Raw genomic sequence first — 64874 nt, 5'->3', positions numbered from 1 at the left:
CTTTTTTTCTGCCAGGAGCCACGTGTCAGAATAAAAAGCGCTCGGAGCCAAGAAGCAGTCCAGCATACAACTCTCGATAAAATGGCAAATTAGCATTTTTTCCACAACATTTTTAGTTAATGAGCTTTAGAGAGGCTGGAAGCAGATTTCAGGCACAGCCAGGCAAGCTGTTTACCCCTGTTTCCAGTCTTTATGCTAAGCTAAGTTAATCAGCCACAGGGTTTATGGTTTCATATAAATATAGAGTGGCATCAATCTATAAATTTCTCTAGCAAGTGAAAAGCAAGCATGTGCATTCTGTAAAAATGACAAACATTAGCTTTTATACAAATTTGTTGCCACTACATTTGTCACAGATTTAAGTAGCTTGAAATAACTTTGTTTAAGCACTTAATTATTGTCTGATTATCGCTCGAGGCTAGCATGTTTATTGTCCAGCAACGATTACATAGATGAATTTTAATATGTTTCATGCTCACTGTAATGTCACCTCAACATAAGAACTTAAATTTCAAACATCACACAAGGATGTGATCATTTTTGACTTGATGTAAAGAAAAAAAAGTAATTTTCAATGCTCAACACAGTTACTTAGTGACTTCATAATTGAATCCATCTTTGGCTCTGGTCTGCAGCATGCGTAGGTGAGGAGCAGCTAGCAGTTAGCTCAGGATTGTCAGCTCGGGGTGAGAAACAAACCTGATTTCAACGCTGTCAGCACAAACTGAAGTCCTGACTTGCAAAGTATGAGTCATGCAGGATGGCTAGAGTGACCTGCTCTCTGAACCAAATGAGCTGTGTAATGTGTTTGTACTTATGTGTGTGAGTGTAATGTGTTTTGTGAGCACAGAACAGAGCAACAAAGCCAGGGAGATAAAAACAACAACAACAACAAAGAGCGGGAGAGAAAGCCTCATCACTTATAAAGACAGGAGAAAGATCTGTTCATTCTTCATTTTATATACGAGATATAAAGTTGTCAGTTCCACTCAGGTTTTCTCTGTGTTTCTCCCTGGAAAAAGTCATGTGTTATTTTTATTAGGTATAATGGTGCCAGTCAGGTGGGAGGGGAAGCAGACGTTTTGATCAGAGGTAAAGCTGCATTAGCACAAGCGGGCACATGTTTCTGCTCAGTGTGCTGCTGTTTGCCGTTTCCCGTCGTTGCTCGAGGGATTCGAAACTATCAACCGCCCTGCTCGAGCTGGAAACGCCAGCTTTCTCCGTCTGCTCGTGTCCCCCTTTTTAGCTTCGCTCTGCAGCGAGCTCAATCTGCAGGCATCCCAGCTATTCCAAACACTCTGGAGCACTAAGGTGGAAACATGTGAGGAATCTGGATGACTGACCCTCCATCCACTCCCCTCGATCGCTGCATTCTGTTACCTGCTGAGGAGGAGGCGGAGAGGGCGGCGGAGGCCTGGGTGTCCAGATGAGGTTATTATAGCGTATCAGTGATCCCTCCTGAGGTAAAAGCAGAGAGTCTGTGACAGCGTGCGATGGCTCAAGTCAGGCAGTATGAGAGTTCAGTGCTAAGATCTGACCTCCTGGGTGGAGAAAAGGCATATATGATATGATGACATTTTCAGGCGCACACCTAAAACTGATTTCTGCTCGTCTGTTTCCAATGCCCCCTAAACTTTCCCTTCACACCTTCTGTCAGGGTCCTCTTACATCGGCACACGGCTGCAGAGGAGCTACATGGTTCAAATTAGACCCTGAGGCGTGCTTTTACTTCTTCCTTCTCTCTCTACTCCAATCCCCCCCAACACTTATAGCTCCGCGCATTTGTTTCATATTTTGCTCAGGATATGACTCACTCACCCGGCTGATGTTTGATGTTTTAATTATGCAGTGTCAGTGATACACTGGGAGAAAAATGAGGGGGTCTTTCTGGCTAAGATTTGGAACAGTGAAGTTGCAATAACATATCGCTGCCATTCATGATTAACTGCAGCACCCTCACGGTGTTCTAAAGGAGAACAAGTCTGTTTTGTGTTCTCAGTGGCAAATATCTCTGTTACGCTTCTATAGCATTCAGAGGGACACAGGGAGGAGTTTGGTGCTGTGGCTCTGTTCAGTGTGAGGGAGTGGATTGTCTATGTGCCACTGCAGTAAAAAAACAAAACAAAAAAAAACACACTGTATAATGGATGATTGACTCCAGCAGAGGCGTGCACGGCAATCATTGCTGCAATCACTAATACAGCACTGTGAGGATTTGTTGTGCGGACTGTGGCTGCCTAAAATAGACTTTTATGAGACATGATATTTCATGAATTGTTAAAAAGGAAAACGATAGAAACACATTCCCGAGATGCAACTATATAAAAAAAGCAAGACAGCCCACAGCGATGCTAGCCTCTCTGTAAGGCTGCATAAAGCCTTGCAAAAAAGGAGGTTTTCACAGGACTCTGTGCAGACTCTGTGTGAAAAGTTAAGCACACCCCATACGTCAGTAGTTTCTAGAACCAGGAATAACTTGAAGTGATTATTTTTAGTGTGTCTCACATCTTTGTGGAGGAATCGTCATTCTTCTTTACAGCGTTGCTTTATAAACTAAAGTGCCGATGAAATTAGATGTGTGTTCAAACGCAGTGGATCTCAAATTCATCCTCTGGGGAGCATGAATGTCTTTTCTAGCAGCCCATCAAGGAGTTGTAGAGATTTTCATCTGGAGTAAGTGGTCAGCCAATAACACACAGTGGTCCATGTTACCGCTGCTGCCCAGGTGAGGTCAGGGGATGTCTTCTTGAGAAATGATTTGAGTCTACTGTCTCATCTATTGGAAAACCACGAATCAATAAACGTGCGAGAAACACAAATTCTGATATTTTAGAGCTGAATGTGTGATATTTTATGCTAAAGAGTAGATAAAGGTTGTTATACTTCTGCATGCTATCTGAATAACTGGGCTCTTAAAGCCCTTATGGGAACATATTTTATGCACTTAGTTCTGTTGCTTTTTTAATTGACTAATACTTTGATTTATTCTCAAAAGCTGCCAGGTTCCTATTTTTCACATGCACCATCCATTTTCTGAGCTGCTTATCCAACTAGGATTGGGCTGTTCCCTGTCCCAGCTGACCTGGGGGAGAGCGAAGTTCATCCCGCACAGCTCACCCATACATCACATGGTTAACACAGAGACACAAACAACACTTCACTCTTCTGTCCACATCTACAGCTAGGTTAGAATCAGCAGTTAACCTAACAGGAAGAGTATGCAAACTCTGTGGAGGGAGATCCCAGCCAAGCACCCGGTTTGAACCCAGAATATTTTTGCTGTGAGGTGACAATGCTAACCTCTGCACCAGCATGCAGACGTACACAGTTCATCTCATCAGACTTTCATACTAATACTTTCATGAAAAGATGGGACATCTGGGTGTGATCCAGGAATCGCTGTTATTCATCCCTCACATCATCTCAGATTTGCATATCAGGATGAGGTAAACATAATGACTGGTGTTTGGCTCAGAGCAAAACCACCAGTTGCAGCTTCAATTCTCACAGCAATAAGAGATGTTCTGGCATTAACACATCATTGGGCAGCCATTCCAATAAGCTCACCTCCTTACGAGTTCCATCAACAAAGTCGAAAAATCAATATATTCATCTAACATGTTGATTACAAGCTACTAGCTTGTCATTTCCTTCCCTCCGTCCAAACACTGTGGTTGCTGGGTGAAAAAAAACACAAGAAAAGAAAAGATTGGAGATGAAGAGGGACAATGACAGGTTGACGGATACCACAACACCAGGGCACTGAGTCCATCCAGTCCTCTGTCAAAGCCCCATGAGAATCTGCTTGATGAGGTTTCTTTCAAATGTGGGATGCCCGAGCAGTGGAAAATAAAGTGGGTGATTGTAAATAGACTTCTGTAGTGGGAGGAAAGAGTCACAGAGAGGGAGAAACGGTGGGGGGTATTTTGTGCCACTTGAAAAATGAGTCAAACTTTCCTTCCTCACCTCTTGCTCCCTCTGTATTTCTAGCCAACCTGTCAGCTCCATTGTTATCTGAAGGTTTTACTGGTTTTCAGGCAAAGGTGGGAGAAGAGCGAGAAACAGACGAGAAACTCTCCATTCACAGGACAAACCCTTTGCTGAAGGAAAAAAAGCCTTATTAGTGCAAATTGAATGAAAGCGTTTTCCCTCCCTTGTTTAAAAAAAAGGGGCTCCTGCAGTGAAAGCGAGACAAAAATAAAAAGTCTGCAGAGATTAGAGTCTTCCACCCTCGCCTGTGTCTCTTTCAGAGCACTTGAACGCCTGAACCAATGCAGGAGACAGCTTGAATCAGTGGGGGACAACTTTTGTTGGGCCGACCTTCAGTTTCTCTCCGGGTAGCTGCAGACAGAGCTGTTCATTTATAGGAAAGTTATAAACAGAAGTTTTTTCTAAACTCCGCAGCACGGCAGAATATCATAAACCTCCCCCTCTCTTAAACTGTGATTCACTTCTTATTGCTTTCATTTATTGTTCTGTTATCACGAGCTATGAAAAAGAGCTCTTATTTAAAAATGTGCACAGTAGTATGAAACAGTAAAGGTTCAGAAGCAGAGAGAATGCTTTCAGTGATATATCGGTATTACTTGGACTGCTATATTAGTGATGTTTTCTTATCCCAACTCTAAAAAAGTTGGGACGCTGCGTAAAATGTAATTAAATACAGAATGTAATGATTTATGACTGACACAAACTGTGTGAAACTGAGGAAATGTGACATTTTAAGACCATTTTGAATTTGATGGCAGCAACACCACTGGGTAGCATCCCCTCTTCTTTTACCAGCTGTCTGTAAACATCTGGGAACCAAAGAAATGAGTTGCTGGACATTTTGAACGATTTTACATGGTGGCGTTTCGGGATCATTTTCACTAATAGCTTCTTCTTTGCATCATAGGGCTTTGCACTGCATGGTGAACTGTGGTCAATGACAATTTCTGGCAGTGTTCCTCAGGTCATACAGTGATTTCTGTGCCTGTTTGTAATCTGAGGCCCCAGAAATCACAGGCATCAAATATTGCCTTTCGCGCATGCTCTGAATCCTATTATGCCCTGCAGATGATGAGATATTCAAAGTCTTTGCATTTTTACATTAAGGAACATTGTTCTAAAATTGTTCCACAATTTGTAGACACGGTTTTTGTAGTGAACCTCTGCAGATCTTTAATTCTGAGAAACGCTGCCTCTCTAAGATGCTCTTGCTGTTGCCAGTTAACCTATTAGCTGCAAAATGTTCCGCTAGTTGTTTCTTTTCAGTCCTGCTTACTTTTCCAGCTTTCTGTCGACCCCATCCCAACTTTTCTGACATTTTGCTACCATCAAATTTAAATCAACCCTGTTAAAAATGTGCCTTTTCTAAGTTGATGTATTTGTTATGTTTTCTGTGTTCTATTGAGAATAAAATATGATCTTATGAGATTAGCACATCATTACATTGTGTTCAAATCATTTATATTTTAAACAGCATTCAAACGTTTTCACAACTACTGCAACTATATTGTGACTGGCTGTAATAAAATAATTTGATTACAATAGCAATCCCGCTTTATGAACAGAGCATGCATGCTGCATGCTAAATAAAATTAGTTGTAAAGTATGTAGTAAACAGCTGAGTAAATGTAATGTAGTTAAGATGATAATATATCTCCAAAATGTAGTAAAATAGGTGTATAAAATATTAAATGGAAACAATCAGTGATTCTTGATTTAGATATTGTTTATACTGTAAATGCATTAAATTTCTAAATTTCAGAACAAATACTTTTTTATGATTTACATGATTCACTTCAGTTTTCTTGCTCTAAATCACTGTACACTATTTCTACTTTGAGAAACTGATCTGAATATTCTAGGACAGAGTCTGCAGGGATGCTTCACTACAGTCTATGGGCTATACGTCGTGTCACGTCTTCGCCACTGAGCGGCGTTGCGGTCTGACAGCTCGGCAGAGGCGCAGGGGCCCTCGCATTCCCACTCTGTGTGAACGAGTTGAGCGCGGGGCAGGCAGTCAGGCAGCTCTGCAGTTTGATGGGCGGAGGAAGGCAGGGCTCGAAAGCAGTGCAGGCACCGGCTCGAATTACACTTGGGGTGCTCGGGACAGGAGGAGGGAGGGGGGGTGATGACACGCACTGGAGGGAAGGAGGAGGGCGGTGTGTGTGGAGACGTAAGGAGGAGAAAAAAATCTAGTAAACCTGACAAAGCGTCTGAGTAACAGAGTGAAGACTGTCGGCGGAAGAAGTAGACGCGAGAGACACTCGTTTCACCGAGAGGACGCACATTCACGGATTTTATGAGTTGTTTTTTTTTTTTTTTTCCTTGCAGTGGACAACTATTCTCTTCTGCCCTTTAGAACTCGTTCCACTTACGTGGTAGCTGCAAACTTTCTGTTGAGTTGACAAGTGCGCTGTTCGGGGAACACTGGGCAATGTTTTGCGCTCTGGAAGAAACTTGGTGACGAGAGGTGGAAAGTTTCGAGGGGGGGACAGCGATATGGTTTTACGAAGTGTTTTGGAAGGATAACGCGTGTAAACCCGGATTTCTGTGCATGGCATTGGACTACGCTGTCAGTCGGGTTTGGAATATATCTTCAGATCCGAGCTGATGCCGGCTGATTGTGGAATAGTAAGCTGAAAAAAAAGCCAGCGCCTCGATTTTTTTCCCTTTTTTGCCGCTGCATTGTGGTATTGGACACATTCCTCCCTCTGGATTCAGCTCATGCTCTCTCCTCCCTTATCTGTGCATGCCAAAACAGAGATCTCCACGATTTTAGTCCTCCCTGGTAAGTGTTCTCTACATGGGATAAAAAAAATCTAACGCGTCCTCAGAGCCTCCTCTGTCAGGGTTCCTGCTGCCATACGCGATAGTAGAAATGCGCTTCCACGGTTTGCGCAGTTATTTATTTATTTTTTTTACAGCTGCACGAAAAAAAACCCTGAAAATTGTTTGTTTGCAGTTTTCTAACCAAAAGAGTTTCCAGAAGACGACAAAGTGCGTAAAGTTCTTTATAAAGTTTTTTTTCTTAATTTTAATTTCATATTTTCCTGGCATGCATAAAAAAAACAATTTGGTTTTTTTTTCTTTTTTTTGCACGTAGAAACTTATTTCTGTGAACTTCATCTTTGTTTATTTAAGACGTGAGAAGAGCCACACAACACCTTGCATCATCACTTTAGGGCCCATTAACAAGTGTCCGGGTTATTTATTACTTTGGTAAATTTTCTACATTGCATTTATGGTGCCAATTACCCCGTGACCGCTGTTGTTTTTTCACTGCTTGGTGCCGGAGCCCTAAATCACCGAGGAGCTCCAAATGAGCCCCCTTCATTGTGGAAAAAGCCAACTGATTTGAATTTCAATCGGGGATTCAATCAGTGCCAAGAAATTTCATTGAAAGCTCGAGTTTTTAAATGAAGGCTTGGTCATGTATGAGGCCGAGCTCTCAGTGGGTCCAGTTTTAGAGTGGATTATATCACGTATCACTATAAACCGTTTACTTTTGAGTTTTGCGCATTAATTTTCTCTTTTTCCAAATCGTTTCTGTTGTAGGCTATTTATTTATTTGACGGCTGTAGAAAAATGTAGTATTTTTTTATTGCTCTCTTTAAGCAGCTTAGCACAAAAACACCCCCACATGGAGGCTTTTTTGGTGGGGGCGTGATATCTGGGCTCTTTTCGTCCTGGAGAAGTTTTTAGACAGCGGTGATGCCAGTAGTACTTGATTGGTGCACTGATTCGTTTACTTTTCATCAATAATTCATGAGTCTGGGCTGTCACTATGCGGAACTGGGTACTCTAATTGCAAAATTCACACCGGTGCATTTCTCTAATAAAGTTAAGACGTCGGGATGAACTCAAGCATGCGCGCCGACATCAGGTGCGCGGTCACCGTCCGTGTCCCGCAGTCCCCCGCCCCCGAGGGTTTGAATGAAAGATAACTCGGCATGTGCACGTTTTCTTTTTCGCCCTCTAAAAGTCAAATTACATGTGTCTTTGCGGGTGAAACCAATCGATACTTCCAGCTGGAGGAGAAGGAGCTCAGGGAAGCGTGACTTAACCAAACCTCCAGAGACACTTCGCCGCGGTTGAACCGCAGATGTCTGGCTAAACGGAACGATGTGTGTGTTTGTCCCCATGTTGCAATATCGCTTTTTTCCCAATTAAAACCGTACGGCTCTCATAATCAAGTCCTGGGCATGCAATAAAAGCTCTTACGAATACGATTAACATAAACGCAACAGCGCGGGCAACAGGTTTGGTGCATCTGTTGCGCATAAGCGGTGTCCAGCGGAGAAACTGGTGCCACACTGGCTGCTGCTTTGCCTTTTCTGCACCAGTGACTTTTGAAAACATATCGTGACTCATCTGTTACAAAAGAAAACGTAATATTAGTAATTTAGAGGGGGAAAAAATGAGCAGCGTGGGAACGTGGAACAGGTGATGCTCTTTTTTTCATTAGATTCATGTGAGATTAAATAAATGCTAGAAGTCTGGGGGACGTGAGTGAAACGGCTCCTTTGACACTAAAATTTAGAAGTGGGATGTTTCTGAATTCATATTCTGAAATGTATGTCAGTGCGTACAGATCAAAACTAAAGGTAGATGCGGGGCGGCTCTGTGTGGGCTGCCTCACCTTTCCGGTATGTCTGTGGTGTGGCTTGTTTGACAGCATTTTGAAGCACTTGGTGACTCTGTTGTTTCAGCTGTCTCACTTTTTAAAAAGAAGTAAGAGGGACGTGGCTCAAAGAGCATCTATGATTTAAGATGAACCATTATGACTAAATCTGTCTTCTTTTTCTCTCCCCTTGCTGCCTCTTCAACCTGCCTCCCAACTTCTTCCCCTTACCTCCCAGCCCAGGTGATTGGGTGAATTCCGGTGAGTGACAGGCCAACCCTGCAGCAGTTGATGGTTGGGCGGACCCCCTCAGATGGGATCAGTGTCCAGGGGGAGGTGGAGAAGGGGGGTATGGGGAGCGCTGTGCCCCACTAGCGGGATGGCCTCGTGGGCCTGGCTCCTGGCCGCTGTCCTGCTGTCCCTTTTGACTGTCAGCGTGGCCCGGCCGCCCCTTACTGCCACCAAGGAGGAGGCCACTCTGGAACCTGAAGGTAAGCAGTGAGGGGCTGGTACATGGGGTAGGAGAGGGGTGGGGTGGGGGGGACCCACATTTGTTTGCCTTATTTTTCAAGAGCAGGCACCAGTTTGTCAATAAATAAATAAATAAATAAATAAATCCATCCTTCATCCTATTCAGCGTTTTTGTTTACTTTTGCATCCTTCCCTTCAAATTCTTGTCATGTACTCACATTGACGTGGATAAGAATCCAGAACTGGCCTGTGACACAGTTTCTATATTTTATACTCTTATTTATTTATTTTTTTTAACTTTCCGAGTTTCTTGCAGAAGCACAAGTTTTTTTTTCCCATTTAACTTCCAGTAAAAGTTGAAATATTGGAGACGAGACAAAATTTTAGAGGGAGAAATAGAAATAAACTAAAGAGAAACAACTAACCCCGGCATGGCGGACCTCTTGTTTTCCTCGCTGTGAGTTCTAATTCGCACTCTTTTTGTTTTATTGTTCTTGTCTGTGCATAGCTTACTGAGCTATACTCGAGCTCTAAAGCCGGGTTTGTGTCTCTGTTTGGAGGGAAAGTTGTGAAGAAGGGTGGCACAGTGTTTATCCCGGCATCTCTCATGACCTTCTCGCCTGGAAAGAGATCGAGATGGAGATTTAGAGTTCTGGTCTTTGCTTTCTTCCAGTCACAACTGCTGTTGTTTCCTGTTCCTGCAAAGTTTGAATAATTGTTTTAAGCTATATAGTTTTGAGAAACATCTTAGTGAAAGGCTTTTTTTGTGGGTTTTTTCTTTTAGTCTTTCTTTTAGGCTTCTCTATTTCTGTGTCTCCGGTCTTGGAGTCTGGTTAGAGACGAGCTAATTAGTTGTTGTGATGGATGGTAAGTCGCATTCCAAAGTCCTTTGTTCCCAGGCTTTAATCAGCATGCTAATTGTGAGTTAGGCCAAACAACAGAGCATCACTTTTAAGCCACCTCCCCCACAGTCCTTCTGTCTTTACACAAACACACACTGTACCTTTTCTCGGCCTTTGCCCTTGAGGTCAGGTATCAAACTTACCTACTTGGATGAGAGGCTGCCCGAGCTCTCCTCTCCTGTTGTTTTTGTTGTTCTGTCTCAGACTGTTTGGCTCCAAGCCGGTGAGTTCAGAGCCCCACATGGCCCGGACGCTACGCTACATGGCCACAGAGAGGACAGGGGGAGTTTTCCAGAGTTACAAAATCCCCCAGAAGAGCTCTAAGAGGATTTGTGCATATTTGACTTCTCCTTTAGATGGAGAGATTACAGAGTGCTGCTGGGCAGCGATGAAGTCATGTGACTGGAGATTAAGTGGCCAGACCTGGGTGAGGTCACATGAAGAAGAACGGAGAGGGCACAAAGAACCCGGCCTGCTTATCTGATTGTGAACCAATTTATCTGTTGCATGTTGCAAACAAATATTTATTTAAATTATCATCAACAGCACCTTTGTGTGATTTTACTCAATGTGTTGTCCTCTTCCGTCTGTTGCGTCCTTCCATTCACTAATACTGACAGGACACTATGGAGTCACCTGTGGGATGCAGATGTTAGAGAGAGATGGACTAACTTGAATACCCCCCCCCCGCCTCCGTCCCCACACCCCACCCAGAAAGGTCAAGAATTCTCAAAAACTCCCGCTCCCCTCCCCTCTGCCCTGCAGCCTTGCCTGTGTCTGTGGGAGCAGTAATTACTTTAGATTCATCAGATTGCATATCAATGTTGTCTCTATAGAGCCCGCCCCTGCACCCCTGCTGGCCCTGGTAGTTTGCTTACCTGTGGCTGTTACAATGGAAGAAGCAGAATGAACGTGTTGTTTAATGTGTTCACACAACAGGCTTATTGTTGCCGCTGTAGCCACTTCAATATGGGAACGTTTACCTTGTCCAGGCGCTCTCTGTTTGCACATTGATTAAAATACTCTGAATGACAATGGCAGAAAATACATAGGCATTTTTCTGCTCTTTCAAGCCACTCTTCTTGCACATAATGCGGAATAAATGTGGCACCGGGCGCACTGGAACGCAGGCTGACAAAAGTCAGCTCATGGTTTGGCTCGACTTTCATGTCGTCCCCGCCTGACTGTGTTCTTCAAAAATGCTCTGATCAGCATGGAGGCAGCGCTTCAAAATAGTCGAGCGGTTAAATAAATATAGGCTCCATTATGCATCAAGGAAGATTCTTTGATGCCTAGACAGGCACAAGAATGGGATGGATGCTTGTTAACAACACACTAGTTGCTTTTCCTTGTAGACTTTCTGGGCACAGTAGGAATGTAATTGCTCTCTTGGCTTTCTTGCTGCATTGTTCCTGCTTTCACATGTACGCTGCGCCCTTTTAAACCAGTCACACAGTCGGCACATGTTAAACAAAATGGGATTACAGTTTTCTGTCTCAGCGTGTGTATCTGTGTGCGAGGTGTTGCTCATAACCGATCTGTAGCACTGTGCTATCTGCACAGTAGGAGTGCAGCTGTAAAAGTGTAAAACTGTCAGCTGGCCAGTTAATGACATGGATTGCGGGTTTGGATGTGTGGCGATGGCAATGGAACTGAACTCTAAACAAACACAGTGTGTCAGTCGGTGTGTGTGTGTGCGGAGGGGGGGGAGCAGTTGGGTTTAATATACAGCTTTCACACAATGGCTTTTACTAGCCTGCCGTTAGCTGGTGTTAATCTTGTAGGTTGGAGTGCGTTATTTGCTTTGGCTTATGTGCCAGAAAATACCATGTCACTCCACCGCTCACTCTCACAGCTGTCTGATAAGAGGCTGGGAAGAGCCGCTACCTGTGCCAGCCTGTTTCCTCAGGTCTCCATGCACTGTCTGGTGTACTTCAGGCAAAAAAACTCAATTCCTATTAAGGACATATATAAGATCCATGGCCTTAGTGTAAAAGTTCTAGATCACATTGTTATTTGTTTCTGTTCTTTCTCTCACAGCTGAGGACACATGACACCCCCCCCCCCCCCACCATACACACACACAAAATCAAATTAAATTTGTTGTTATCTGCGCATTATGAAGATTTTTGAAAAGGTTACTTAACCACTTAATTGGTAACCGTAACAATATTATTGAGTTAAGGAACAATGCTGTGTTACAGGCAGATTTAATGTGATTAGAGTGATGCAATACATTTATATTGTACAAGTCTTTCTGCAATTCCCCCCACCCCTCCTCAGTAGCCCCCCCCCCGTCAATTAAAAAAAAACAAAAATTAACATAAACAATACAAAGGGATCAAAATTAAAAAGAAAACTTAAGCACTTAATGTTTTCTTACCATAAAATAACTTGCATAAGATAAATGTTTTTATAGTCTACTGATCTGACAGATTATCATTCGATCGTCGTTACTGTTGGCTTCAGTGTGTCCTTAATCTGACTTATTATAATCTCAAGATTAATGCAATGTTTCTGAGGGTCACTACTGCTACGTTCAGCCTAAGAAGATTGTTGTACATAGTGTCCAAAGGGCTAAAGGGGTCGTGTGGGGTTCAAGGAAGGCCTTGATGAGGGGGTGAAGGGGGGAGCGATCTGGAGGGGCTGTTGCCATGGATGCTTGCAGGAGCCAGTTCACGGAGCTGCTCCTTTGTCATAAAAAAAAAAGCAGAGGAGGGATTTGAATCTGAAAGGACGCAGACATTAGAAAAGGGGTAGAGACAAAAAAGGGGAGAAAAGTCCTGGGATTTGAGTACGTGAGGGGGTTACAGAGGAAGAAGAGAGGGGTAAAAAGAAAAAAAGAGGAAGGATAAGAAGGGCAGTGGAGATGATGTGATTTGAGCACGTGCATGTGAGTGTCTGTGTTGGACTCCATGCATGCTTAGTGTGCGCCTCTGAGATGGCAGTCATTACATTTAGTCTTCGATCTCATTTTGCAGAATGAGGCAGGGAGGAGATGGGAAGATAGGCCTGGAGGCAAATGTGCCTTTCTGAAGAAGTAAATTCCTAAGATCAGAGAAAGGAAAAAAAGAAAAAACTTTGCCCTTGCCTTTTACCAACATTTCTGTGGGGCTCATGCCAGCTTGATAGACAGACAGATGGGCAAGCAGACATTAAAGGGACTTTGGTGAGAATCGCTTGCTGCATTTAGCCACACACACACACACACACACACACACACACACACACACACACACACACACACACACACACACACACACACACACACACACACACACACACACACACACATATGCACACATATTCAGGTTGTGAGACTTAATTATTGCCAGCAAAAGATGGTGCGACTGAGGATGAGAAGACGGAGCGGGGATAAGACGGGCTGAATCTGTTCCACCTGATGGACACTTGTAATGGCTGTGAGTGAGAGGGAGAGAGATGGATTTTGAAATGTGCTCCAGGAGAAGAGAGGAAAATGATAGGAGTGTGAGAAGGTGGGAAGAGGAGAAAGCTGCTTTTGAAAGAAATTGAGAAAAACCTGTGTGTGTCTATGAATGTGAGAGAGAGAGGCTCCCGCCCCCTCCTGTTGTGCAGAAGGGGGATGAAACTTTGCAGAGATGAGAAAATCTGCAGTGAAGTGTTTCAGCTCTTACACACAAGAGGCTACAAGAGTCCATGTACACATGCTGAGAGTGAGCGTTTCACTGGAGCTGTGCATTTAGATAACATGTTTAAGATTCAGTTCTCTATCTTTATTTTCTTAGTTTGTCTACAAGTTAGTTTCTGCATTCTGTGTGTGTGTTTACATGGGGTTAGATGACACAGGTTCCCATGAAAAATCAGGTATGCTGGAGGTGTCAACAGGTTTGGGAAGGGTCGAGGTTAGGTCAGCAGGGTCGTGGTGGGTGTGGATGTGTGTAATCAGGGAAAGAAGAGGGCAAAGCGGAAGGAGAGGTGAAAGAGCAGCAGCAGGAGGAGGAGCTGATGGAGGGGCACAGATGGACACAGCAGAGAAAAGAAAATGATGAAGACAAATTCAATCACTCACACACCAAATGGATAAATTCCTGCCCTTCCCTTTTCCTGTTTTTCCTTCCAAACTTGCGTACCCTTCTTCCATCGCTCCTTCATTTCCAGAACTATCCCTGTGATATAAAAAACCCCCCTCCAAGCAGTAATAACATCACACTGAATGCCTCCAGTGTGGAAAACCACATTGTAAAAGGTAGCGGAGACAGCTCCCATCAATCAGCACAGGAGCTCCACCTCTTATCAGACCACACACTCGGCCCTGGGTGCCAAAGGGGGGGTTAATTACTTCCGGTTTGAAGGAGTTAAGAGGGAAAACAAGACAATGCAGGAACCGTACCTGTGTGTGTACGTGCCTAGGGCAAGAGGTTTGCACACATGCCTCAACTCCAGGCTTGTGGCGGAATGACTTTCCCTTCCTGTTGTACGTGTGTGTGCAGGTTTACTTTACATTTGACACAAACATAGGAAGCGCAGAGGTGTATAATGAGGGTGGGGTGTCGGTGAAAAGGTGCATTGAGGTACAGGAAAGGCAGGGAGTGCCGCTGCCTCTGTAATTACACATATCGGACTTCAGCTAAACGCTCTGCATATACCACCATCGCTGGCTTTTTTTGTACGCTTTTCCATTGTTGCAACTTTCCTCCCTCGAATCTTTTTAATCCCTCTCATTTTTCACCTTGTTCCCACTGAAGACGTAAACTTGTGAACATCTGCGTTATAGAGAACAACACTGACTAAGATCAGTCTGCAATCGAGCTCAGTGAACACATACACGTGTGCATGAATGTGTGTGTGAAGTTTGCAACATGCCCGGGGCGACTGGAATTGACTTGAGCATATACGGCAGAACCCAGCTTGTGTTTCGGCAGGTTTTTTCCTAGTTTGCGTAGCGTTCCCTCACTGTCTCAATGTGTGTGGATATGTAATCCATGATGATCCTGATGTAGAAGTGCAGTCTCAGCTATGGAAATTCAGAATTCTCTCTCTTTTTTTAAACATGTCGGACGTTCATCTTGCTCCGTCAGTGCAGATGTACGAGTCTGAGAACACAGTGTGTGCGCACGCACTCGCAGGCAGGCTTGATTTTTCTCCCAGAAATGAAGAGTTTTATGCACTTTGGAGTAGAGCGCTGAGTTTCTTGCTCTCTGCCTTGGCTGGCAGGAGCTGAGGCTGTAGATCTGGCAGAGCTGTAGATCCTCCATGGCCATGTTGTGAAAGGGAACGAGGACAAGAGAGATGGAAAACAGAAGAGTCAGGCTGCCGCCAGCTCAAGGTTTTTCGTAGCTTAGGCGCACAGTCAGTACCAGAGAAATGCCAAGACAGGGAAAAAAAAAACCCCCATCCGATCCCATTCCCGCCTCCCCCCTCCCACTTCCCCTGCCTGTCAACTACTTCCGTCTTAGACCTTTCTGGCTGCTTTCCTTTCTGATGGGCAGACATTCTGGAGTTGTATTACCTTCCCTTTTTCTTTTTTTTCTTTTTTTTTTTTAAACGCTGCAGAGATTTTTCTGCTCTGCTCCTACTCACCTACACACATTGGCTGCTTGGCATCTGCACTGAAACAGAGGGATGGCTGGGGAGGGGTGTTTCACCACAAAGATGTCCATTTCATAACTGTTCGCAAAGCTTGGATTGTTTTCTTTTGTTTTTTCTTCCTCTCTCCTTTACACACACTGCTATGGCCATAACTGCATGCACTGAATCTATAACAGCCAATCACTGCACACTTCAACGGAACAAGGTTTCCAAGAGTCTCATTTTAAATGATTGGGAGTTTGTAAAGATGTGTTGGTGTGGCGGTTTGAAACGTGGGCCTCCTCTTTTCTGTATTGCTCCTCCTGCATAAGTTGATTTAAATGCATCCGTTGGGGTTTTTTGGTGTTTTTTATTTCTTTCTTAAATTGCTTGTTTCTTCCTCTCCCACCTCTCTTTCCTCCTCCTCCTTGTGCACCCTCTTCCTTCCTCATCCTTTACCCCCACCCACCTTCCCCGATCCCCTTCGACCTTACCCCACTCCTCCCCACATCTGCTCTGCAGAGGCGTCGAACAAATACCAAATTTCTAAGCCCACGGTGTGCTCAGTGCACCCGGGGGAAGTGCTGAAGCTCAGCTGCCCTCTGCCAGTGACGGGGACCATCACCTGGACCAAAGATGGCAGCTCTCTGGGCAACAACAACCGCACGCTGATAGAGCAGGAGGTGCTGCAGATCCGTGACGCCACGCCCAAGGATTCGGGCCTGTACGCCTGCACCAGCGTGGGCAAAGACACGGTCTGCTTCATAGTCAATGTCACAGGTGAGTCAGGGATCAGGCAAGGTTAGGACAGGTCAGGATGTGAACTTTAGAGATAGAGGATTGGTCTGTGCTTGGTGTGGATCCAGGAAATGGCCATGGAGTAGATATGGTCAAGGATGAGCAGCCTGAAGCTCAATATGAGTGTGTGCGCGTGTATAAAACAGTAACTTACAATAATATTTAATATTTTTTTTAAAAATGCCCTCACTCTATTGATTCCTTTAAAACTGTGTTGCAGTGTTGTAACACGGAAATTGCTACGTGTGTGTCTGTGTATGGGGTGCAAAAAAAGGATGGCAGTAACCGTGGTTACTCTGTGCAGATGCCATCTCGTCGGGGGATGATGAGGACGATACAGAGCGATCGGAGGACACTGGGGCGGATGGAGAGCAGTTAAGTGAGTATGGGAGGAAACCAAAGGGGTATGAATGAGTTCGAGATGCTCTCCCTTTCCTCACCAGGTCCCGTAGATTAGGCACCCCTGAGTGAGATGCCTTAAAGAGACAGTAGTAACCCGTGTCTTCACTGATCTGACATCTTCCACCTTCTCCGTTCAATAACTTTCTCTGTTTCCCAACATTTGTTCCATCGTTAACTCAAGCTTCATTCTCCTACCAGTTACAGCTATGTCTCCATGACACTTTAAATGCACATTTTGGATGCAGAGAAGGCTAAAGCAATTAACTAGTAGCATATTTGCCCATATCTAAAAACAAAAAGTTCAATTTAAGGGCTTTTAAAATTAGCACATGCCATGGTTTGAGTGCTATAGTCTGTTAAATAGCGAAGAGTCCCTAAGAGCATGTCAGAACTTAAGTGTGGAATGCTGATTGTGATAGCCAAATACTTAGAAAGGCTTAATCCCTAAGCGAAATAATCTACTTAGCTTTGTCAGAGTTTGTTAGCACAAGTGAGACTCTGTGATTATGATTAAAGCAGCACAGAAGTGGATGGTCTTTATTTGTTCTGGGAGTAGATGGCTGTAAGTGACACCAAACTCTTGTCAAATTGGACTTTTAGCCATATTGCTGCTATTCTATACATTAGTGTTCCTGAGATTAGTGTGTGTGTGTGTGTGTGTGTGTGTGTGTGTGTGTGTGTGTGTGTGTGTGTGTATTCCAGGCTGGACGCTCCAGGGGAATACTGGGATTCCTTACATTCTTCTAGCTTGTGTCTCACAGGTAGTCAGGCCTCATGGAGCCATCCTGCCAGCCATTTAGTCAGCTGGGCTCATCCATTATGAAAGATGCCCATCTGGACACAGTTACCCACCTGATGGGTTTGTGTGTGAGAAAGAGAAAGTTCTTTACCCAAGTTTGTGGGATAGTAACATGTTTCTGCACACGCACACGCGCACACGCATGCTTGCGTTCGCATACGCACTCACGAAAAGGAGGCTGAAACAAAGTTGAGGGCTTCCACATCTTGTTAAACTTCTCCACATGCACTGCGTCTCATCGTGAGTTCTCCTTCTCCACTTTTGGGCTGACTGTAATTGCCTGAAATCCATTAAATATGTGGTGGTGATGGTGGGGGGGTGCAGAACTCGAGCAAGAGTAAAAGAAAAAAAAATGGTGGAGAGGGAAAAGATCCAGCCACTCTGGTGGTAATAAGCTGTTTGAAAACAAAGGCGAAGCTGTTCTGGCAGTACAGTTGCATTTTCTCGCCGTGTGTGTTTCTGAAAATTCAAAACCAAGATTATTATTAAAAGAAAGGGGGAAGAAGAAGGGGGGAAAATGGAGGCGGGGGGGAGTGGGCTTGTGTTGGATCAGTACCAACTCTTTTCTGAGCATGGCGTGGAGCCTTGGCCTCGGGCCGAGGAGGAGGAGGGTGGGCGTGGGAGGGAAGGACAGTGGAGAGTGAGGGGTGTAGCTTTATATTCGTGGCTTTATTTTCTGGAGTGCTCAGAATGGATCGGGCATCGGGCCATTGCAACACAGAGCATTTTGTTTAAACTTTGTATAGAAGACTGACGAACATATGCCAGTGAAGAAAAGATGGAAATTTGTTTGTTTATCAGCGGGGGGTGGTGTAATTGGAGAAGATGTAGAGGAGCCTCTACAGGGATCTGTGAGGGGAGCCATGCTTAGGGTGGATGGAGGGAAGGGGGAACTGATGTCATGATTAAGTCGAAAAGCCACGAGGAGCTTCGCTCTAAGCTCGGGTCTAAATCATCAGATCTGTATCCTGTTTACAGTTGTGTTGTTTAGATGATTGCTCACTTTTATTGCGTGTTCCCTTTGGTTAAAGTTGTGCATCTTTCAAATTTTTATAAGGGAACTCCTCCCCGTCTCAGTTTTTAGTTTGCTTATGACATCATCTTCCTTGTTGGGTGGGACTCAGCTGAAGAAAAGTTGATGTCATAAATCTGGGCGAACCAACCAGGATTAAACGATGTCTGAATCAAAACTTGATGACGATTGATCTGCCACTATCTTTCAGGTCTAATTAAACCTTCCTCACATGTGTTAAACATATGTAATAACTCTTTGAAGCTTCCTTCGTGTGTTGCATATTTCTTTTTTGGATTTAGGAAATCCTGCCATCATGAAAGGTTGTCAAAATAAATAACCAAGTTTCTGCTTAATCAAGAAAAACATTACGAATTGAATGCTTTATATCAAATTTGTCTTGGTGAATAACTCATATGAACATGATATAAATTCACTTGTTCAGCTTGCACAGATGAACGGTAAACAGGAGGATATTGCAGCTTAACAAGAAATCATTTAAACAATGAAATACTTCTCTGGGACACTTGCAGATTTAGCTCTCCAGAGGAGCTTAGAGAGAAAAAAAAATCTTGACTCTCAGTGCCTGAGTTAGATAACCTCAGCTCACCCCAGGCCAGCTAAGGATAAACAGCCGTGAGCGGGGAGCCGGATGTGCAGGGCTTTGGGGGCGGCAGGGATTCCTGGAGGCCACAGCATTTGGGCCAGCGAGAGTTTGGCTTCATCTGGAGAGAGGTCTGAGGGCTTGTTGCATTTGAAGTGCTACCCCTGCGGACAGAGAGCATGGGAAACTGCACTGCTCACCTTTTATGTCTCAACCTCATCTTCTGACCGGCTGCCAGTTTGAGGTCAGAGGTCGGTTTTGAGAGACGGGCTCACGATGGGTTAGTCTCCACCTAATCTGTCTCTGTCTGAATGGATGGAGTGATAACAGGGTGAGTGTGCGGAAGTGAAGCTGGAGGAAAAAGAAGAGCAGTGAGAGTGAGGAGGAAGATGAAAGGGGTAGTGAGTAATTATAGTGCGAGCACTTACTGTATGCATCCATTCAGGAAGGAAGAGCGATGTTTACTGACTGTACTTTCCAAGTATGCTCGACTTGTCCGGTTGTTTAAGCCAGAGAAATGATTGGTGGCTTCTGCTGATAGTATGGGCAGGAAGGAAAGAGAGTGCAGGGAATAGTCTCCTTCAATTTAAGCTTGTGTTTGAACCAGTAGCAGTCTTATCTTTGGGTATTCCCTCTGTTACCTGCCATATGAGGGGGAAGTGATGGTGTGGAAGACCGTTTGGATTGTTGTTTGACTTTGAGTTTCTCTTCCCCTCCGAGTCCCATCTGCTTAGGCAATCACCCTCCCAGGTGCAGAGAAAAAAAAAAAGGAGGGGCGGGGGAATCCAGCTGACTGAGTGACTGAAATTGGGAGGAAAAAAAGGAGCTGACAAATGGACGAAACACAAGCACGGTGACAGATTTCAGTAGGAGAAATAACGGTTGTCAGTTTGGTGTTGATATGAATCTGGACAAAAGTATGCAGCGAAAACTCTGATATCCTTCGTTAAATGTGACATTCATTTTCTCCCCTGACGGCACATAATGATTTTCAAAAGGTGATAAGCGTCCTGGGCCCTGCCGTCCATATCTAGCCAAGTGACAGGCAGATAAACAGGGCAGCTATGGTAATTGGAGGAAGTGGAGGGAGGAAAAAAGCTGCTAAGTGGAATGAGATGAAATTGAATGTGATGGTCTAGTTACCCTCTTGGCAACGCCCAGGCACATTCTCCCCTTAGAGCCGATGTTTCCCCCCCGCAACACCCCGTCGAGCCTGCAGGAAAAGTGTGTGTTTTTGTTTAGCTCTGTGAATGTGAAGCTCTGGTTTTTGTTATGTCGGAGGGGGGTTAGGGGTTCCCAAAGCCCCGGGAGTTTTACAAATGCTTCAGGTTTGTCTCTTCCTGCAGTAATGCTTCTAATGTACATGCCTTAGCCAGTCTGCAGTCCCATTGCCAAAATGTTAATGCCGAGGACATTATTAGGAAATCTCAGCCTCACTCAACACCAACTGTTCTCTGGTTGCAGGCGCGCCGTATTGGACCTCATCAGCAAAGATGGAGAAGAAGCTGCATGCGGTGCCAGCTGCCAACACAGTCAAGTTCCGCTGTGCTGCAGGAGGCAACCCCAAGCCCAAGCTGCGCTGGCTTAAAAACAGCAAGCCTTTCCGCCAAGAGGACCGCATGGGAGGGTATAAGGTAGGATAAACACTAATAGATCAGAATTTTTATTACTAATGTCAACTCACTTCCCTATCTGGGTTTTGGCTGCTTTTCTGGGCTGCCGTTCTCATGGCCATTTTGTGTATTTTATTTGCAAGGAGAGCCTTCTCCTTTCAGTACTTCCCTCACTGTCCTTTCACCCCTTTTCCACCCTTCGCTGGAGAGATGGGAGGAGGAAAGACAGAGGAAACGAGGGCAGGGTTTCTGGTGTGAAATTGGAATTGCTCATCCGTGTGCCTCTTCTCACCGGGATACTTTGCAGAGCCTCTCGCTGTAACTTGACATGGTTCTATACCCCCAACAATTAGAAATGTAAGCCCAGGACGTAAGGGTTAAATGCTCCTAAACAGTAATGCATAGAGAAAGTAGGTAGCGTCAGGTTTGAACTGAGTTCATAATGTTGAGGTAACTCGATCAGGGAGAACAGGTCCCACTGGCTTTAGGTTGGAGACTCGTAGAGATTCCAGCTTCTTGTTCTTTTGACCTGAAATATGATTTACAAATGCTGTAGCTTAGCTTGTTAATATTTAAAATTCATGTGCCGTGCAAGTTTACACCTTTGATTCCAGGTGTAGATTAAACTGGTGCTAGTCTGATATGCAGTTTGGTTACAGTTTATTTGTTTTCTCTCCTTTAAATTCATCTCTTTGTCCCCTTACTGTAAATGCTGGAGTCATACTGATGAAGTGCATTAATAATGCAAATGGACAGTTATGAAATTCATATATGAAAAGACCCAGTGATGCTGAATGAGTCTGGGGCTCCTGGTTAATGACTTGTGGTTTATGAGGAAACACATTTCACTGCCAGGAAAGTTTAGGTGCAGATTAATGTTGATGTAGCCGCTAATGTTGCTTCCCATTGGCTTTCAGCACGCTCATTACAGCACGGACAAAAAACAGCCACGACGTGACGGAAATGACACAGTCAGGCTGTCAGATCCACCGTGGACAGTTCATTTCTCTCTTTTTGTCAACAAAGGCAGGACAAAAGCTGTACCTGAGCCCAGCCCTGTAGTATAATCTCTCCATTGTGTGAAATGTAGGCCTGTACAAGCAGTGGCTACAGTGTCTCTTCAGTGTGCTGATGGAAACTCTATTGTCAACTCACACCTGCTGATGCCACACAGAGGTGAAGCTATTTTTGCAAATAAGTATGAATAACTGTGTGTTTTTAAAACGGCTTTGACTACAGGATGGGGGAGACTAAATGAAATAGCAGTGGTTGACAGAAGAGGTAGACGGCTAACGTGGAAACATGCAGGGCAATGTTAGGCGTACTTACGGTGTAAGTACTTCTTAGAGCACTGGGAACTTAGATGGTGATATAAACTGGGAAGCTTTCACCATCAGGGTATGTAATCTGCATCAATAAAGAAAAGATTGTGACTTGGAGAGTCATTTTGTTCAAATCTGACCTGAATATTGTTTGCACACCGGATCGTCTCGTTTCTTTAATGCTTCTTTTCAAATCCGGCTCTCTGTGTCTAATCTCTGCTCAGTTGCTCAGGATTCAATGACATGCACGTGATGTGAAGTTGTGAGTTTCTGTCTGCACATAACAAGAGACTGCTCCTTTACCCAGGTGCGTAGCCAGCACTGGACCCTGATCATGGAGAGCGTGGTGCCGTCCGACAAAGGCAACTACACCTGTTTGGTGGAGAACGAGTATGGATCCATCAACCATACCTACACCCTGGACGTAGTGGGTCAGTACTACACACAAAACACACACTTAGGCGCAAAGTACACCTGTAAGGCTAACAAAGGAGGGATGGAGGAAGGGGAGGGCAGTGGGTGTTTCTCACAGTGGGAATAGAGTGTCTTCTGTGGAATTGCCCAGGTGCGCTCTAGATGCAGGTGGAGGTCAATGAGGAATGTGGAAGCTAAAGATGAATATGTCAACAGTTTTAATATGGCTCTCAATAATTTATATTACAATATTTAATTTGTGTTAAGTCAAACATTTGATGATTTTGAAACTACTCGAAGCATTGAGTGGTGTCTCACTAATGTAGAAGATCTTCATTTGGCCTGAAAAACATTTTATTGCTCTATTTTAAAAAAAGCCGTCTGTACAGCTAGGATGTCTCGCTATTCAGCAGTGATTGAAGAAAACAATCAGATTTCAGCACTGTAGCCAGACTGACAGTCAGAGCTCTGTTCCTTTTACATTAACTAGTAATTACTTTATGAATTTCTTTACAAATAGTTAAAAAAATACTCATAACCCTCTCACAGACATATCATTGCATACAGCTGCTTTTAAGAATATTGCTAATTCTTTCTTGATTCTGAAGGATCTTGAAAGAGCAGTTGTAAAACAGCTAATTGATTATCTGCAGAGGAATGGCTTATTTGAAGAGTTTCAGCTGGGTTTCAGAGCCCATCACAGCACAGAAACGGCTTTAGTGAAGGTTACAAATGATTTTCTTATGGCCTCTGACAGTGGACTCATCTCTGTACTTGTCTTGCTAGACCTCAGTGCAGCGTTCGATACTGTTCACCACAATATTTTGTTACTGCGCTGCAGTGGTTTAAATCATATCTAATAAAATCCAGTTTGTTCACGTAAATGGAGAGTCCTTTTCAAACACTAGGGTTAATTATGGAGTTCCACAGGGTTCTGTACTAGGACCAGTTCTGTTTACATTATACATGCTTCCCTAAGGCAGCATCATTTGAGAGCATAGCATACATTTTCATTTCTGTGCAGACGATACCCATCTTTGTGTCTAGGTGAAGCCAGATGACACACCAATTAGTTAAACTGCAGGAATATCTTAAAAATATATAGTCTAATTTCCTGGTTATAAATTCAGATAAAGTTGAGGTTGTACTTGTGTTGTAATTGGGGTTTTCCCTGTGTTATTGTAGGGGTTTTAGTGTCTTGCCACAACTGCTGTTGTGATTGCTGTCCAGATAAAATAAAATTGGTTGTTTTTGTACTTTGTCTTGATATGTCAGTCCCAACGAGCTAAAACAAATGTGTAGTGTCTATTTAAAGGATAATTTAATGCAAATTGAAAGGAAAAAAAATGTTGAACCTACTCATGTTTCTTACAGATTGGCTCATGATGATGTCATGAAATGTCAAATTCTTGTCATTTAGTACCTCAACAAGTCAGTGAAAAGAGATGAATGATTTTATCATCTAGACTCTGAAACAACAGAATGCTGGCTGAGCAGTATCACAGGGTTCAGGCCCACCTCAGTCAACCCCCTTTTCTGACCTTTGGAGCAAGACAGCAAAGACTGTTTTTCTGCTCAGTTTGCAAAATCGATTGTGCGGACAACAAGGGGAGTGGGATAAAGATAGTAGATCAATGTAAGCATGTGTGCTTGTGCAAGCGCACACACCAACTTTGCTCTTAAATTTGATTTGAACCAGTTCTCCTTTGGCCTTTGCTGCGCATCAGAATTTATCTGACATAGTAATTCTTCTACAGGCTAGTCAGTAAACCACAAATAACCAGAATGGACATGAAGCTGCAGCTGCTTGTTTCACTGAAGAAAATTTAGGGTACTGCACTCATGCATTTGTAGTTTATGGTTCTAGCACTGTCACTAATCTTTAGCAGTCATGCTGTAATTGCACGCTCTTTTTATTAGTGCCTCCATGGTAATGACAAGTATTATTTTCACTGTATCAGATTTAGATCGAATACCTGAGGGTTTTAGCACAAAAGTGAACATACAGGCACACAAACACGTGGAGGTCGACACACGGGCGCAAATGCTCCCCAACTAAGGCCCCCTGCTCTGCTTCGCTCTGCACTTAGCTCAAGCTCTCCTTCAGACTGCATATTTCTGTTTTTGTTCTGTTTTATTGCAGAGCAGTAAACCCCCTCCATGTCTGGCTCCACAGCCACTGCCCCCTGCAACCTCTTGCTTCATTTTACTCCATTATAGCTGGTTGGACAGAATGGGGAGGGGGGGAGAAAGAGAAAGAAAAGGAAGGGAAGCAGGGACAGAAAATGCTGCTCTTATCTGTCTTTTTTTTTTTTGTCCAAATGACCTGCATGATCAGCTATTAAAAGCAAAAGCAGCCAGTTTGCTCTGGTTCAAGCTGGGCTCTGGAGAAAGGGCTGCAAAGCGACAGCCATGGCAAGTGGAGAAATGAGGAGTTAGAAGAGATCGGGGTGGCTATGTGACATTTTGTGGGTAGCCCTGTCATCCTGTGCTGTGCTGTGTTTTTCCTAAGCCCCTCCCTGACCTTCAGGTCACTGTGTGCCAAGCCACCCAGTACCCAAAGTTCATCAGACTTGAACGGGACACGATGGAATGCCATCTCCTTGTTGTGACCCTGATCGGTAACAACAACACATTAAAAATTAATGCAGGGTTTGCTTCTTCGTTTGTTTTGATACAGACAAACCTTAACTTTGACCTATTTTTCTGTTGCTTACTGGAATTTTTTCCCAAATATGTCTTCCTTACATATTTCATATGTCTTCCTTCCTTTAAGTTCTTGTACAAGTTCGATGGGGAAACTTATAGACCCATAACCATGCGTTACACACTTTCCCATCCCTGGTGTTCATTTACTGGAGACTTGACCATAACTACTACCTCCTTAACTCTCACCCTAACCTTATTTTAAACTTAAACCTATCTTTCATGCTAAATCTTTATGATTTATGCTATGGGAACTTCCCAAAGCCAGATCCCCTCAATGTGACAGCATGAACAGACTTGTCCTCACAACATCAGAACTAAGAGTTTGCACACACACACACACACATATGTGATATTCCTTTTTCTAATTTAAGAAAGAAAAGCTCCACAGCCTTTTATTGTTTGCGGGTTTCTCCCAAATCATTACGTGGCCTATTTTTCTCACACCACCACATATTCTGTCATTTAGTCTAAGTAGTCAGCTATGCAGCTCTAAATGCTCCAGCCAGATTTGGCACAGCTATAATAAAGTTTCAAGTTCATTTCAAAAAAAAAGAAAGAAGAAAAGAAAGTCCTTTGACTTGCCAACATGTTTCTCTGCGTGTGATTGTTTCACATTTTGAAACGGTTTTAAAGTTCTTTAAAAAGAAAATTGCCTCGTAAAATGCTGTTCGGTATGTTTTACAAAGAGAGCACAAAATTCAAGTCGATCACCTCTCCCTGTTTTGTAAAGATCGAGAGGGTGCGGAGGCTCGTGAAGTATGGGAGAGGAGAGAAAATGGGGGCAAATAAAGAGAGACAATAAACAAGACGTGCTCTAGGAATGTGCAGAGGGGAGGAGGGAGGAATAAGGGGTGGGATTGATCTGATCTGACAGATGTCAAAAAGGTGGAGCGTGGAGACAAACGCAGACATATGGAAGAAGTCTCTACCTCTTAGGTTCTGCACTATCCATCTGTCGATCCCTCGTCTTTCCTTCACTCACCCTGCTAATTATTCCCCCCTCTTTCTCTCTAATTCCCAGCCTCCACGCTCTGACCATCCCCCGTGACGAACCCCGACACGTATACATACACAGGCACAAACGTATTCACTCCAGTTACCTTCAGGCTTTGTTTTGGAAAGGCGCTGCGGCGCCCCGGGCTCGGTGATGTCACTTTGTGCGTGTGTGAGAGTTTAGTGGCAGCGGGTGGTTGCTGTCAGTGTGGGGGTTGGTGGGCTCCTCATAGTGGTGGTGTTTGAAAGGGGGCATTGTTCCACAGGTCTCGCTCTGTTTGGATTCGCAGGGCAAATGTTTGCTTGTAAAAGAATGCAGATAGGTCGAGATGTGAGGGCGCTATGAAGGTATTCCGCTTTCCGAGACGGGTACATAGCTTAGGTTAACCCCCAATGTGCGCCTCGATTTATAAAAGTCCTCCTCTACCTGATTTCTGTTTACTGTTTAGAGCTAGATACTCCTCTTTGTTTTGTTTGTAGCTTTCAAGAGCTTCTTAGATTTAAGAAAAAAAAGAAAGGCAGCACATCGTGATCACCATGATTATACCTGCCTGGGCTGCTCGGAAAACCATTCACACTCACAGTGCATAAAGCACAAATCAACGTTCACATTCTTAAACATCAGATTTAACTACGAGATTCTTAAAGGGAAGTGGCAGGCATTTAGACACGTTCTAATTTTCTTCTCCCTCAACAGAGCGGTCTCCTCATCGGCCTATTCTTCAGGCCGGCCTCCCGGCCAACACCACTGTCCACGTAGGAGAGGATGCCCGTTTCGTTTGCAAGGTCTACAGTGATGCCCAACCTCACATCCAGTGGCTAAAACATATCAGTCAGAACGGCAGCCGCTACGGCACAGATGGACACCCCTATGTCAGAGTGTTAAAGGTACGTCGCCTCATTTCCCCTTTTAGATTTTATTTCTGCGTAAAGAAAAATCTGTTCCTCCTTTGTGGTGTTCTGCCAGTGACTCCAGGTGAATGTCAGCAGTCATATAAGGAACTAACTCCGCTTTTCCCCTGATGAAGTGCCAGGTTTTATCTGTGGGGATTCCTGCTTTCTCCTCTCTCCTGCAGATCCATATGCAGTAGCTGTAGTCGTGATGTTTGACTAATTCTGCTCATTCATTTGATGTGCGTGTCTAAGAATGTGTGTGTATGTGGATTGCAGCGTTCAGGCATTAACAGCTCAGACGTGGAAGTGCTCACACTCACCAACGTGACAGAACAAGATGCTGGAGAATATGTCTGTAAAGCCTCCAATTATATAGGCGAGGTCAGCCAGTCGGGCTGGCTGACTGTCATCACAGGTAACCTATGAGACCTGACTCACCTACACTCCCTCCCTACCTTCCGGTGTGGTTTCATAGGCTTCGATCCTGACTTGCTGTGCTGTGGTGGTCCTGCTGGTGGTCCCTTGGTGGTCCTGGTATCACAGTCCGTTTTCCCCCTTTATGTTGCGCCCTTGTGTTTTAGCTGTTCCCCCACCCCCCCGTCACTGGCCGGGAATGGTGAGGCCATGGAAGCACTGGACGAGCCTGCACACCTAGACATCAAAATTGACACAGCTAGCATCTTTTCTCTGTGCGAGCTGTGTCAAGGTGATGTATGGTGTTGCAGTGTTCTCCATGCTCGCTCTGTTTTTTGCATGTGGCTAATGTGTGGTTTAGACTTGCCTTTTCTTAGCAGGTTCTGTGGGTGATGGGAACCTTTCGGGTATTTGTTTCTGGTGCACTTGTTCTGTTTTCCTCATGTATTTGGTGGCATATTGGGTTCCATCTGTGTCCCCTTGTCCTCTCCAGCCCCAAGTGTTCCCAACATCCTGTCCTCTAGATGGAACTGCAACGATGGATACTATCCAGCTCCTCTGATTTCTCTTTTGGTGCTGTGGGGTCTCATTTTTTTCTCTTTCTCTCTCTGTCCTTATTTCTCTCTTTGACTCTTCTGCTTTCACCTTCCCTCTTTTCCTCCTCTTCTTCTCCTCCTCTTCCAGACCGCAGGTGTTAACACCACAGATAAGGAGATAGAAGTTCTCTACTTGCCCAATGTAACATTTGAAGATGCTGGGGAGTATACGTGCTTGGCGGGTAATTCTATTGGGATCTCCTATCACACTGCTTGGTTGACGGTGCTTCCAGGTATATACACCCATGTACTGTCTTCTGTTTCTCTTTTCCCTCTCTCTCATTCTTCTCCAAAATGATTGGATTGTGTCATTTCAATTATCTCTCTGGAAGGCAAGTCCTCCCTCTGGAGTCTGATTCACACAACTCAAATAGTAGATTACGGCTAGGAGCCAGCGCGGCCATCATCCAAGACAATGCACTGCAAAAAGCAGGGAGAGCTTGTATTCTATAATATGATATGGACTGGTGAGCTGCTGAATGCTCACAGCAGATGACAGGGTGGTTTGGTGTGCTCCAGCAACAGTTCAAGTATCCGTAGACTCCAAAACGTGGGGAAGGTTTGCCTTTCTTCTGTCGCTCTTGTTTGTCTCCTGCTTCTTGGGGAAAGTCTTTGAGTGCCAGAAAATTTGCATTTCTTCCCCCTTATGTCTAAAACTGTACTTTACCCCCTTCTGGCTTTGATAATTGGAATCTTTTAAAAACCCTTATTTCTCCCTGAAATAAAGGTTGAAAGTTAAAGCTCAACACTCGCTTCACGTTGGCTTGACTTTCTCAATTATCAGAGCCAAAGCTCTCAACTTCTGCACAGTGAATGTCTTATGCTTGTGTACGAGTGTCTGCTTGTGTGCGTCGTCCTTTATCAACGTCCTTTTTTTTTAATCCTCTAATTTTGTCCATTGCTGAATGTCTGGGCTGTAATTACACATGCCAAAGGATGAGAAACGTAAAACTTAGCGTTAACGTCGGCACGAGTTAATTCCAGACTAAACGGGTGATTATTGATGCTCAAGTTCCTTTCAAAAAGTGGGCATTGTGACTGAGAGTAGCTGGCTGTCGGCAGCCCTCAACAGACAGACAGTATTAAACCATCATTAAGGCTGTAACAAGATAATAGTTTTGTTTTGTCTGTAAACAATACCGCATAATGATCACAAGCAGGCTATTTCCTCTGGGAGTAATATGCAATATTTATTACACTCAATGTGCTCTATCTGCACGGCTGGCGCCTTTAAGGCTGTAACTCCTCTGTGTGTGAGTGTGTGTGTGTGCGCTGTGGTTTTTGGACCAGCACATACAAAGTAGGCAGAAGAAAGGTTCCTACATGTACAGTAGCTTCACCTCCAGCTGGCTGAATGGCAGTTTGGTTGGCTGTACTGTACAAGAGCCTTGTTTGTGGTCTGGAGGCTATGCATTATGGAACAGTCTGTTTCTATAGTGCACACACACACACACTCACATATAAACTAAGACCATTTCTGACAGGAAGTTCAGGCGATATACAACCACATAGGACAGCGCTCTCCCTTTTGCAATCTGAAGTGAAGCGTGCATTGTTCCACCGTTTGTGGGTGTGGGTTTGTGCTCGCGTGTCTCCAACATTAGCACAGAATGCAGACAGATGCAGGCCTGGTTGGACTGGCTGAGTCAAGATTTAATTGTCTGTTTAGACTGTTAAGTCCTGTACGGGGGTTCAAGACTTTTTGTTTTTTAACTAGGAATGCTGGGAAAAATAGAGAGGAGAGGATATGCAACAAAATCATTTTTGTTTACATTGTCTGTTGATGGTGATTACATTTATACATGAGTCACCTCCAGAGCATCTGTCTCTGTGTTTGTCTGTCTGATACCCGTGTTTGTCTGTGCAAATGGAGAACACGTATGTGAGCAATCCTAGAGAGTGTTCCTTTAACCTTCTTCGCCAGACCTCACCCTCGCTGCCATTTCTCTGCTTTCCTCAGCGCTTGAGAAGACTCCCGAGTCCATTTCCCCAGACTACGTGGAGATCGCGATATACTGCGCGGGCGTCTTCCTCATTGCCTGCATGGTGGGCATTGTGGTGGTGTGCCGCATGAGGAACACTGCAAAGAAGCCCGACTTTGGTGGCCAGCCAGCGGTTCACAAACTGACCAAGCAGATCCCCCTGCGCCGCCAGGTAACAGAAAGTAGATAAAGAGTTCTAAAGGCATCTTACACCTCTAGAGGAGAATAACACACACACTACAATACATGCTGAATAAACAAAACATAATAACAGACAGTCTAGATGATATAGTTGTTTTAACTGGGGGTATCAAACTCATCTTACAGGCCAGTTTAATCTCAAGTGGGTTGGATATACACAGCCAGTGCATAATAATCTATTAAATAAACTTTTAATTACTGGTTCTTTTACAAATCAGACTATAATAATGCAGTTTTTTCCACATTCAGTCACTTTACTGCATAACAAAGAAACACTCATGCTGCAAGTCAAGCAAATGTGTCAGCAGGGCTCATTGCGTCGACCACCTTTCTTTGGTGTGGTCCAGCAGGCCATGGGTTATTTCTTTGTCAGTAAGAACGTCGTAAAACTGATGAGGACTCCAACCTCTGGCTTGCATAAACTTAACCTTGCAACACACAATGCTTCTCCACTAAAATAAATAAATAAGCAGTAAAAAGTCCCCAAATTTGGGACCCATTCTTTGCAGTTTTCACGCTTCCAGTCCAAGGGGCCAAATGGGATCCTTTTTGTCAGCTGTATCTTTGACAACCTTTAATATAGAGTAATGAAAAAATAATAATGAAAAAATAAAAGCTGCATAGCAAATAATGAGAGGTGAGGGGAAAAAAACATTGTGGCACAATCTGAGCTACATAGTTTTCTCTCCTATCTTTATGTCCTACAAAGAGGTGAAAAGAAGGCGTTGCCACAATTTAAACAAACAAACAAAAAACATGCTATTTTTTTGTCTTTTTATGATAACGATTTCTTTTAAAAGACCAAAGTAAGGCCACGTCGTATAAAGAGCAACAGAGCTCGCAAAGACTCGCAAAACCGATTACTGCATTTTTTTTTTCTCTCACTTGCCTCTCAGGGCTTTCATACATGGTTGATACACTTGTAAATAACACAAAGATTACAACACAGAATGGACTGATGTGGTATTTAAAGAATCTACTTCCAGACCTCATTTAGGTGACGTGCATTTTTGTACAAGTTCGCACTGCTGCCTGAAACTGCAGCCACAGTTTTTCTTTTTTTTTTTTCCCCTTTTCTTTTTTTCCCTGTGTATGAGCCACAGTTTTCCCTCAAAGGAAAACCAAAAGGTACAAAAAGTGTTGGATTACATTCTGCAGAGAGACCGATTCCTGTGTCAAGGTAAGGTTAGGCTGGAGAGATGAGCCCTGGAGACGGTGGCGAAGCATTTAACACATATTTATCAAAATTACTGTTGCTGCTCAATTAATCATCATTGAAATGTAATCTCCGGCTCTGGGAAAGACTTTATCCTAATACCAAAGCCTTAAATGGGGAATTCCCAAATATACTACATGTGCTGACACGCCAGAGTTCCCAGCAGTGTTGTTATTTTGTAAATAAAGTAGTCAGTCGTACATGCCTCAATTACTCCTCTAGTGATGCCTCGGAGCTCTAACTGATCTGTGAATCCAGACCGCGGTGATCAGCCAATCCCCTTTCTTCCTGCAGGTCTCAGCAGACTCGAGTTCTTCCATGAACTCTAGCACGCCTCTGGTGCGCATCACGACACGGCGGAGCTCTGCACACGATGAGCCAATCCCAGAGTACGACCTTCCTGAGGATCCGCGGTGGGAGTTTCCTAGAGACAGGTGAGAAATATCCTTCCTTTTCCTGTCACAGCCATTATCCTTCCTACTTCCTGGTGTTTTTGTACCCCGAAGAAAGGAAAACTAGAACTGATTATTTTTTCCCTCAGAAACGAATTTGAGATTAGGCTCGTGTCAGTGATTTATGAAAACGTTTCGAATTGAGGAACCCAAATTACTCCCTGTTCTTATTTGCAAGTCTCACCACTTTACAAAATGCCAAATAGATAATTATGTAAATCAGATTCAGCTCCTGCATAAACCAAAAAAACACCTGAAAATGCTGATCTGCTACTGAGTCCTGCTTTATTTTGAAAGGGGGTATTCAGAGCCTGTGTGCAGTAACTGTTTGATTGTATGCATAATACTTTTTTTGGGCCGTCTTTGAACCTCTCTCTGATTTGATCTCAGCTGCTAAATGATCAGATGAATCATTTTTATAGGTGAAGAGTGCAGACTTTAATGACTAACTGTTGAAGCACAGTTGTGGTAACTGAGATAAAGGTCTACTGGCTCATCTGTTGGTGCTTTAGTAAAATGACCTGAACTTGGCACGCTGCACACCGCCTCATCATTACAACGACTGCTACGTCACACTCTTGCTCACCCGTAGTGACACACACACATGCTTCTGTTGGGAAGGAGTGAAGCTGCGCTAATTAGTGGTTAGCATTCACAGCTTTCATCTGCATGTTTGGGCTAGGAGTGTTTGCTCGGTTTCATACCAGAGGAATTAGCACTGCTGAGGTTTCGGTTAGTCACAGTAACTGCAGCCAGTGATAAGCTTTAGGGTGGATTTAAAAGGACAGCAAAGGTTAGAGCAGTTTAATGCTGTCTTGAGGCCTTGCGTTTTGAAATGAAAAATGAAAATCCAAAGCTGTTAGCCTGAAAGGAGGCCTGTCTTTTGTTAAAATGAGTTGTTAAAAAAACAGAACTTGGATCATAAATAAAAGTTTTAGCACCAGTCATCAGTGGAGAAAAAACATTTCTGATGTAATATTAGACACTGTGAGTGTGCTGCTGAATGGCAGGGATCACGTTGGGCTTGCAGAAGGCTTAGGAATGCTAACGTTTGCAGTTTGTGTGCAGGAAAAATAACATTGATTATGTGTGGCTGGAAAGACAGACTGGTTGCCATTGAGTACGACAGGCTTTTTTCATGTCCCAGTTTGAATATTTACATAGCCTGGACACTGAGCCTTAAGGTAAGGGCCTCTACTGTCAATCAAATAACAGACAGGAGGGTACACTACCAGCTCGGTGGTCTGATTGGTGGTGCAGCTCTGATGCAAAGCTATGAAAGAGCCTGTGTAAGAATTTCTCCCCCTGATTGATAAATCAGTGTAATAGAGTTTGGACATTAAATTTAACACCAGATTTTGAAACCTGCACCTGTAAGGCAAAATAAAGGAAGAATTCCATCCTTCTCAGGCCAATGTTTTAAGGCTAAGGTAAGCTCTGTGTAATGACTTGAAAAGAGTGTATATTGAAACATGCCAAGAGAGGGTAAACAGTTTAGAAATTAGTGCTCTCCCTGACTTTATCAGACGATTATCGTAGCCACGTCTGCCTTCCTACCTACTGCCCTGGCAGAGCCTGCGGTCGCAGTGCCAATAAAACACTCACACAGACACAATCTGATTTAAACATAGCAGTCTAGAGAAAAAAAACAAAACCGATAGGGTGAGGTTGACAAGCTGGTTCTGTGCCAGGTTTCATTAACTCTCTCTCCTACACTCTAACCTGTTTACTTCAGCACTGTGGGTGAGTCAGTGCACACAAATCAGGCTCATGCATTTGTCTCCCTTTCTGCAGCTAATCAGCTTTCCTGTCTGTTTTTCCTTCTTGCTTCTCTTTCTGTGGCTGCAGGTTGACCCTGGGCAAACCCCTCGGTGAGGGCTGTTTTGGCCAAGTCGTAATGGCAGAGGCGCTGGGCATCGATAAGGACAAACCCAAGGAGGCTGTAACTGTTGCAGTCAAGATGCTGAAAGGTAAGTGAGTCTCAGTAGCGTTGCGTGTCAGACCGCGGGGATAAGATGTACACTTACTTCATTGTGTCTTCTGGGCAAGGTGAGAATGAGAACATTTTATAGGTGATTGATGCTCCAGTGAGGGTTCACTAAAGGTGCGTGGTGGAGCCTGGGGCGGTCGTTATTATTCGTTATTGGTGGTTGCTGAGTGACAGCTAGAGGGATGCAGGTTGGGAAGGTAAGGGTTAGGGTGCGGTCACATACCTGACCCCAGAGCAGCAGCTGGCTGGAGCTCAGTCAGCACCCACACAAAGAAGTAAGTCACACTAGCAGCTCTGCTGAGATTAATGAAAGCAGGAGGAGGGGGCACTGGGTTGGTTTGAGGTTGCGGGGTACGGTGAGATCAGACATGGCAGCAGGCTGTTGGGCCGACCTCGACAGTATACGTCTACTTTTTTAAAATGACTCCAGATACGGTAATGGTGCAGTGGAATGCAGGCAATGCCAGTCTGCCTATTGGGATAGCTCTACTTGCTCAATCAGTTCCATGACAAAAGGAGCCTGTGCAGCAGATAATGAATCCAGATTGAACGTCTTTAATTCCTTCTCCTCCCTTGCCCTGGTGCTGAAAGGATGCCTCTGTAGTCATTGTGGGGAGCTTCCCTCGCTGCTGTAACTCGAGCCGACATTGTCTGTCATCCGCACTTAATCAGACGCACCTACAAAACAGGGTGCTGTCTAAAGGGACAGCTCCTTAGTCCTGAGCCGAAGGGTTAAAGAGGCATTTGGAATATGGGGTGTGTGTTTTTCAGACTTTCTCTTGGCAGCCTTTAATATGTGACTTCTTCCGCCGTTAGATGACGCCACCGAGAAAGACTTGTCTGACCTGGTGTCAGAGATGGAGATGATGAAGATGATCGGCAAGCATAAGAACATCATTAACCTTTTGGGGGCCTGTACACAAGATGGTGAGTGCGTTGATTGTGAGAATCAGTGTGCATGCATATGCAGATGAGTTTGCTCATTTTCTGTACAATGCCATAAAGTTTGCCACAGTTTAGTGTCCTTAAGCACACTTGTTGAGTCCCCATGAAAATGATATTAAAAACCACTGGCTTACTCTGCTTAGTTAGTCTCTTGGGACAATGTTAAATTCTTCGAGGTTTCCAGTATAGCTGTCACTAAAAAAGATGATAAAAAGCTTCATTGTCATCACATGATAGTCAGTGGTTTGCTCTTCAGTGAGCGTAGTCCCTTTCTGTGCACACGGACTGTTTACCTGCATGCAAAGCAACAGGAATCGTCTATTCATATGCAGATTTGTGTTTGGAGCAATTACTGTGAAAAAGAAAAGAAGAAAAAGAATTGGCTATTCTGAGTTTTGGAAATGCACATAACTGTTGAAATGCAGCTCTGGACAGACTGGCTGCTTTAATGCCGTTTCTCACACAGCCCTTCTCAACTGTTTTTGAGCAGAAATTTCCATGAAGCAAGCGGTGGTTTTATGATCTGAATGTTCTGTTTTTCATTAAAATTCACTCTGAATTTTGTCACTTTGTGTCAAAGGGAATAATTCAAGTTCAAACACTTATTTGGCTCCGTCTCCTGTGCAGGCCCCCTCTATGTCATAGTCGAGTACGCCTCCAAAGGTAACCTCAGGGAGTACCTCCGAGCCCGCCGGCCACCCGGCATGGAATACTCCTACGACATCGCCCGTGTCTCAGACGAACAGCTCACGTTCAAAGATCTGGTCTCCTGCACTTATCAGGTGGCGCGGGGCATGGAGTACCTAGCATCGCAGAAGGTAAGGAGAGGACACGCTCAGACACAGACAATGCCCTGTTCTCATATCGATCACACGCTTGCTGGTTGCCAAAACAGATCTCGGTGCCAGCACAGAGCGGGTTTGATGTGCTGTATCCACAAAGGTTTTACGTAGAAGCTTGTATGTGCTTCACTGTGGGAATACTGTCTCCTAAAAACACAACTCTTACCCCGCCTCTCTGCCCAAATCCCTACATTGTCTCTCATTCCACCACAAAAGCCCCTCTGTGTAGAAGAATTGTGAAGTTTTCACAATAGGGGTGCAGCCATGTTGGCCGAAAGCAGCATTACGCTCCCTCTAACTGTTGGAATGTGACAGAGCGCACTGCCTCACACGCACGCACATGCTAAAGTGCATATGTACAACCATACATGTGTCAAGGTATGCGAGGAATCTTTACTGATCCAGGCTTGTTGAAGACTGTGTAGTCGATGTGGCGTCGTGTTATTCAGTCCAGCACTCCCTTTGTGCAGCAGATTTCTGGATGATTTCATGCACCACAGACGCTTTAACACCATCCCAAATAAAGTATGCACCTGTTTCCAAGTTGATTTATTTACAGAATGAGGTAATTGTCTTATTCTTGTCTTCTCCCTCCCCCCTCATTTCTCAATCCACATCTCAGTGTATACACAGAGACCTGGCAGCGAGGAACGTCCTGGTCACAGAGAGCAACATCATGAAGATCGCCGACTTCGGTCTGGCCAGGGATGTCCACAACATCGACTACTATAAAAAGACGACCAATGTAAGTCCTCTGCGTGTCAGCGGATGCTTTTTGGAGAGCTTCAGCGGGGGATGAGTTCACCCTCCTCTCTTTTTGCTCCAATTCCTTCCCTTCCCTCATCTTTCTGTTTCGCTCTTTTTCCTCCGCTGGTGTCTTGGCAAAAGCTGCAGGTTCCCAGGCGGCCTGTGAATCTAGTGCTCCTGGAGACTCTGCCTGTTTACCCCTCAGTCTCTTGTTCTTTTGGTTTCATCGACACTTATACAATTAGCCCAGAAAAGAGACCGAGCGAGAGGGGAGGGAGCAGCAGCTTAGCCGTAATTGACATCTCCATAGCGGCCCAGTGGTGTCTTTCTTTCCCACCGCAGAACGTTGTTGCCTGCACATCCTCATTTCATATGCATGATTGCCTTTTCATCGCATGCACAATCACGCTGAGAACTAGCTGACAACAACAACAACAATATTCGATGATGTTGACGGTGACGAAGATTAGGGCAAGCAAATGCGACAATGATTGAAACGGGACCAATAAAGACAGAGGCATCATTGTAGTGCTGCATTTTTTAAATATTTCTGTTAATCTTCATTGGTCTGACAGGAATGGGACACTTTACATCAACCTTCTATTGAATTGCTTGATAATTCTTTACGGAATGAATGAAAACCTACAGTAAATTCAGATTTTGTGTATTTAACTTGCTGCCCACCACAGCATCTGTAACTAAAGAATACCTATTTAGTGAGTGAATGATAATATATATTCACCAAGGTCGCCTTGTCAGCTACGCTTAGCTTCCCGGCAAGTGTTTCAATGCTACAGAGATAAACTCTTCTTTATCTGTGACCCTGTTTATCAGCTCTATTGCCCTAACAATGTAAACGTTCCTCAGGGAAATCCATTCCCCCCTAGACAGTCGCTCCTCTAGTGCCTTATTCCCTTGACTACTTCCACATATCAGCTTTTCCAGGAGTAATGAGATCTCCTGGTCATGAGGGATTTGAATTTCTTGCTGATGAAGCAAGAAATTTAGAGCTCGGCAGTCTTTTAAGGGGTGCATTTTATTTGACCTCTCACCTGAGTGAGTGTGTGTGTGTATGTGTGTCCGTCCTCAGGGTCGTCTCCCGGTGAAGTGGATGGCTCCAGAGGCACTCTTCGACCGGGTCTACACACACCAGAGTGATGTGTAAGTATATAACAAAGTGTTTCTGTGTCCCACCACTGTAAATAATCCAAAATCCATTTACTCACATCAGCGGTACATTAACCCTTATCATAAAGTAAAAGATGCTGTCACAGCCATTTCCTGTAGCCTCCAGTCAGAGTGATTGTTTTTCATGGGGTACAGGGACAGAGGGTAGCTGATGGTTTGGTTTTTTTGTTGTTTTTGTTTTTTTGGTGCAGTGTTGGTGAGTGTTAGGTTGAGGGGGATGACTGGCTGTAGGGGGCCAGTAGTGGCCAGTCTGTGGCAAAAGTGAGGATTTCACGCTAGACTTGGAGCCAATGCCGTGTTACTAATCTGGCCGGCTTCAAAGGGCCTAGAAGGAACCCGGAGCCCACCAGCACCTCCTCTTTTCCCCCTCTGATTCACCCCTGCTCCTCCGGCCCTGCTCGGAAGTTTCCCCTCTTGTTTGGGCCCCCCACGCACCTCTAAACGCAACAATGCTGCAGCCTCCCCGTGCAGGCTTCATCCTCCCTGCATCCAGCCTCTTTTAACCCCCTTCCATCCCCTCTTCACTCTCCTCCCCTTATTCAGCAACACTTTGAACATGTGGATCATCATTTTGGAGCAGTTCCACGATCAAAATACCCCCCCCCCCAACTCCCCCTTTCCCCTACTGTTCTTATTTTCATTCATCTGGTATGTGAATTGCTGACCCGTCTCTGTCTCTCTCTCTTTTTAAGATCAAGAGTACTCATTCTAAAAACAGAACAAAGGGAGAGCGTCCCTCTCTTTTTGGTGTTTGAGTCTTATGCGTTCTGACAGCATTGTTTGAAGCTTCTGCTCCAGACACTGGCGGCAGAAAGTGTATGTGGCAATTAGATAAATGCCTTGCATGCTGACCCCTGGGAAGGGAGGCTTTATGTGTGAGTGTGTGTTTCAGTCATACAGCAGTAGCACACTAAATATAGCACTTATCCGTCTAAGCCCTTGGATAGAGAATTTCTTTCCTGCCCGTGCCTTTGTGTACTTGTTTGTGCACATAAGGATGTGTAAGTACACATGATGCCCTTGGTGTTCCACAGCAGCAATCAATAACCCTAGGAAGTACAAGGGGGAGGAGCTGAATGGGGGGTGGGGTGCGGTCATGAAGTAGCCACTGTAGTTCTGCTTATTAGCTCACCGCTAATTACGATTCATCACTCACTTTTAGTAATTGGCTTTTTCTCAGGGGTGCAGTTGGAGCGGCGCTTATGCTGGTCACCAGAATGACAAGCGATCCATACGTGACATCAGATTAAATGAATACATGAATTCCAATTGAACTCGTGTGCTGTTGTTTTGACAAATGGGGACTTTATAGTCCAGCTTTCAGGGCCTCGAGTATTCCTATTTGCATACGAATCGCATATTCATTTATTCTCTGTGTTTTGTGTTGCATTCTGTCATCAGAAATTTCAACAATAGAGAACAAAACAACCCGACTGAATGTAATCCAATAGGAGCCTACCCATTTATTGACTGGTTGTTTTTTAAGTATAGATTCTGCATCTAGTTGGCTGGAGGTACATACAGATCCACCTGGCCGCATTCCAGGTCAGGTAAATTGACCCCAAGCGTGTTGCTTTGTTTGGTACGTCATGGCTGACTGCAAGTAGACACAAAGTTGCGCTCCCCAACAAGCGCTGAGCGATGGTTACAATCTCAGAAAGGAGAAATGAGTGTGTCAACAAGTGCAGAGATACAATGCAGTGATAGAGCAGAGAAGAAACCTGGCTTGCTGGTTGTGTAAACAGATGGAAGATCCTGATAAATGCCCAACCTGCCACTCTGTGCATACTTGCTTAGTTAGACCACTAACACAGATTGTGGTTGCCTGAATGCATGTGCACACACTGCGTTTTGTCAAATGTGTCTGCACGTTACAATAGCTGCAGCCACTGGGTGAACATGAATCAAGCGTGCTGTCATTGCTCGAATGATTCATTTGAAACGCTCAGTACACGATGATGACATCAGCAGCATGAAAGTCGATGATGTTAAACAACCGGATGCTGCAATGAGGAAGTAGTTAAAAATTAATAGTCACCAGCCATCTCTGGAGTTCTTTTGTCTTTTCTGGTTCTTTTGTCAATAGTGGGTGGTCCAGTGTTTGTTTTGGTGTGGTGCGATCAGACAATGAGAGTCTGTGCAAGTGGCCAGCTGGGCACAAAAGCCATCATTGAGATCGGGGCCAGAGTAGCACTGGCAGTGCGTTTGAACCACGAGTCATTGGACAACAGAAAGAGGGCATTGACACCACGGCTGTCACACTGTTGTAATTTTCTAACCCATAGCCAAGTAAATGTTATGTATGTAAATGAAGAGCAGCCTAAGGACATTTGTACTGGCTTGCAAATTCTGGAGCACTATTTACACATATATATGTATGTATATGTATATATGTATATATGTATATATGTATATATGTATATATATGTATATATGTATATATATGTATATATGTATATATATGTATATATATATATATATATATATATATATATATATATGTATATATATATATATATATATATATATATATATATATATATATATATATATATATATATATATATATATATATGTATATATATATATGTATATATATATATATATATATATATATGTATATATATATATATATATATATATATATATGTATATATATATGTATATATATATATATATATATATATATATATATATATATATATATATATATATATATATATATATATATATATATATATATATATATATATATATATATATATATATATATATATATATATATATATATATATATATATATATATATATATATATATATATATATATATATATATATATATATGTATATATATATATATATATATATATATATATATATGTATATATATATATATATATGTATATATATATATATATATGTATATATATATATATATATATATGTGTATATATATATATATATATAAAAATATATCTCCTGCTGTAGTCTTTCTTAAACACATTAATATGTTAATGTGTATATATGTTAATTCTTGTGTTGCCAGCTGGTCATTTGGGGTGCTGATGTGGGAGATCTTCACCCTAGGGGGCTCACCCTACCCTGGTATCCCCGTTGAGGAGCTCTTCAAGTTGCTTAAAGAGGGCCATCGCATGGACAAGCCCGGAAACTGCACCAACGAGCTGTAAGTTTTGCTTTTTTTTCCTGCGAAAAGCACATATTCTCTAACCGAGCTGCTACCAAAATACACATCACGTCGTGCATCGAGACTGAATGCCAGCCCAGTCTCCCATCAGATCCATGACTACGCGGCTCTGTGTCCACTCAGTCGGGCTTCTGCACAGCTGTGCCTGTCTGCTATCAGTGTCCTCATTCACAATGAGACCTCTGCAGTCAGCAGACAATGGCACAGTTTCTGCGGCGGTGCCACAGCGAGAGGGCTGATGGTGGAAATGTAGAGGCAGATAAAGAGAGAGTACACATTATGGTATTAAAATAAATCCAAAACACTGAGAGGTATGTTTCTAATCAACAGCAGGGATTCACAATGTGGAAAAAAATAAATAATGTCAGAGTCTGCTGGGGTTTTTTTCTTTGATAATGGAGAAATCTCAGTGAGCAGCTTACTGTATACTTCCCTAAACAATTTGCTGTTTTTCTTTTAATAAATTGACCATAATTATCTCTTTCTCAGGTACATGATGATGAAAGATTGCTGGCATGCCATCTCATCCCAGAGACCCACCTTCAAGCAGCTAGTAGAGGATCTGGATCGCATCCTAACCCTGAGCACCAATGAGGTGAGCGCAGCCCTGTCTTCTTGGTTTCTGGGTGGTCAGAATTCACACTACATAAACCTTGCTGGCAAATGGGAGTCGAGCATTCCATAGCAATAAAATAATAATATGATACACAAGTTTCTCCATCCAAACCAAATTACGCTCTTGCCAATGTATGCATGGGTCAGAAAAATGTTGCATAAGGATTTTTGTGCATTAGCCGCGACATTGTTGAAATAAGACCTAAATAGTGACCGAAAAAAGGGGCCAGATGATTTGATCCAGGCCTAACATAGTTGCTACGGCCAAGTAAAGTTGCCCAATCATCAAATCCATACTTTGCTCCTTATGACGGCCCACAATTCTTTCCATTCCCCTTCCTGTCTCGTATGATATCCGAGTGCCGACCTGAAAAGAGGCCGTCGATGGAAAGCTGTCAGGACTCGTCTTCTCTGGAGCTCGAGCTTCATGAATTTATGCCAGCAAAGCCCCACTTTGAGTTTGAACTTTTGAAATGTAATAAAGCGCCTTTTTCTTGCTTTTTTCCCCCTCTCCATCCTTTCCCTTTTACCCCAAACCGCTGGCAGATGTGGAGATCTTTAGTAATATGAGCCTTTTCGTGTTGAGCTGGGAAAATGGAAGCCAGTGCTCATTTTCTACAAAACCCCAAGAACTCTTCCTCCTCACAACTTGTCCCAATAACAGCCATGAAAGACTGGGAGGAAAAAAAGGGGGGGAAGAAGGCTGCCTCGGCCGACAGAAAAGACCAAAACAACTTCCCAATGCTGGCTTAAGTCAAAAATTAATAACAGCTTTCCATCTTATTTCGTTTTCATTTAGCTGTGCTCTGCCAGTTTCCTTATTTTTTCCAACAATCTTGTAGTACTTAAGTCTGGCGCTTCAGTGTCAGATATCAGATCTGTTTGGAGTGAAGTGAGATTGAGGTTTATGCCACATCCCTACCCAAGTTTCCTTCTCTAAATGTATCCTCTTGTCCCCAAATCCTATCCATCTCAAACCACTCTGTAGTGGACGGAAAATGCGTCCAGGTCGGCCCTGCTAGCTTCAAGCTCAGCTGGGTCAGCCAGCAGTCCAACATTCACTTTGTTACCTATTATTCCTGCAAATATTTTCATACAGTATCCAGTTTAAGATTGCATTTTTTTCTGTTTCATTTCACAAGTCCTCTCAGGGTTTGGATAAATACCATAATAAAGGTGATACTCTTCTACTCCACTGCTCTCACCCTGCTCTGGAAAGTCCCTAATCCCGTCGACTGGATTTCAGCACGAAATTTGCGTTCTTGTGTTTGTTGTAGATCTTCTTCCTCTTACGTCTTCGAAGCGTCTCTTCCCTTTTGTGTGCGTGTAAGCGATCTCACCCAACCCTCGCCTTCCTCTCTCTGTGTCTGCAGGAGTATCTGGACCTGTGCGCCCCAACAGAGCAGTATTCCCCCAGCTTCCCCGACACTCGGAGTTCCTGCTCCTCCGGCGACGACTCCGTGTTTTCCCACGACCCATTACCGGACGAGCCCTGCATCCCCAAGTACCAGCACATCAACGGGAATGTCAAAACATGAGCCCTCATCCACCCTCGTCCACCTAGTTCGACCTACCCTAATCCTACCTGTCGGAGTCTTAAAACACGCTCCAAATTTCCTCCACCCGCCCTCCCCATCACCTCCTGTGGCTCCCGGTGGACTAATGGGCCCAGACAGGACTGGGTGGTGGCAGCGCTGCTGTCACACTCTCATACTGCCATACACTCACACTTTATATATAAATATAGGACATGCTCACATGAGGTCTTAAAGGAGAGGATAGGGACCTTAAAGAAGCCTTTTTGTACTGACTGAATGAAATGATGTTCCCAAGGGACTCTTCTCATCTTCCTCTCTTGATATAAACAGAGATTTTTCATTTTGGTTCTCATGTTTATACCCAGAGTGGTTTTTTTTCTCCTTTTTTGCAATCAACAATGTTTGGTGGTCCAATTCCAGTGGCTGGCATCCCAAGACTGTTGTGTACTCCTGGAAGAATGTATGGGTTCATGTGAACTTGTGGAAAAAACAAGGGACCAGAAGAGGACAGCAAATAGGAAATGGACTAAGAGACAGAGCTGCGACTAACAAAACAGAAGAATAGGTGGAGAGCAAATATTAAAAAAAGCAAAACTTCTCCTGTTTATTTTGTAATATTAATGCATTTCTTTTTCAGTTTTATTGATAAACCTTCCCAACTATCCTGGAGGAAAAAAATACACAGTATAATGTATAGTGCTGAGTATATTTGTAAATATATTCAAATATGTATAAAAATATATTATATATTTACAGTGAATTATTTTTTGTATGGACTTGGATATAACCCCCACCCTCACCCCGACCACCCCCACCATGAGTTGAAAGCAGGTGTGCTAACAGGTTATGTGTTCTATGTTTCTCGCACACACACACACACACACACACACACACACACACACACACACACACACACACACTCTCTCTCTCTCACACTCACCCAGTAACTCAGTCGAGTATTGGCTTTCAGGGACCGAGGTAGCATCTTAATTTATTGACTTATGTTCTCTTTTTTTTTTCTTTTCTTTTTTTCTTTTTTTTTTTAAATGAATCAAAAATATAAAAAATAATATGGAAGAAATTATGACATTAATGATGCTGATAATACATAAATAATCCATTAAAAATGTATGGTAATTTAAAATGATCTTTCAACAGTAACAGGAAAAAAAATATTTTTAGTGGGTTTGAAAGATCCAGGTTTTGTAAGTTTTATATATGAATGTGAATATTAAGTTAAATTTTTTGAAAAACTGTACATTTTATAGTCAGCTAATCCCTTTCTTATGTAGATTTTAATGGCATTTCTATCCAGTCGTTCTTAGCAATGCTTTAGGAAATAAGATAGATTACTGGATATTTATATATGATTGAAATACATAAGAATTTGGAAACGCGTACCAGCAGTCTGCTCCCTCAGTTTGACTAAATATAGGTTTTAAATTTCCGTGACAGAATTGAAAGCTGAAAAACAAAGTGTTAAATCATTAAAGTGGTTTATTTTATTTTTATTTTTATTTTTTTTTTGGTTTTTGTTGTCGTGTTTTGTTTTGGTTTTTTTTTTTTTTTTTTTTTTTTTTTACTGGACCAACTTTAAGATGTTGTTTTGCAAGTGTTTATGCCACATTTGCGAAATAAATGATGGAAAAAAAAGATATCACGTCCCAATGTTTGGCTTTTCAAAATGATTTCAGTGTGAAGTTGATCAGTTTTGCAGCAAGTGGCACTTTGTTTGGTTTTCATAACACTGCACATTGTGTTGTACAGCTGCACTCTCCTCTGACCTAAATATCTTTTCGCTTTGTATCTGATAAGGGTAGAGTTGATTTAGCTGTTACTACTGGTATGCTTGGATTCTTTGCTTACTATGTAAAGAGAGGAATTTGTTACTCTATCAGCCATTAAATCACACAAACTGCACAAATGTACGGAGGCTCTATGAACAGGCAGATGACGTTTTTCTGTTTCATTTCTGATAGAAGCTGTCCAGATGCAAAACCCCTGAGCTCATCGCAAACTCAGAGTAAACCTGATCAAATTAGATACTGGATTTGTGCCAGTGGTTATACCAGCAGTTTTGTTAATGAATAGGGGACTCCTCATTCTCTTGATAGCTTTCCTCTGCGTCTGTATCCGTCTGACTCTGATCAGCCGAAGAGTCTGTTAGCCTTCTAATGTTCTGATTAGCTAATTGATTTCCATTTTATTCTTATCAGTATAGATTTAATTCAACGGATTCGGTTGTCTGACCTTATTTGATGTAAGGTAATCAAAGCTGATCTATTAGCAAGTGTGATTGTTAGTGGCAGCTGTGGATTTGGTTGCATTTGGCTAATAGTGGTTAGCTTGTACACACACATAGCCGATGGCTCATGGAAAAACCCAGTGAGGCAACAACAGTCAACTATGCTAACAACTGTTGTGCTAGCTAAAAAGAATATTGTTAGCATGCTGTGTTAACTTTTTCTTATTAACAATAACCATAAAGTAGCTTACGATAACGATTCAAAGAACTATTTAGTGAAAAAGTAACTGCTAAATATGAACTTGTTAGCTATATGAAGCATTACTGACCAAAGAGACTTGCAGGACTGTGTACCTAACTTTTACTTTTTAGGCTACTGACTGAATTATGTCGGTACTACTAAACACCTATTTAAACCTAGTAAGTTTTTGGGTACAGAGTACATCTGGGTCAAAGGAAGAAAAAGAGAGAGCCCATGTAATAGCACTCTTGCTGAAACTGAATTTAGTTCAATTTAGTTTTATTCACGACACCAGTCACCTTACAGCTCTTTACATTGTAAGGTGAAGACAATATTTGCAAGAAACCACAAGAGCACTCAAAGAGCAATGGTGGCATCCTGAAAGTCTACATGTGGTTTAACTTTTTACAATTCAACACATTTGTTTTACAAAACGCAAAGCTGATCATGGCAACATTCAATCTGAAGAAACACTGGTCAAATACAAAATATACAATGTGAAGAGTCTACCATATTGGATACAGACTTACAGCTAACGTTAGCACACGTGTCATCATCGTACAGGAAGCTGAACCCATGGTTAATGATGATAAAGATGAAACTCTAAGTGCGGCCACCCTATCCACATCTTTTTCTGGCCATTAGGTAGCTGGATAAGTTGTTGTCTGAGAAATAGTTTGATGTTTTTAGACTAGCGGCACAGAAATTTCTTATAACAATGCTATTTATCGTAAACAAACAGGCAGTATATTAGCAAACTTTCAAAGGCATTACTATTTAATATTGCAGTATGCGAACAGGGACTGATGTCAACATTACACACACTGTCAAACAGTGACCAAGGCAGCTGGTGTTATGTGTCAAATGTATTATTTTAGAGAATATGAAGCGAAAAAGTACTGGTGAGTGCTGGTACTAAATTGTAGGTACTGGTAATAATTCAAATGTGAAAGATACCCAACTCTAGTTGCTACAGTTCATTTTGTGGATGGATGTCCATATCAAGTTTCATTACATTTCAGTGTAAACTGTCCAATATTTGTTGTCAAAGTCAAAACCATAAATGTATACTCTATGAACATTAAAAAAAAAAGTACATCATCAAAGTAATCGTCTGGCCATCTTGAAGAAGATTGACTAAAACCTCCATCATACACAACTAAAGCATTTTTTTTGCTTTTTTTTACATAAACCAGGAATCCACCCCCTCTGTTACCAAGCTTCAACTTGTTGTGAATAAAAATACAAACTTTAGTTCCAAGCCTTCCTCTAACAGACGTGTCCCCTCATGTCTCCGGAACCTGAAAAGGGCTTGGAGGAAAAAGTCAGATAGTCAGTCAGAAAACATTCCTCTTTTTCCATAGAATAACGTGGATGAAAGCAGCTACAGAGGACTGGAGGGGGTTTGGAAAGAAAGAGTGGCAGGATAAACCTTAGCAACATACACCCTCATTAAAGGGGTAGAGAGAAGAGAAAGGCAGCCGGATATCCACACTGGCTTTTGCAGACTTTTATCAGAATGACTGCCTATTGTGCTGCAGAGGCAGGGAGGCGGGGGGACTCCATGGAGACCAAATAGAGGATTAGATTGTTCCATCTCGACAAAATGCCCTCTGAGATGTCACAGCATTAATGTGAAACAAATACACGTCATCTGATTTCCTATAGGGCATGTTCTATCAAGAAATACATTATCAGGTCTGCTTATGCATTGACAGTGACGTAGGTAGAAACAAGTGTTTTGGTTACCAATAACTAGGTGATGCGATAGTCTGGGAACCAAATGAATCTTAGAGCTCGTGTTTAATTTGCACTTATCAAATATCAGGTATGTTTAAAACACATTTCTTTGCCCTGATTGATTTTGGATTTATTTAGTTGTATTCAGAGGCATTTTGAGTAATCAGAAATGAACTATGCATTTTTCTGGCAATCCTAGATTAATTATATGGAGACAATCAACAAGATTATCTGTATTTAGAGTCGTACTGATATTTCATTGTCTACGGCTGTTTATGGTTTATAAAGTCCACACTGTTCTCATCCAGTGAAAATGTACCAAGGACTCAACCAGCATTGGTATTTTCTTGCCCTCCATCTATAAAAACAAGCCATCACCCATGGCCAAAGCCCTGAATGAGTTTGGGTGCCTAATGTCTTGAAGCTTAACCCACTGACCCTCAAATATTAGCTTTGACCAATTTTAGGGAGATGGGGCCGCTGCCAGTGGACACAAGGTGACCCCTTTATGTTCAAAAGTGAAAGTGGGTGTTTTTTTGCAGGACAGGACACTTCATTTGCTACAAGGTTGAAATTGAGGCCATCTGGCAGTGTGACAGGCTGATGATTTACTAGTGTTGCCTAACATTTTGGTGGTAAAAGTGGTTTTCACTTTGATTCTGCCTTTCCACCTTGTACTTCATTCTCTGTGTCCTTCATCTTGCTCTGCTCTCCCTTGCCTAGCCATCTGGCGAGGCCTGTTGTGTTTGCACAAGGCTCGGTCCTCTGGAATGTCAACATAAGGCTTTGTGTGAAGCCAGAGGAGCCCACATCCACAAGAGATAAGACCCCAACGACCCGGATTGAGGAGAAAGGGTCAGCTACCAGGATGGCGGTGGGTAACTTAAAGTTTAACAAAGCGGGCGGGTGACCTCCATATCCGTGGCTTAATCCTAAGAGACACTCTCACCACTCATCAAAATCCAGCTTTGCCTCATCGGTGGCAAAATCCTATTTTTGAGTAGAAGGCATCCATCCGCACTCCACCGCCAACTTAATCTTATTATTTTATGCCCAACCTTCGAAGTAGATATTTTAGTAAAGTTCTTCCCATTGAACAGGTAGCTGTCAAGGGTGAAGTTCTCAACCTACCATTTGCGCCGTGTAGCAGATGAATGGTTCATTGCTAGGTCAGTGCTCACGAGAGGGAGGGGTCTACTTGTGTTTGATTAAGGGCTTGCAAGGCACCGTGTCTAGTTCTGCATGGAAGGATAAACAAGTCGAGTATGTGCCTGCATGTAAGTGTGGATGTGGGATGTGTGTGTTTTGTTGCCCCGTGGGATCTTCTAAACATTCGCTAACGGCACGGTTGTGTCAGAGCATCTGTAATTCACAAATTCCACTTCCAGTTAGTTTATATGCTGACTCTGCTACGTCTGAAGGTCTGAGGTAACGGCTCTCGGAGTGTAATCATAGCAAAAAGAAGAGTTGAAACTAAATTGTTTAGAGGAAGATAATGGGATAGAACTCCAAAACTAACATCTTGCAGAAGAGTTTAGATTGCTTGTGTTTGTTGACTAAGCAGGAGTCAGGAGAGTAACAATGTGTGTTGTAAGAGGGTTAATTATTGCCCACTACAGAAAATAGTGCTAGTTTTGTTTCACACGCACTTGCAAAATTATACTGGAGTCCAAAACAGTGAAGTTTGTTACACTGGGCTAATATGGCATATTTTACAGCTCTGGGTGTGTTCTATAAATGGGCTTAGTCATAATGTTCCCTGCCTAGTGATGCCAATCACACTCACCCCATCAGTCAGACAAATCCCCCAGTGTCTTGTCTTGCAGTCATGAAGTCAGCAGTGACATCAAAAGCCTTAAACCCTGACGTACTCTGATGATTACCTGCCAAGGTGTCAAACGTGGGTTTTCCAGTGGCAGGATTTTTCATTCTGTGCACTGTGACTAAGGCAAAGATGTTTTGTTTTTTGGGGGAATTTATAACTACAATTACACTTTCAATTTGCAACAATTTAAAATACCCAGTTCCTGAGTATTAGTCTGTACAGTGTAACTCTTACTTATGTCTATATAAAATATATCCGAAAGATCAGAGGTCTGGGCAGACTGCAAACTGGTTAGTGGAGACATTACAAATGAGGATTTAAAATGGCTTATAATGCTGTGCAAGCCTATAAAATTTGATAGTGAGTCGATACCAAGTAACTACAGGGCCATACAGATACTTCTGCCCTATAAAGGCAGCTTATAAAGGTAGAGCAGTGTTTCATAACTCATGAGATGAATCATCATCAATCTGCAAATTCTGAACACATTTTTATTATTATTTTTACTTACTCCACAATAATTAGTTAACACAACAAAACTCACCTTTCAAAAGCTTTTCATGTATTTTGAATGTGGGTTTTTTGGAGAGTAAATGTGCTGGTCTCTAAAGCAGTCTGGGTCAACCTTTGTGGTTTAAATGTGTTATAGGCTATAAATCAAATAGACGTGACAGTTAACAGAAAAAGGTTCAAATGTTTATCATGGTGCATGAAATACATTTATTCAACACAATTCAGTCGGCTATGTACTGCAATGACAGGATAGAGAGTAAAAACAAATCTATGTACTGGCAATATTTGGACTGATCCACCCACCTCTACTGGCCTGTTACTGTTATTTTAATGGCTTATTATTATTTGTCCCCTAAAACTGTAGTGCTGTTTACTGTATATTCATCATTTTAGCTGTTTGTTTTTTTTCTGCATCGCTGACTTCTGGGTATGTAGGGACACAAGGTCAATCTAGAGTCACAGTGGAGAAGTGTCTTGTTCTTTTGAGTTACTGTAATGTGGAAAAGTTAAAACAAAAAAAGAGGAAACAGCAAAATTCAAAGAAATATGCATGAGCAGGTTTAGAGTTAAACTCTTGTTCTTTCCTTGTATAATGTCAGCTGAACAGAAAATGCAGTATATTACTGACAGGAAGACATACTAAAAAAGAAAAAAGAAAAAAGGCTGTACATTGTAAAGAGTGTTTTGCCTCCTCTGGTCTCCGTGACAGGAGACAGACTGGATGGAGATAAATGGAAGTGTATAAGCAGGGTTGTTAACCACTCCAGCGCTGCTGCTGTCATGAGTAAACACAGACCCATGCCAATAAAAAAAAAAGTGCCCATAAACGATGTTTAATTGAAAACTGTTCAGGAGGGCAGTTCGTCAGAGCGATGGCTCCCAAGAGTCCAGACACACACTTTGACGCACGAGGGGGAAGAAGACGAGGGGGAGATGGGGAGGAAAAGCAGGAAGTGAGTGAAGGAGGACAGGATTGATAGAACTGGGAGGTTCGAATCGTTTTACTCTCCAAAAAAGTAAGAGTGAAAGAGAGAATTGTCACATGCGTGATTAAGAGCCAAAAGTATTTCCTAAGGAGGCATTAAAATTTCAACATTCAACCTTTTGTCATTTAGAAGAAAATGGATATATTTCTTGTTGCAAAGCATATATATGCAATAAGCTCCAAGCAACACTGTGTAGTGCATAAAATTTCCAACCAAGTTTGCACATAGTCAGCTGCAAAAGTTGGCGTCTACCTTTGTCAGGTGGACTGTTTTTGCAATCTAAATGACAAATGATCACCATGACAATGCCATGGTGACGGACGGGGTATAAATCACAAGGGAAATAAATCACCCGAAGACCCTCCTCCCCCTTTTCACCTGCATTGCTCTTTTCTAGCTAACAACAAGTCGACTGTTTCTCTGAATGCCAGCACAGTTCATTTCCTTTCACCCCCCTCTACTCAATTTGTCAATTTCAGATATGCTTTCAATGGTTTGTTGGTTCTTTTTGCTGCCTGTGTTTGTGTCTCCCTCCTTATTTCCCCTCCTTTGCTCTTTCTCTCCTGGCGAATTACCCCCACGCCCCCTCCCTCCCGGTCTCTCTGACTTATATGGCTTGCGTGATTGCATACTGCTGAAAGTTTGGGGGCAGGTACAGGGAAACTTCTCCCTCTCTTGTTCTCATTCTTTACAGTAAGGAGGTCATTAAATAAAAGTGTACAGTGAGTGATATGCCTTTCTACCTGCCTGTCTGCTTAGAAACAACAAGAGCCCACTCTGTCCTGCCCAGGCAAGACGAGATAATTATAGCTACTGACTTAATCACTTACCTCAAAGGCTTTTGGGTCTGCAGGCTTCTTGCTTCTTTCTTTTTGCGTTTGCTGCCACCTGCCAATTGTGCAGTGTTGCAACATTATGAATCGCTGTTTTTTTAATTTTATACAGAAACAATGATGGGTGTAGGTGCAGCTTTGCCATTGACATTGGTTGGCAAATGCGCACAGAAGGGCAAATGGTTCAAGGTGTGCCTTTGGCTTAAACTTAGACACAATGTGTGTTGTGAGTTCATTTGCAGGTCAGCATCCATCTCCTCTAGGCATGGCACATTCGTCCATTTCTCAAATTTTCCGAGAAAGAACTTGGGTTTCTTAGAGAGTTAGATCTGCTACAGCAAGTCTCTCTCTACACTATAGATCAATGGAGCACTGATCAATAATACACTAGTGCTCTGCTTCTACCTCTTCTACATGCTGAACCTGTGTGTGCGACAGAGATATTACTGACTGGGGTCTTTCCAGCCTTGTCCTTTTGCTACAGTTGGGAACATATGAATCTGAAGGTTGAACTTCAGCCTGCTTTTACTGTGAATACATTCCCTCCCAGGCTCCATGAGGTAGCCGGCCCCTGGCTGAGCATTGAGAAGGGGGAGAAAAAGAAGAGAGGGCCCCTGAAAAGGTGCTTTGTGCTGGTTTAGAAGGGCCCGAGGCTTTCGCCTGTCAGAGGTTGTGGTTGTAGGCCAGCAGCCAGGCCTTCAGACCCTCTTGCTGGCAGACAATGAGCTACCATCTGGTGTGACGAGCCCTTCCTGAACTGCTCCGTGAGCTGCACGGAGCCAGGCTGGGTTGAGCTGGTTAGGCGCTAGGCTGAGACACACCACAGAGGGCTGCGAAAATAAACCATTGGTACTTTGCTAAAAATTCTTTGGCTCCAGAGCCAGAGGATCATTCCCATGGGAGAACAGGAGAAAGGCCTCACACTGAGCTACACACACAGAGCACTGAACAAAATAACTTTAGTCTCCTAAAACAAATCCACGAATGTGATCTGGCTTGTTGATGATTGTATTGGCGTATTAAGAAGAGGATAATGATGTTTGAACTGCACTCAGAAACCTGCTCAGGTTGCATTTGGCCCATGTAAAATGCCTTGATAAAATAATGAAAAGAAAAGAGGTGGGCGGGGGGAGTCAATTGTGTGAGATGAGACACTATCATCAAAAGCGATTTATCATGTTTATGGAAGTCTGTGCCCCGGCTGTCATCAGCAGAGGCAAGTGGGAATGATCAGTACACTACGTGTTGCTGCAAACACATTTAAGGAGCATGTCAGAGACAGGAGGCTTCTTGACTCACCCATTCATTGGGTTTGTTTACCTTTTCTGATCCAGAACAATATATTCTAAGACTACGGAGTCTGGTGAAGGAGGGAGATCGACAAAGCTCGTGTGCTTGGCAGTCAAGACTCATATAGGCTCCGATTAGGTCTGTGTAGTGCATATGCTCCTCCATGCACTGCTGTGTTTCAGCCACACTGCTACACATGAAAAGGAATCAGTTTTCCCCTTCATCTGAAAAAGCAAGATAATTCATGGTACATTAAGTACGAGGGAGAAAAATGTGAACCACATTGTGCTGGGTGTTTTCAGTGGGGCAAGTTTCTGTGTTTCCCCATCCCCTAACTCCTGCAACAGAATAAAATTCCTTAGCCCTTCTGGAGATGGCCCAAGCCAAGCAAATTATGGGCCGAAATCTTTTTATATGAACCTCTGTCACGCAAAAAAATATCACTAAGCCCCATCTCAAGCTCTTCCATCCCCTGGAAAGAGCCTTGCTTTGTCCAATTCCTCTGAGCAATGCCATTATGTTGAATCCTCGAGGCCTCTCTAATCGAAAGGGAGAGAAAACAAACACAAGGAGGAAAAGCCCGTGCCCAGCAGAGACCACTTCAGAGAACTGGATGCAAAACAAAAAACAAGCAAGTTTCTTAGACTTAATCTAACACAATTAAAGATCAATACATCAAAACTCATCATCGCTTCCTTAAGGCTTTACAGTCGCAACCCACCCAGCAGTAATTCAGCTCGGGCGATATTGTTATGGTTTGGACCATTTACCTACAAATACAACATCAGCAATGGTAATAATGATATGAGCAAGTGTATGAGTGTTTCATCTAATTTTGTCATGTCACTGTTATGTTGCTGATTACAGTATTTGAGAGAAAACAAAACAGGCCAAAAACAGAAGAACTAAATAAGACCTGAGTTGGAATAAACTGCAGGAAACCTTTAAAGCAAAACTAAGTTACTTCCTCACCATCTCTGGTCCAAGTGTCTTCATAGGAGCCCGCAAAGCTCTGTATGGACTCAGATCTTGTCCTCTATCTAAAGTTCAACTTGGTTGTGAACCACTCAAATGGCTCTGTTGTTTACAGTAGTGTTAAGTGCATACCCCTCCAGGATCAGTCAGAGCCATAATCCCCTCTTCATTCCCACTGAGGCCCAGAGTGTGTGTAAGTGGACATGGGTGATGGCAGACAGGGAACGGCCCACCAGCCCACCCATTCAAGCCAGCCATGCAGCTTCAAACAGACACGGAAAAACATATTCATTCCCAGACACACACACATACACTGTGTATATATATATATATATATATATATATATATATGAGCACTAGCACAAACGACAGAGAATGAAAGCGAGTAAATGAGAAAACTTTTCATGTTTTTTGTCACTACACTATCCAGTTCTTTTTTTGCTCTCCCTGCATTTTTTATGTCATGTCACCTTGTAAAGAGACTTTATGGTCTTCCCAGACCTCATGGCTATGGTGGATTGTTGGGGCTTTAGAACCCTTCCAGGACCTGCACTTAGTGCGAGTGACAAGAGAGCATCTCCAGAGAGCAAGCACACTGGGAAAGTTTAACTCTTATTTTTTTCTATTTGTCTCTTTGGTTAAGTACAGATTTACAGCAAAGCAAAGAAAAAGAAATAGTTTACCGGAATTGCAAAGTAGAGCCAGTGGAGTAAAAAGAGAAAAATGCATTATTCACATTAAATTTTATATGTATGAGATCGTAAATTTGGAAAGAAGTACATGTTAAAAGTGACCCTGCCTGTTAGTGATTCCAAGTAAATCCAAGCTAAGCATTCAATATATCTTTGATCCAATTCAACTAATATCCTAATGATGTGTGAGCTGTTCTGGTTTCAGGATTTTTTTTAAAAAAAACAACTCATTTATAAGTGTATGGTCTCAGTTACTTGTCCCTTTCAATACAGCACTGTTTTAATTTTGGAAATTGTGGCCCCTTTAGGGTGAAATAAGACACTGAACACATGATTTCGAAACAGTAGTCAAAAACAAAGAGATGATCTCAGTTTGCCTACCTATTGTAGCGTATGTTATATTTATCCATGTCTTTGCAAAGCGTTTCATAGCCACAGTGACAAAGTTCAGGTTCAGATGAAGGATCGGCTTCTCCGGCCCACGTGTCAAAGTGCCCCTCAACCCCAAACTGTCCCAGATTCCCCCATTGTTATGTGATTGTGGATGAGGTGAAGAAGCTGCATAAAAAGCCCAGAATAAAGCACCATGTAAATTGGTGAAAGCAGCTACTTTCAAGAGTAGAAAAGTGCTATTTAAATACCAACCCATTAATGCACATGCAGGCAAATGACGGAGCATTAAAGGGAAGAGGCTGATATATTCTCTGTTGACCTCAGACATTAACAGTCTCTATCAGGCATGCTTTACTCCCATAAAACTGACACATCACCTAACAAAACTACCTTAAAGTGTTTGTCACACAAACTGTACAGTTGCCAGGTCAGACCATGGGAAAAGCACAAGTCTTATTACTTTTATTATTTATTGAATTCACCTGTGGCCCTAAAATTGTTTCCACTCGCGCCCCAGGTCACACGACGCAGGACACCATGTGCTACTGCAGTCATATATAAAATGTGCAATATAATATAACTGTCAAAAGAGGGACTAAATGGGAATTCCACACGACAGAAAGGAGAAAAGGGGACTTTAGTGGTTCTGGATGCATGTTAATCTAATCAGGTAGGTGTTACCCATTAACACTGAGGTCTCATGTCAGTCACATCTTTTATACCACCACCTTCACTTACACCTCTTTCCTTCATTCCTCAACATTTTCATGTCTTCCAGTCTCTGTGCAGGTCTGCCTGTATAATGTACACTCAGAGCCAGTGTGGGACCTCAACGCTTCGCTTTAAATCATGCAATTAATGCTTAGCTCGGGGATTTATACTTCGTGGCAACAGCATTTCCTCAGTTTATATATGGCCGTGGGGAGACATTCTTATGAAAGGAATGCAAAAGTAAAAACATTCAGGGAATCACATTTTATTTCAGAATGCATACATTGCTCAAACAGTTCATTCTTTCTATTTTGCATGAATGGTTCTCGCTTTTATAACTTCTCATATGCATGGATGGATATGAGGAGTTATAAAAGTGGGCAATAGTTGGTACATGGAAACCTTTTGCATTCATTTTTGCATCTGGCGAACTTTATATGAGGGTGTTCTTTGTGTAACTTGTATACGTTTTAGAGATTTTAATGCAGGTGCAGAGAATACGCAGACGTTTCTTTGTGTTTTGCGTATTTTGGATTTTCTTTTGCCTACCCCCATTCTTAACCTCCTGCCTCAGGCACCAGTCTGACTAGTTTTATAATTTATCCCAGACAAACAAGCTGGCTAAAATGGACATAATGAACAGAGAGCAATGAGTCCACAGCTAAAACCTCTCTTCCCGACATGGATGTCGTCACAAAAGCAAATACTCTTTAACTCGACTTTGGAAAGAAATGCTGTTTTTTTTCTCTCCCCCACAACTCTCACATTTTAATCACGGCTGTCTATATTGACACTCAAAACAGAAACCAAGTAAACACTGAATAATACAAACCCTGGTTCCTCACCAGTTTCTTGGTGTGAGAAAGCTCCAGAAACATGCATTTGTAACAAAAAGAGCCAACCGCAAATTCCTGAGGCTGTCCAGTCGTCTGCCACTGCCTCGAGTCCAAAACCAAAACCACAAAATATTCAAGACCACAGAAAATTCTTCAAGACAACGGGACGCAAGAAACTGATACTACACGCACACACACTACCTGCCTGCAACTGAACGCTAATAAATCCCTGTTATGTCTTCACTCCCACTCAAAGACATGTCAATTAATTCACAGCGCAAGAGCCACAGAGAGAGAACGAGGGAGACAGAGACCCTTTGTGAAGACAAAGACAGCTGTCAGACGAGCACATTTAGAGCAAATTGAATAATCATAACGATCTTCATCAATCACCGCTGAGGTAAATATGAATTTGTGCGGGAGGGATAAATCACCCCTGATGAATTGAATCCATTTAATTGGGCAGGCGTCCCGAAGATGAGCAATGAGTTTAAGACGTTTGGCAAAATTTGATTTCCCATTAGCTTGGTGAAGCGGTCACAAACACAGCAGCATCCATTGAGATTGATAAGATGATGATTTGTATGATGAGGGGTGATAAAATAAATGCCTTATATGTTTTGGCAAGAAATAATTAAATAAAAAAACGAGCTAAAGTGATCACGCTAGTTTGCCCTAGAAAAAAACCCACACAACACTGTGACTGTAAGCTTTTATTGGAGCAGGTGTTAAAATGGAAATATTCATTTGCGCTTGAGATATATGACTCTGTCTCTCTCTTCCTTTTTCATCCCGCCCTGTGTGTGTCTGTGTTTGTGCGTGCCATTCTGTGTGTGTGTGTCTGCGTATGGTTTCCTGTGTGGCAAACTCTCCAGGTTGTGCTCTGGAAGAAAATTTACGACGGAGGATGTTTGGTCTTCCTTTAGCTCCAAGGCAGGAAAAGTTGTGAAATATGTGTAAGCAATAAAAGAAACCAGCGTGTTGTGTGTAAGCAGCACAAATAGCAACATGTGCATGCGCTGCACTGACACACAAGCGCACATCTGCAAGCTGTGGATAAAGATTGATTGACTCAAATTTGTGGTGAAAGCGAGAGTATTCATGCGACGCTGTAGTAGAGGTAAAGGAGAGAAAGTGGCATTAGGAGATTGAGTGTGTATTTCTTGGCCTTGTATTTGGACCCTGTTACATTCCTTCCATGAAAGAATGCATAGTATAAAAACCCATTAACTACAGAGGTTGTCCAGAAACAGCCTAGCCCATTTACTGTATACTATAATTTACTGCCTTGTTAATTATCTGGCTGCATTAAAATACACCAATTTGACCAAAATTTGGTCTGGAGCATCTGACTGTGGTTTTAACCACGTATAAAAGAATTATAGTGCAAAATAGCTATTAAGGAGAGGCTTTTTTCCCCCATTGGTCACCAACGCATTCCTTTCTTAGGTGTGAGGTTTGGGTTTCTTTACTTGTCATTCATGCTCTTCCAAATCGAGGAAGAGCTGGAGAAATAAATTAGTGAGTAACGCTCACATGACATGACAAATGTCAGGTCCCGCAGTGTGTCCACAAACCCACACACACGTAGTTGTGTATTTTCAGCCGTGAGTGTGATCTGACAATTTCTGTAATGTTGCCTGATGTGTGCAAGTGTGAAAGTAGTGTATATATGTGTGCTCGACAATGTATCTCCCCGCTGCCCAAAAGTTCACGAGGTAATGTTTACACACTTTCTTTCGATAATAAGCCAACTGGATGGACTCCAGTGAAAACACAACGAGGGACGAGATGGTAATCTATTTACCCATTTTCACATTCTTAAAGCGGTAGGGCTCACCTTAGTGCGCTGATCTTGGGGAAACCGTTTAGACGCCCTTTTCCAGGTTGATGTTAAAACCATATTTTCACTTTAAGAACTTCAGTTGTTGGTTTTGTGAAGGTTATTAATCTAAAACCTCTGATCATATTGAAGAGTGCTGACATAGATTTAAGGCACCACATTTGTGAGTGAATGAATGAAAAGGTGAAGCCTGGAAAGCTGCTGAAATCCTTTAATGGGACTTTTGGAACCACTGCTGATCCCATGTTCACCCCCACCTCTCTCTTCCCACATGGTGGATGTCTCCAGATTGTGGCATACAGTAAAATTATGGCTCAATTAAGTCAGGGGTGAACGCAGAGGGGGGAGGGTGCCAGTGGTTTCATTTCAGGGTCTAACTGCTGCTGCTGCTGCTTTTGGCATGATGCTATCTGCTGCAGCTCAGAGGAGCACAGGGGACCAAGATATAGCCTTCACCCCCTTCCCTTTTTAGCAGACAGTTTGGTGCCACGAAATCCGGAACCAGTAATGGACCGAGCCATGTGTAATGAGCTTCCTAACACACAAATAAGAGCAAGTGGTGTGTGACCCCTCCCCTCCCCCCGCCACTGCTGCAGTGCTTACTAAGGTATACTTATATACATAAGGGGCTACAGTAGCCTCTTAATATCAGAGTGTGATGTAAGACTTGGTACTCAAACTTGCCAAAATCCTTAAATAGCTTGCTACAGTGTAACTTCCGCAGTATTTTCTCGGGTCTTCCTTTGATGTTTACGTGTATTTTTGCTGTTGCAGAAACAAAGAAACACATGATTCACTTCCTGCTTACTAGATTAGGCAGGCAAACTGGACGATGTCAGATGAGGAGGGTACAGCTAAATCCACAGCTGTGTTGCATAAACTGGTCACTGAACTGGATATTTATTTAGTTGAAAATGTTGCAAATCATTAGCGGTGAGAATTCCTTTCCTTGCCAAATGCAAAAAAAGAAAAAAAAAAGCTCTCCCACTTTCTGGCACCCTTCAGGCATGTGGCTGTTAGTGCCGCGACAAACCGAGTTACAAAGGAATATGGACGTCATCTAAGCGTATGCTATCCATTTGTTGTATCACTGACACCCACAACAAACCAGTTCCTCTGTCATCCCCCCCCCCTCCATCCCCCTTCAGTGGATGTTTTCGACAAAGCCAAACACATCAGTTCACTTCTGACACACTTGTGACAAATTACAAACCATTCTAATGTAAGGGGTTTTGCCGGGCCACGTCGGCGGGAGAGCCAAATGCAGTGTATTTGGAAATGAAGAGCTGATGATTGCCAAGCTGTTGTCATAAACATGCGGTACACACAGCTAACAATGGAGCTCTGAGAACCACCATTGACCATATGGTGGCACTTAGCTGAACCCTTTGTCAGAATTACATTGTTTAATCTCATATATGCCTGCTTAAGAAAGAAATATGTTTATGTTTACTTCTTTAATGGAATTTGGATTTGTGCAACGGATAAATATTTGCAGTCCAGATGAAGAGCGATTTATCAAGTTTATGATGGCTTCTTGGGGTGAGGACGGTTGCATCAGAATGGCTAGTGGGATTTCTCAAAGCTGGCCTGTATAGTTTATCTAGATGAAATTGTTATTCTATTAACTGTTTATTTTTGCTTGAAGTCGCTGCGTCTTTTTTGCTTGGAGGACCCAAAGTACTGAAACAGCACATGCTGGCGCACTTGTGAACCCAGGACACGCATCAGTGCAAGTCAAATAAGATGCGGCATCCCATTTTGTTTGCAGCTGAACCTGGTCCACCTCTACGTGCTGCCTAAAACAGGAGCAAGCTAACATGTGAAGGTCTAGTGACACTAAAGTAGCAATATATTAGGTTAGTTTTAGGTTACCAAGTAGATGATTCTCTGCTCAGCTAACAGAGAGCTGATTCACTGCAGGGGTAAAAGGTGATCAATGGTCCATTGCATCAGATAAGCACCTGACTGGGTGGCTGGTTGGGTCCCCTCTCGAAGCTGAGGGCAAACAATGCAGTCCTGGGGTCACCTAGAGGCACTTGAAAATTATAGGACAATTGCAGCTTTTCAGTCTGGGCAGTGAGGTGAGTGGACAGGTTGGTTCTGGGTTTGGAGGGCAGCAGAGGCAATAAAGGCTATGCTATTAACATGAAAATAACTCAGTTGATGGATTTGGCAACAGTCATTGAATCAATGTGCATCTTTCAGTGTGCGTGCATGAGAATGCAAGAGGAGTAGTATTGCTTGGCGTGCATTACGAAGGAAGAGACAGTCATGGTTTGGCATTACTCTTGATGTAAGGGAAGTAGTAAGGGATAGAAGATGTGTTACAGACAGAAGTCCAGATGACCAAAGCAAGAAATGAAGCATGAAGAGAAAGAGTGCAAAAGAAAGACTATCTTAGCTACACAGCAGTGTAATGTCTCTTTCACAAGCCATGATCTCATACTCCTGAGCAGGAACACCTGTTCAGAGCTGGCTGTCTCTGTTTCACATTGATATGTAGCTGCAGAAAGAGAAGATGAGGATAGTTGTGCTAAACATCTGCTAAGCTGGCTGCTATTAAACAATAAAACTCTGTCAGGTATACTCTCATTAAAATGGCATCGATTACAGATATGAATGTGACTGAGCTGACGTGACAAATGAAGAGGCTGTGCTACAATCGATTGGATCTTTTTTTAAGTCCATATAATAAAGTGAAAGAGAAACATGAGAAGCTTTTATCCATCACAGAACATTGCTCGTTTATATGAAACATTTTATATTTGATGATACACTTTCCTGTGGGAATGGAAGTCGACTCTGATAAACACACGATTAAAGAATCATTCTGGCCTTATTTCAGATTAATGTGTTGAACTGGGGCACTGACTTACGAAACCAAGACACTCATTCAGATTACAAACTTCTCAGCAGCGCCTGAGATTCAAATTTTCAGATAAACAAATGCTGCAGTATGAGTGTAGCTTCTAGGTCTTAAACATTAGGCCAGTGCTTTAACTCTGCAGTCATTGTAAAAAACAGCAGGAGGTGATTCCTCCGGTTTCAAAAAGGACTCCCAGTTACATACAAGTCTTTGGGAAAATGAACCTTGGCTCCCTCGTAAACAAATTTCTGATGACTATTGATAAATGGACTGGTTCTTACATAGTGCTTTTTACAACAAGCACTTTTTTTCTATATCTAAGTGGTTTCTATCTAACAATCACGCTCCAATAAAATGTACCAGGAGCAATTTGGGGTCATTTTCCTGCCCAAAGATACCTTAGCATGCAGACCGGAACAGCCAGGGATTAAACTATCAACCTTCTGATTAGTAGATGAACTGCTCTACCTCCTGAGTCACAGTAAGGTACAAGATGTGCTACTTGTAATAAAGTTCCCTTTGTAAATTATTGTCATTAACTGATCAGAAATATTCAGGATATGCTCAGTGGCTAATGACTTGTCAAGTTGTGATGATGACCATGCGTTGGTTCACAGTCAGATCGCACTCTAACTCATCACGTCCTGTTAAAAATGCCATGATGGCGACAGTGAAAACACTAGCTCTGGGCTTACCACAGGACTGATGCCACAATGGCTGTGTACATATTTTATGGTACATGCTAACATCTACATGCTATGCTAACAGCGACTGCTAACATTGCTATGCAATGTTTTCTATTTTGTTCACATTAGCATGCTAAACACAGTACAAAACACGGCAAAGATGCACCAAGATGGACGTCAGTAATGAGCATGAACCTGGCTGTTGTATTTCTGTTTTTGTATATGCAGATGTGGTAAATAGATGTATGTAGCACATCTTTCTGCCGGTGCCCATTTTTGTATGTGAAAATTCTACCAAGCTACACATCAACATATCCTCTTCATTTTTGTGTGTGTATAATCAGGATAAACCCTTGATTAAAAAAAACAAAACAACCAAACCAAATTATACTTAGGTCCACTGGTTTTATAAGCCAGAGAACAGTAACGTGTGTCATGGCATGGCCTCACTTCCTTTGCATTCCTTCTTATTATGTCCTTTCAGGTGCAATGCAAACATCTCCATGGTCACTGACACACAAAAGAACAACAACGCATTTCACAGTGTTCCAGGTGTTCCAGGTTTTGTAGGAGAGGTTTGCATACTGAGACATTCTTAGTTACATAAAACAAAGAGGTCAAGCTGCCAATGAACATGGACATTTTGGTCTTAGATCTTGATACAAAAGTGACTGTTAGACTTATTTGAGTTAAAACAACAGCTGCCCGATTGGTAAGGTGCTTAAAAGACTTTTAAGATGTCCTTCTTCAGTTAACACACTTTCACTCTTTGGACACGTTGTTGTTTTGTCTCCCAGAAAGCAGCCTCTTCATGCTTCTTGACCAGAACCCTGATGTTTCTAGTTAACCCACATTGGAAGTCTTTCATTTGCAAGCAGCAGATCTGCCGCAGGAGCATTGGTATACCAAGAGGAGGGCCTATCCACATGAAGACCGAAGCTGGTAAATGAAACTTTTACTGATCCCGCAAAATACATGCAGACTTTCTTATATGTGACTTGATTTATGTCTGCCTGCGGTGTGAGGATGCTCCAAACAAGCTGCGATAATTGAGAACAGCGTTGTGTGTGAATTTAAATCATCACTCGTACTCCTGAAAGTAGTCTAGATTCTCTCCGCTGGGTTACTGACTTGAACACAGAGGCCCAAGGGTTTCGCAATGTTTATTATTTAGCTTTAGGATAACTTAAGTCAGAAATCTCCAATAAAAAAACACTCATCCATGTCCGCACTGCAGTGGACATGGATAAGGTGGTGATCACCCGTGCTTATTTAACATGATGGAAAATAGCAGAACTAGAAGACTGATTTTTGGCAGGGCTGTGCAAAACTGCACTTACAGCTTGGCCATGTCCACATCCGCACACACTGCTGATGTCAGGCACCCAGACATGTCGCACGTACACTTATGCCAAGTGATCTAAATGATATGTATGCCACTCTATGTCAGTTAAAGGTAAGTGGATGATGTTAATAACAGACGAGGGAAGGAAAGGCATGGATACAGAAAAAGTAGACCACTGTCACCCGGGGATGAAGCCAGGAAAAGTTGGGCTACTTCACTGTGTAGCATGCTGTGTGAGGAAGAAAGGCAGGGAAGATCATATGGTCCTCTCACTTAAACCAGCAAAGGCTCCTGCCTCTGTGGCCTTACATGAAAAAGTGTCACTTCATCAAAACAAACCTTTAAAAGTTGAATTTAAGATGCAGTGTTTGATATTTTTCCAGCTACCTGGGCAGAAATGATAATGTCAGAGCATTTTGATTTTTCCAGTTTTCCTTTATAAGTTAGCTCGGGGGTTACGGGGCTTTTTTTAAACCACCAATTACTCTCCAATTACAAATCTGAGAAAAAAAAAAAAGCCGCAAAACACAAAATGTAGTGTTGAAGTATATGTTCTCTATTTTAAATTCTGGAAAACTAATAAAAGATAACTTCTGGCCTAGCATTAAAGTGAGTCATGACATTATAACACCTTCTTAAACTGTTGGATTTATTTGTCACTATAAAAGCGCTTCTTCAGCCCCTGGGTAGAGTAGAGGATTAGCCAAATAGTCAGTGTAAAGTATTCAGCTTCACACCTGCTCATTGCCACAGCTTAGGAGAAACTCACTTACTCAACTCCTCTGAATAACCACGGTTAGCACCCAAAAGACACACACACACTCATCACACTGAGGTGTTCCAACTTGTTGGAGGACAAACAGAAAAGCTTAACACTGAACAGTTGCTGCACACATCTACTACAGGGTGGGATAATAAGTCTGCCAGGCTGGGACACTGCTAAAAAAAGAACAACTTGACTGAAGCTCCTCCAAGTGGTTTATTTGTTATCTATAATTCTGCCCCGCAGCTAGTGTGTCTTCCTGAGAGCGTCTCTCTTTTTCTCTCTTGGCAGTTTGGGATCTGCCAGCAAGTTTAAAAGCAGAGACAATCTAAAAAAGCCCACGAGGCTTGCCAGCGCCCAGGCTTAATGAAAACACCCAGCGATGGCATGAAGTCATCCTGCAAGACTATACATGCAATCGGCAGCAAACACTCACCTAGAACAGCAGCGCTGGCTCTTTCCCACTGATTAAAAGTGTTTAAGGGGGTGAGACACATTTAGAGGAATTGAAGGCAGAATCCATTTAATTGTCACAGAAATGTTGTGTGGGTAACATATAGGGTCCAGTTACCAAAGTCATGAATACATACAGTCTATCCACTTGCTTGCTTTCCTGACTGCAGGCTTTAGCAAAATAGCTCTTTAACTCTCAAGTCTGTAAGTGAGCTATGAAGCTTACCCAAGCAGCTGGTTATATTAGCTTAGCATAAACACCCCTTTTTTCTTCTGTGTGTCTATGTGTGGGGTTTTTGAGTGTTTTGGATAAGATAAATTGGCATTTTTAATCCTCTGTATACCACCCAGATTCCAACAGGTAGATTAGTTTTTAAATAGGTGGAGCCATCCAGATCGTTTGTCCGATCCTTTAATCACCCATCTGTTGATTATAACTCGTATACGGTTGCACGGTGCATGTGAGAGCATAAATGAAGCTGGATTGATCGACAAGGAATTTTTAAATTGTAAAACAAAGTCTGTGTGATGCCCATTTGTGACAATGTGAGAATATTACAGATTATAGCCAACTGAAACAATAACAAAAAAACCAGCCCAAAATACTGA

General features: G+C 42.8%; 1 protein-coding gene across 7 annotated transcripts; it reads left to right on the top strand.

Annotated features, from left to right (window-relative positions):
• The first annotated feature begins 6164 nt into the window (after positions 1-6164).
• Positions 6165-44683, top strand: fgfr2 (fibroblast growth factor receptor 2). 7 transcript variants are annotated; one of them, XM_031737653.2, is made up of 18 exons: positions 6165-6778; positions 8850-9102; positions 16057-16314; positions 16637-16711; positions 20614-20783; positions 22392-22515; positions 26898-27088; positions 27371-27509; positions 30065-30258; positions 31798-31937; positions 33804-33925; positions 34762-34872; positions 35518-35708; positions 36355-36477; positions 37570-37640; positions 40715-40852; positions 41363-41468; positions 42862-44683. In XM_031737653.2, exons 2-18 carry the CDS (start codon positions 8925-8927, stop codon positions 43024-43026), a joined length of 2496 nt encoding a protein of 831 aa, XP_031593513.1. In that variant the 5' UTR covers positions 6165-6778; positions 8850-8924; the 3' UTR covers positions 43027-44683. The 7 variants fall into 7 exon arrangements, with proteins under 7 accessions (XP_031593513.1, XP_031593512.1, XP_031593510.1 ...); XM_031737652.2 differs by having other exon boundaries at positions 30065-30264; XM_031737650.2 differs by lacking the exon at positions 27371-27509 and adding an exon at positions 28193-28337 and having other exon boundaries at positions 6166-6778; positions 8855-9102; positions 30065-30264.
• Positions 44684-64874: the final 20191 nt, after the last annotated feature.

This window comes from Oreochromis aureus, linkage group 13, assembly GCF_013358895.1.
Source record: "Oreochromis aureus strain Israel breed Guangdong linkage group 13, ZZ_aureus, whole genome shotgun sequence".
NCBI classification, from domain to species: Eukaryota; Metazoa; Chordata; class Actinopteri; order Cichliformes; family Cichlidae; genus Oreochromis; species Oreochromis aureus.
The sequence above is the reverse complement of the archived record's forward strand: the minus strand, read 5'-3'. Positions and strand labels throughout refer to the sequence as shown.

Bases quoted from the DNA above. Each gene is read 5' to 3' on its own strand.
- fgfr2 (XM_031737650.2), top strand. From the start codon at position 8,925: ATGGGATCAGTGTCCAGGGGGAGGTGGAGAAGGGGGGTATGGGGAGCG. The intron at 27,089-28,192 runs GTACGTCGCCTC...CTCCTCTTCCAG, and splicing joins CCTATGTCAGAGTGTTAAAG to ACCGCAGGTGTTAACACCAC. The intron at 41,469-42,861 runs GTGAGCGCAGCC...CTGTGTCTGCAG, and splicing joins TAACCCTGAGCACCAATGAG to GAGTATCTGGACCTGTGCGC.